Raw genomic sequence first — 72,089 nt, forward strand, 5'->3', positions numbered from 1 at the left:
GCAACTCCGTCACTAAAAGAAATGTGTATTTATTTATTAAAACTGTTCCCAATGAAGAAGACACTGAATGCTCGAATTGTGCTGCTCATTCTGCCAGACTTTGCTATAGTGAAAAAAAAAAAAAAAACGACTGAAAAAACTGCAGAATTTGACACTTCCTGGAATGTCAATTTCTAGGTCCTCTGCTACTCTCTACAGGACACAGTGGAGGACAGGGAATCCGACACTCCAGGAAGTGCTGGATTCTGTAGATTCTTCAGTCAGTGGTTTCTGTTCACAGCAGCACAGAGAGGGAGAAGTGAGTATTTAATGTCTTCTTTGCAGGGAACAATATTCTCTTTGTATTATATACATTTTTCTGGATATTGGAGAAACGTATTTAAAACAACAATATCGTCCACTCAATACTGAAAGGTGTGAAACATGTAAATCTGTAGGAAATGGCACCCACAGGTTTGATAACTGGCACTGTTATTATGATGTGAAAAGTACAGTGACTCATAGCAACCAATCAGAATTATTCACAGTAATCTGAGTGTTTGCTATGGGTTACTGCACTTTACACATCATTCTACTCAAAGAGTATGACTGTAAATGATGCTAACTTGCAAGGAAAGCCACTCTTCTAGCAACATTATCTGCACCGTATTTATTAATCAGGTGTGATTGCATCTTTGGGTTGTTCTTCTTTAAGTCCAAGTCATCCTTTGGCTCCCAAATAGGATAGCCATCAGGGCGGGAGCCTGTACGCAGGAAATGTCTGGTACTGCCCAGCTCTCCACTGTTAAAAAAGAGGGCTTGTGTTACATGGGAGACATCGAGCTTAAACTCTCTCATCATATCAATCACAGCTTTCTGAAGACCTTCGCTCTCGGATGCTTGTGAAGTGGAGGGTGTTTCATCCACATGCGATGCACTGTTGTTGTTCTCAGTCTTGCTGATCACTGGAGACGGCTGTTCAGGACTTGTGTTGTCATCAGTCTCCTTGAAACAGATAAATATTGTAAGAAATTCAGTACAACTCTAGAATCTATGTACAATTCCTATGCTTTATTCTTTAAAATATGCTACATGTACAGAAAAACACCTGCTGATCTGCCAGAAATCCGGTGAGCTCTAAAGTTCCCGTTGTTGGCTGACAGTGCACCCGCCGCACTAAAATTACAAACAGTATTGACACTCCTACCTGCAAAGATACAGAATGCTTCCCCTCTGTTAGGCGTCTCTCACGCTGCCCATCTCTGCATTTCCTGGACAAACTCCTACACCTCCCATCCCTACATTCCCTGGACAAGCTCCTACACCTCCCATCTGCATTTCCAGGATTCCTGAACCCCCAGCCCCAACAGGATCTTCTGCCAGTACTACCAATGGTGCTCGCTGTATTCCTGCCAGAACTTCTAATAGTGCTTTGTTGGGGCTTCCAGAGTTCCCTGTCTGCTGTGTCCATAAGGGCTACAACATCTTTTTTTTTCATCTCTTTTTAAGTCAGCTTCATTACCTTAACACTGTGACATCCATACTCACTGATACAGAACCTCCGACCCACACTGTACTTATGGTCTTCCGTCAGTACTCGGCTTCCTTGCAGTCATGAACATATATCCCAGATTTTCTCAGCCGCCCTGATACAAAGCTAGCCAACAACTTAGCTCGTACAAGTTTTGGAACCTTCTCCATTATTGAACAGTTTCACACTCAATTTATACACACATGAGCACATCCCCCTCCTGATCAAATTACTACACACATTATCCTATGCAGATGAAATTGTATACAGAAACAGAATTAACCTGAACTAATTATCTGGACATATGGACAGAACAATGTGATGTCATTAACATTTAACAATGGAACAGGCAGACTTAACACAATACACATCCCACCTCAAAACAGACAATAGGACAAGTCTGCCAATGACAGTCTGAACGTTTCGTACATTGAAATACATGGAATACACATTATCTCAATACACAAACAATAGGGAAAGCCTGTCTCCTACATTGAAGTACATGGAACAGAAGCCAGTGTGATTAACTCTTTCAATGAACATGTTCAGTGTCAGGGTCCGGACTGGCGGCAGATGAAGACACTAGGGGTGGATCCTCTGTGTCAGTGAGGGAATGGCGTGGGCCGTACCAGGGGACCGGTTCTAAGTTGCTACTGGTTTTCACCAGAGCTCGCCGCAAGGCGGGATGGACTTGCTGCGGCGGTAGCAACCAGGTCGTGTCCTCCGGGAGCGGGGATGATGACCGGAGCGCCGCTGCCCGCAGAACGCCACGAGTGCTCCGGGGAAGCCGTAGGACCCGGAGCGCTCGGCGTGACAGTACCCCCCCTTTGGTCTCCCCCTCTTTTTGGAGCCCAGGAACCTGTGGATGAGCTCCTTGTCGAGGATATTGGACTCGGGCTCCCATGACCTCTCTTCGGGACCACAATTTTCCCAGTCAACAAGAAATTTTTTTTTACCTCTGACGACCTTGGAGGCGAGGATGTCTTTCACCGAGAAGACGTCAGAGGACCCAGAGACAGAAGCAGGAACGATGACCTTGGAGGAGAATCGGTTAAGAATGAGGGGTTTGAAAAGGGATACATGAAAGGAGTTAGGAATACGGAGAGAGGGAGGAAGATGGAGTTTGTAAGAAACAGCGTTAATTTGGCTTTTGATTCTAAAAGGCCAGAGGTAACGCGGGCCCAGCTTGTAGCTAGGGACCCGAAACCGGATGTATTTGGCAGAGAGCCACACTCTGTCACCAGGGGCAAAGACAGGAGGAGTTCTTCTTTTTTTATCTGCATGTCTCTTCATGCGAGAAGAGGCCAGGATGAGCGACTTTTGAGTTTCTTTCCAGATGGAGGAGAAGTCCAGGGTCAACTTATCAACGTCAGGAAGTCCAGAAGAAGTGGGAATGGGGAGGGGGGGCAGCGGGTGACGGCCGTACACCACAAAAAATGGAGATTTGGTGGATGACTCAGAGTCTCTGAAGTTGTATGAGAATTCGGCCCAGGGCAGCAGGTCGACCCAATCGTCCTGACGGGAGGAGACGAAGTGTCGCAGATAATCACCAAGGATCTGGTTAACCCTCTCCACTTGTCCATTGGACTGAGGGTGGTAGGTGGAAGAAAAGTTCAATTTGATCTTTAATTGGGTGCAGAGTGCTCTCCAAAATTTTGAGATGAACTGAACGCCTCTATCAGAGACGATATGTGTTGGAAGACCATGGAGACGGAATATGTGCAAAAAGAATTGCTTAGCCAACTGTGGCGCAGAGGGAAGACCAGGAAGCGGGACAAAATGTGCCATCTTGGAAAATCTGTCAACGACCACCCATATGACTGTGTTGCCATGGGATACGGGAAGGTCAGTGATGAAGTCCATCGCTATGTGGGACCAAGGCTGTTCGGGCACTGGCAGAGGGAGGAGAAGACCTGCTGGCCTCTGGCGAGGAGTTTTGTCACGTGCGCAGACAGTACAAGCCCGAACGAACTCAGTCGCATCTTCCTCAAAGGAAGGCCACCAATAGTGTCTGGCAATTAACTTAATAGTCTTTTTAATTCCAGCGTGACCCGCCAGGTGGGAGGAGTGGCCCCATTTGAGAGTCCGAAGGCGAAGACGTGGAGGAACATACGTTCTTCCTGGAGCAACTGGTACCAGTGAAGCAGGGGCAGCTGAAATCAGACACTCAGGAGGTATGATGTGTTGAGGAACGGTTTCAGCTTCGGAGGCATCAGTGGAGCGTGATAGGGCATCCGCCTTAATGTTCTTGTCAGCAGGACGAAAATGGATCTGGAAATTAAATCGGGCAAAGAACAATGACCAGCTGGCCTGGCGAGGATTAAGGCGCTGGGCAGACTGAAGGTATGACAGATTTTTGTGGTCAGTGTAGATGGTGATAGGATGAAGGGATCCTTCCAGGAGATGTCTCCATTCCTCTAGTGCCAACTTAATGGCTAGTAGTTCACGGTCTCCAATAGCATAGTTCCTTTCTGGAGGAGAAAAAGTTTTAGAGAAGAAGCCGCAGGTGACGTTTTTTCCTTTAGCGGACTTTTGAAGAAGGACCGCTCCGGCTCCAACAGAGGAGGCATCTACCTCCAGGAAGAACGGTTTCAGAGGATCGGGCCTAGTCAAGACTGGAGCGGAGGCGAAGGCGGTCTTAAGGCGAGTAAAGGCTTCTTCAGCTTGGGGAGGCCAGAATCTCGTATTCGCTTCTTTCTTGGTTAGTGCCACAATAGGCGCCACGATAGTGGAGAAGTGGGGGATGAACTGGCGGTAGTAATTGGCGAATCCAAGGAAGCGCTGGATAGAGCGAAGTCCCGAGGGGCGTGGCCAATCCAAGACTGCGGAGAGCTTGTCGGGGTCCATTTGAAGACCTTGTCCAGAAACTAGGTATCCCAGAAACGGAAGACAGCTACGTTCAAAGAGACACTTTTCAATCTTGGCGTAAAGATGGTTAACACGGAGAAGGCTGGAGCACTTGACAAACATGGAGACGGTGTTCCTCCAGAGTGGAGGAGAAGATTAGTATGTCGTCAAGGTAGACCACTACGCAGGTATACAACAAGTCCCGGAAGATCTCATTGACAAAGTCTTGAAAGACTGCCGGGGCATTGCAAAGACCAAAAGGCATGACAAGATATTCGAAGTGGCCATCTCTGGTGTTGAAAGCGGTTTTCCACTCATCTCCTTCACGGATTCTGATGAGGTTATAAGCGCCCCTGAGGTCAAGCTTAGTGAAGACCTTTGTTCCGCGCAGACGGTCAAAGAGCTCCGAGATGAGGGGCAGAGGGTAGCGATTCTTTACCGTGATTTTGTTAAGACCGCGGTAATCAATACAAGGACGTAGTGACCCATCCTTCTTGGCAACAAAGAAGAATCCTGCTCCGGCAGGAGAAGAAGACTTCCTGATGAATCGTTTCTTGAGATTCTCCTGAACGCACTCCGACATGGCCTTGGTTTCAGGAGCGGAGAGCGGGTAAATCCTGCCACGGGGTGGTGTGGTACCAGGAAGCAAGTCAATGGGGCAGTCGTAGGGTCTATGTGGTGGTAAGACCTCTGCCTGTTTTTTGCAAAAGACGTCAGTAAAGTTTTGATAGGCCTTAGGAAGGCCGAGCAATGGAGAGGGGATGGAGACTTGTCTAGTAGGTACCGACTTGAGGCAACGAGTGTGGCAGGTAGGGCCCCATGATTTAATGTCCCCAGGCGAGGGTAGGAGAGTGGCGCTGGAGCCAGAGCAAGCCAAGAAGGACGTCAGAAGTGCAGTTAGGCAGAACAAAAAATTCAATCGTCTCTTGGTGAAGAACCCCTATGGTCATGAGCACGGGTTCTGTGCGATAACGCACGGTGCAATTCAGATTTTCTCCGTTAACTGTAGACATAAAGAAGGGCTTGACGAGACGGATAACAGGGATACTAAACCGGTTGATGAAGGAGGCTTTAATGAAGTTTCCTGCAGAACCAGAGTCCAAGAAGGCCTCCGCAGGGAAGGAGACTTTAGCGGCTGGAGAAATCCGTACTGGAACAATCAGGCGTGGAGAGGAAGAATTTACGCCCAGTGACGCCTCTCCCATGTTCACTAGGTGCGAGCGTTTCCCTGACGCTGAGGACGAAGAGGACAGTCCTTTAAGAAGTGTTCAGAGCTCGCACAGTATAAGCATAAGTTCTCGTTCCTCCGGCGAGACCTCTCTTGCTGGGTCAGGCGAGACCGATCCACTTGCATGGCCTCCTCGGCGGAAAGGCACAGTAACAGGCTGCAAAGGATGCTGGAAGAGAGGAGCCAGGCGTGGGTATCGCCTGATACGAACAAGATCTTTCTCCTGGCGGAGTTCCTGACGTCTTTCAATGTAGCGCATATCAATGCGAGTAGCCAACTGGATGAGTTCAGTCAGGGAGGCAGGTATCTCTCGTGCGGCCAGACAATCCTTGATATGGCTGGATAAACCTTTTTTAAAGGTCGCGCAGAGGGCCTCGTTGTTCCAGGTCAATTCGGAGGCCAGAGTGCGAAACTGTATAGCATATTCGCCTACTGTAGAGTCTCCTTGGACGAGATTTAGCAAGGCTGTTTCCGCGGACGAGGCACGGGCAGGTTCCTCGAAGACACTGCGGACTTCAGAAATGAAGGACTGGACGGAGGCAGTGGCAGGATCGTTGCGGTCCCAGAGCGGCGTGGCCCAGGCCAAGGTCTTCCCAGATAGCAAACTGACCACGAAGGCCACCTTAGACCGTTCTGTGGGAAACTGGTCTGACAACAGCGGCACATCAGTGGGATCCATGGCCGGATCTACTGTCAGGGTCCGGACTGGCGGCAGATGAAGACACTAGGGGTGGATCCTCTGTGTCAGTGAGGGAATGGCGTGGACCGTACCCGGGGACCGGATCTAAGTTGCTACTGGTTTTCACCAGAGCCCGCCACAAGGCGGGATGGACTTGCTGCGGCGGTAGCAACCAGGTCGTGTCCTCCGGTAGCGGTTCAACCTCACGGACAGCTGATACAGGCGTGGTACAGTAGGACAAGGCAAAGGCAAGGTCAGACGTAGCAGAAGGTCAGGGCAGGCGGCAAAGGTTCGAAGTCAGGGGCAACGGCAGAAGGTCAGATACACAGGCAGGGAAATACACAAAATGCTTTCTCAGGGCACTAAGGCAACAAGATCCGGCAAGGACAGGAAGGGGAAGTGGTTTTTTATATGTTTTGTATTGATTGGACCAGGCACCAATTAGTGGTGCACTGGCCCTTTAAATTTTAGTGCAGCGGCGCGCGCTCTAGGGAGCGGGGCCACGTGCCGGGAGGAAGACAGGACGGGACCCGGCAAGTTAGTGAGTTGAGTCCGCGGACGGGAACGTCCTGCCGCGCGGACCGCATCCCTGCCACATGCGGGGGGACGGCGCTCACGGTCGGGGATGATGACCGGAGCGTCGCTGCCCGCAGAACACCACGAGTGCTCCGGGGAAGCCGCAGGACCCGGAGCGCTCGGCGTGACATTCAGAATCAAACAACTGACAAATATTACTGTCCCAGTTGAAGCAATTCAAACCATTAAGTATCTGTCTTTCACTACCAGTGACGGGGAGTACTGTCATACTCACTATCACTCTTGAGGTGCAGGATCGAGCTGTTCAGGCCTCAGTGCTTCCTATTTCCCTCTTTTGGGTATAGCGCTTTCTGGCGCCCTCTTGTGTCACTACTGGCCTTTCATTTACGCATATTACCTTTATGGTTGAGCGGACCAGCAGAACTGTAAGACTTTTTTTTTTTATTGAAACATAGAATGTTTCTCTATAGTACAATTTGATTGGATATGAATTATACCTCTCGCATCCCTGATGAAGTAGATATTCTATCTCTGAAACGCGTCAGGTAGAGGAAGCTATACTACATCAATATCACTCTCACAGTTGCTGTATCCAAAAGGCTGTTCATACCATGTTGTCTATGTTTCTTTTATCTAGTGATGTAATGTTAAAATCTATGTTTTTATATAATTTTTTTACAATTTTATAATTTACTATTACTAAATCAGTGCCTTAAAAGTCCCACAAATAGGGGAACCCCCATTTTTTGTGTGTCTAATATTTAGGGACGTGGCACTTAACGGAATCCAATCACCTTTATCTCTAGAGTTCCCTAAAACAACACTGAGCATATCCGATAATAGAAAGGGTATTTTTTTAAACTCTTTTTATTAAAGAAGAAGTAATCATGGTTACAGTAAAGAAGAGGCTCAACGTGAGCGCATTAACAGTAAGGTACAATACAGTACAAAAAAAAGGACTGTTAAAGCGGAGTTCCACCCAAAAGTGGAACTTCCGCTTTAAATAGTCCTAACTCCCTGACATGCCACATTTGGCATGTAATTTTTTGAGGGGGGGGAGCGGGTACCTAGTTTTGACATACCCGTTCCCACTTCTGCTCGGAGCGCCGCGGCGCCCTGAGCGGAAGTTCTCCTCTCTCCCTCCCTCCCTGCAATCTTCTGGGACATGTCAGAGGTCCCAGAAGATTGCCGGCCAATCACGACGCATAACGCAACTCGCGCATGCGCAGTGCGTACCCGGCTGTGAAGCCGCAAACTGTCACAGCCGGGTGCTCACATCAGTGATGCCGGCGCCGCAGAGCAGAGAGGGAGAAGACGGCGCATCGCTGGACCGTGGGACAGGTGAGTAGGCGGTTAGGCTGGAGCTCCGCTTTAAGTCACAGTGTCAAATATATAGCATTCCACATTGTCACAGTATTGATGTACATACAAGCTATTAGATGGAACCAGCATCCAGAGGTCTGCTAAGTAGCAGAACCATTAGACCCAAAGTTGAATGGGGAGCAAATGGACTTACAAAAAAACATCTAAAACATTCAGTGGCATCTTATGTATTCGAAACAGTGAGAGGTGAGGAAGGCCATGCATCCCAGATTTTATTGTATTTATGGGGACACCCCCTATGCTCATAGATAAGCTTCTCATAAGGCAAAATTTGGTTCACCATTTGCAACCACATGTGTGTAGAGGGAGGGCTTGGTTGGATCCACTTAAGTGTCACTGCCTTACATGCTAGAAATAAAGTTTCTCTAAGCAATGTTCTAGAGTGTCGTGGCCATTGATCCTCATCAAGCACTCCCAGTAAACAGACTAGCAGAGTACATGGAACTGGCACAAATAAGACTGTTGATAACACTGCAATCACTCACTGCCAGAACCTTGCTATAACTGGGCATGACCACATCACATGGGCAAAATCTGTCCAGGGGCAAGTACATAGAAAGGGTATTTAAAGTGTTACTAAACCCACAGCAGTAAAATCAGTCTGTATATGCAGTAAAGCATGCTTGTTTTGTAAAAAGGCTGTTTGATCCAATTTTCTCTGATGTTCCCTTTCTTCAACAGTCCCCAATCCATCTCCTGATAGTACAGAGCCTTGGAGGCACTCTGCACATATTCAGTTTGATGAGCACTTGATCAGTGTTGCTAGAGGGTTTTCCTTCTTTTGGGGGGGAAGGGGGGGGGTGCATGTGATCGGCACAGGGCCAAAAACGCACTGTCCACACAGAGGGTCAGGGGTCATGCTGCCTCATAGGACAGTCAGAGGAGAATGAAAACTCCTCTTACAAGCTTTAAACAGTGCTCAGCCAGACACAGATAGAAGTCACAAGATTGCTATAAACTGCTGATGAGAAAAGGTATTTAGCAGTTTATATTTAGTAAAATAATTGCATTTCCATGTTCTGTGTCATGTGAGAGACCAGATATAGTGAATGCAGGCTCCTGGGTTTAGTAACACTTTAATATTTGGGATGCAATATTCAGGGTTCTCTTCCAGGCCGCAAATGGGGGGAGTTATTGGAAATCTGCTGATCCACCCTCTCAAAAAGAGTGGATTAATAACGTTGGTAATACCCTCCACTATGAACAATATATTTACCAGCATTGTGAAAAAAGGTACAGTGCGCTCAACACAATCATAAATATTAAGCATAAGACATCTGGGATGACCCAAATATTATGGTGATCTTCATACAGTGTGAAAAACCATATGTGAAAATTCTTTATGCAAAAACATGTAATTTATAACAATCGTGAAAACATATATATATATATATATATATATATATATATGTATATGTAAAGTCCTCCAATTGATCCAGATAATCTCAAATAGCCAAAGTTCAAGCTTCCATCAATAGTGGATCTTCAATCTTGCTAATCTTAGACCGATATGTGAGGGTGAAATAGAAAAAATAGCCTCTTACCAGATAACACTAAACAGTGGGCCTTATTGGTGAATAGGCACTTTCCACATGTGAACAAATGAAATTAAGTGAGGTGAGACCTCGGTGGTAGTGCAAACTTCTTACCCGAAGTATGTAGAGGGTAGGCATAAACCACTGAGAAACCAAAGATATAAAGTGCCAATAGTGCATTATCCTTTTAAAAAATTTTTAAACTGGGCTCCGGTCCCAGCTGAAGCCTGATAAGGAGAAACGCGTCGGGGGAAGTAGCCACGCCGTCACGCCACACCTCGTGTTCCGCACTGCAGGCGGTCACGTTCGGTACACTTGGAACCATTGTTTATGCCCAGTTCCTTCCATTTGCCATGTAAGTGTGTTTCTTTTTTAATAAAGTTTTTTTAAAAGGATAATGCACTATTGGCACTTTATATCTTTTATGGGGGAGCTACATTAGAGTACAGTATCGCCAGCCACATCGTTGAGTTGGATATGGTGGAGTGGAGAAACATTCAGCCCAAGCATTGAAGCCACCATTGGATACCTTCTATCTGGTGCATCTGTAAAAAAAACAGTGGTTTATGCCTACCCTCTACATACTTCGGGTAAGAAGTTTACACTACCACCGAGGTGTCTCCTCACTTGATTTCATTTGTTCACATGTGGAAAGTGTCTATTCACCAATAAGACTCACTGTTTAGTGTTATCTGGTAAGAGGCTATTTTTTTATTTCACCCTCACATATCGGTCTAAGATTAGCAGGATTGAAGATCCACTATTGATGGAAGCTTGATCTTTGGCTATTTGAGATTATCTGGATCAATTGGAGGACTTTTTCACATTTATTTTCCCCATTTCAGTGCTGCCGCATAATTGTAGGGTTAGCGCACCTTATTTTCTTTCACATTTATTTACCAGCATTGCCTGAGTAAATCTGAGAAATTGTGGGCGCCCTGGCTTGATACACCTGGTCTTAGTCCACTGGAGCTCCTACAGATGAGGCTATTGCAATGTTCTGCTACCTAGTAAAAACGTGGGATGGTGGAGGATTCAATTGTAATTTTGCATGGGCTTTTTTGATTTCTATATGTTAAAGACAATTGTATATTTCATGCAGTGGATTCTGTATCCATGATCAAGAAGCTCTGGAAGGCTGTATTTTGTTCAATAAAGTATTAAAAAAAAAGGATATTTAAGCTCCATCCCTTGAAGAGGCTGGTGCTGTGTTTTCTTGCTACCAGATACCCTGCTTTGTCCAAAAGAGCCAATTACACTACTGCTTACCTGTTTTGTTGTTGACTCGGATTGACCTAGCTTGTCTATTGTCTCTACACCCAGCTTGCCTTTGCCTAACGTTTCTGTGTACAGTCTCCACACTATAGCCTCTCTGTCCTCACTCTCCCCTTGGTGGGGCAATCCTGAGGGGCATAACCTAATACCAGGGGCCACTAAGACTCCTGGCCCATCTCTGCCATCAGAAGCTCTGGTGAAGACCAGCTGGTGCTTAGACTCTGTGCCTTGGATAACCTTGGATCACCTGCATGGTGGTGTTGCCGTAACCCCCTTTACTCATCTCTATAACATATGGGAAGGTTCTGTAGTCCAGCAGAGGAGTACTCAGGCAAGGCTGACAACACTACTTGTGAGTTGGGTGCAGAGTTGACCGCTCCTTGCAGGAAGTTAAGAGCAGATCTACAGTTATATCACTACACCTGCAACAGCAACTGTATTTGCATTTAAAAATGTTCTGAATATGTTTTTTTTACCCAGAAATAAAAAACTTTCATCTAGTGATTAAACTGGACCTGAGCTATTGGCAGTTCCTGAAAGATTGCATTTCAGCATTGTCAGAACTGCACATATTCCCCCCGAGCGCATCCCACAAGCAATGTTGAGCACCTTTTATAAGGGCATTGAGGCCCTGCTTTGCTCTATGGGAATGCGGTGGAGGGCCTTCCTCAGTAGGGAGCTTTTTGTATAGTAGAAACTTGCATAGCCCAGGATAATGGGGCACCTGGCTCACCCTGAAGAAAATATTAAAAATCAAACAGATCCCGGTGACACCAGTTGCTGACGCTGAAAATGAATGTAAATCCTGACAGAGGCTGAAAGCCCTTCTCCAGTAGATGTCTGCATTACAAGGGGGTACTTCAGAAAGTCAACCTTCAAAGATGCAAATAGTACATTTACTTTTAAACAAATCAATAGGTAGAAAATGGAAATAAAAATGAAAGTGTTACCAAACCCGCAGCAGTAAAATCAGTCTGTATATGCAGTAAAGAATGCTTGTTATACTCACTGTGGAATCTAAGGGGTTAATCCTCTGCATTGTGTAAAAAGGCTGTTTGATCCTGTGTTCTCTTATCCTCCCCTTCTTTCACTGTCCCCATTCCATCTGCTGATAGAACAGAGCCTAGGAGGCACTCTGCACATGATCAGTTTGGTGTGTATTGCTAGAGAAATTTTTTTTTTTGGGTGGGTGCATGTGATCAGCACAAGGCCAATCAGCACTGTCCAGACAGAGGGTCAGGAGTCCTGCAGCCTCATAGGACATAAGAGAATGAAAACTCCTCCTACAAGCTTTAACCAGTACTCAGCTGAACACTGGTAAAAGTCATAAGACTTATATATGCTGATGAGAAAATATTTTAGCAGTTTATATTTACTAAAATAATTGCATTTCCATGTTCTGTGTACTGTGGTAGACCACATATAGTGAATGCAGGCTTCTAGGTTTAGTAACACTTTAACTGGCAATTAACCAGATACTTACAGTGCCTTGCGAAAGTATTCGGCCCCCTTGAACTTTGCGACCTTTTGCCACATTTCAGGCTTCAAACATAAAGCTATAAAACTGAAATTTTTTGTGAAGAATCAACAACAAGTGGGACACAATCATGAAGTGGAACGAAATTTATTGGATATTTTAAACTTTTTTAACAAATAAAAAACTGAAAAATTGGGCGTGCAAAATTATTTAGCCCCTTTACTTTCAGTGCAGCAAACTCTCTCCAGAAGTTCAGTGAGGATCTCTATGTTAACCTAAATGACTAATGATGATAAATAGAATCCACCTGTGTGTAATCAAGTCTCCGTATAAATGCACCTGCACTGTGATAGTCTCAGAGGTCCGTTTAAAGCGCAGAGAGCATCATGAAGAACAAGGAACACACCAGGCAGGTCCGAGATACTGTTGTGGAGAAGTTTAATGCCGGATTTGGATACAAAAAGATTTCCCAAGCTTTAAACATCCTAAGGAGCACTGTGCAAGCGATAATATTGAAATGGAAGGAGTATCAGACCACTGCAAATCTACGAAGACCTGGCCGTCCCTCTAAACTTTCAGCTCATACAAGGAGAAGACTGATCAGAGATGCAGCCAAGAGGTCCATGATCACTCTGGATGAACTGCAGAGATCTACAGCTGAGGTGGGAGACTCTGTCCATAGGACAACAATCAGTCGTATACTGCACAAATCTGGCCTTTATGGAAGAGTGGCAAGAAGAAAGCCATTTCTTAAAGATATCCATAAAAAAGTGTCGTTTAAAGTTTGCCACAAGCCACCTGGGAGACACACCAAACATGTGGAAGAAGGTGCTCTGGTCAGATGAAACCAAAATCAAACTTTTTGGCAACAATGTAAAACGTTATGTTTGGCGTAAAAGCAACACAGCTCATCACCCTGAACACACCATCCCTACTGTCAAACATGGTGGTGGCAGCATCATGGTTTGGGCCTACTTTTCTTCAGCAGGGACAGGGAAGATGAAAATTGATAAATCAATAAAATTGATTGGAAGATGGATGGAGCCAAATACAGGACCATTCTGGAAAAAAACCTGATGGAGTCTGCAAAAGACCTGAGACTGGGACAGAGATTTGTCTTCCAACAAGACAATGATCCAAAACATAAAGCACAATCTACAATGGAATGGTTCACAAATAAACATATCCAGGTGTTAGAATGGCCAAGTCAAAGTCCAGACCTGAATCTAATCGAAAATCTGTGGAAAGAACTGAAAACTGCTGTTCACAAACGCTCTCCATCCAACCTCACTGAGCTCGAGCTGTTTTGCAAGGAGGAATGGGCAAAAACTTCAGTCTCTCCATGTTCAAAACTGATAGAAACATACCCCAAGCGACTTACAGCTGTAATCGCAGCAAAAGGTGGCGCTACAAAGTATTAACTTAAGGGGGCTGAATAATTTTGCACGGCCATTTTTTTTGTTTTTTATTTGTTAAAAAAGTTTGAAATATCCAATACATTTTGTTCCACTTCATGATTGGGTCCCACTTGTTGTTGATTCTTCACAAAAAAATACAGTTTTATATCTTTATGTTTGAAGCCTGAAATGTGGCAAAAGGTTGCAAAGTTCAAGGGGGCCGAATACTTTCGCAAGGCACTGTAAGTGCCATCTCCAGGTGCCAGCATGTGACTTCCAATCCTCTGTAGAGAATCCTTAATACCGGGGTTGCTGGTTCTGGACTAATCCCTTCCACCCCTTAGTACCCACCCATCACATGTGATAAGGCCTCACTAATCAAAATTACAGTGCAGAAGAGGATAAAGGCTGAGTGAGAGACCACAGGAGATAGTCATGTTCTGTAAATCAGAGCACCCTAGCATTTAAGGCCCCTTTTACACGGGGCAGACTCTGTTCTGATCAGTAGAAGATCTGCTCTGAGATCCCCTGCTGATCAGAGCAGGCGAATGACAGGTTAGTGTCCGTTCAGTTTACAAAGAGCGGACGTGATAGAGCCTGCTCTGCTCTATGGGCAGCCGGGAGTTAACGAATTGCGCTGTCGCAGGGACACACGCCGGCCCTCCAATCTGATCTGCCTACACGGAGGAGAACGGATCCCCTTCCGTTTGTTTTTAGTGGACCGGATTGGAGAATTGTGTCTGTTTACACCTGACGGTCTATAAAGATGAATGGACAGTCTGTTCAAGTCCACCTGAAAAACTGACAGGCGGGCTTGATCAGAACAGTTGTTTGAAAGAGGCCTACGTCTCCTGTGGCGCTATACAGGGGGGTTAGATATGTAGTATAAACTCCTGGCGGTACCTCCAATACAAAGTCACAATCAGTGTTATAATGTTTTCCTACCACCGCCTTTGTTTTAAAACCCAACTGAATTCTCACACCTTTTTATGTCTTCATAGTCCTGAATTCAAATTCATTTAGGGATGTTTTGAGTACAGAGCTGCCCTAATCCGTGTCTTTTATTTCTGCCTGAAGTTCTCAAAACTTTTTTTATTTATTTACGCTTTTTTACACTATGGCTTTTGCCATCCTCCTGACACAAGGACCTTCCTTGTGCAACTCTTTCCTTAAACCTAATAATAAAGCTGAGTTTGGCAGCTTCATTGACAAGAACTACACACTCCCCAGTGGTGTTGACAAATTCAGATCAAGGTCGCAAAGCATACCTCAAATTCCAGGTTTGCTGCCTCAAATATATGCAGATCTTCGGAATCACTGGAGTCTTTCCTATCTGGTCGAACAGTCTTGGGGGAATGAGGGGAAGGCAACATTTTATTACCTGCCAGGCATAGAGAGAAGAAGAAAAAATTGAGCTCAGGTTTTTCTACGCAAAATGTATACTTAGTCTAAAACTGGCCATAGAAATCTGAGGACCAGCAGAAACCAGGACACCATTCTACCATCTGAAGTTACCTTTTGACCCAGCTTTGCAACAAAGAGTGTTCTGTCTGCCAAAGTGTTTCTGTCTGAGCCTAGGCACTACAAAGACAAAGAGCAAATATGGACAGTCCTAGTCACATCTCATCTTAGGAGGTGAGCAGAAAAGGTTTTCTATCTCCCTAAACTTTTTTATCCCCAAAATCTGGTAGCTGGGAATGCCTAGAGATAGATGAATGTCCACAATGGTGGGACTAGATGACCTAATGCAGTGCACAGCTTGGAAAACCTTGTCCAGTCACTATCTCTTTTTAGAGGTATTTCGGGAGCTATTTCTGTCACCTTGTCCATTGCCCAAATCAGTGATTTCCAAACCTCATTTATGAGAGCTATTTTATCTAAGAACAATTCCCAAAACAATGCCTATTGGGGGGGTACTTGAGGACTGAGGTTGGAAACCATTGGCCCAAATGGTTGCTCATGTGTAGATAACAGCTGAATTCAGCAGAGTGGAACAAGCTTGCAGAATAAACAGCCAATCTATACAGTCGTAGCTTTAAAACTCCTCACAAGATCTGACCAAAATTGGTTCACAATTTTACATCAGTGGGCACCTTAACATAGACTCTTCTGATGCCTGTCCAAAGAGCCAACAGGCAGCCAGATCTTTAGAAACCGTGCTAAAGTTATTTTAATTAGGGGCATTGAGGGACCCTAAAGCAATTAAAAATGCTCCAAAACCTTGCCAAAGTTCTCAACAATCAAGCACCAAGACCCTCAGTTATAAACGTATATATGCAGGGATGGAGCATAATGGTACTAGGGCCTGGCTTGGACTGTTAAGCTGGCCATACATTATACAATTTTCTTGAGTTACCTTCAACTATGTAGAGAATGGGCCTGCCTGATTACACACAAAATTAAAGTGTTAAGATTTGACCTCATATTTTTTGGTTTTAGTAAATCTAAAGAAAAATTGTACAAGAAAACTATATAATGTATGGCCAGCTTTAATAGCGATTCTGAGGGATATCAGCTGAGGCACTAGGTTGGGTAGTATCACAATTCTGAGGGATATCAGTGGAGGCACTGGGTTGTGTGGCATCACAATTCTGAGGGATATCAGCAGGGGCAATAGGTTGGATGGCATCACAATTCTGAGGAGTTATAGTGGAAGTCAAAGCACTGGTAAGCAATGAAACGTTAGTTTTATCAGATCTGTGTGTGCTGTTTGAACTAGAATTCTTGCTTGGGAAAGTAGAACCTTTGGGAGGCAACTTGTACTTATACTTGTGATTAACAAGGTACTTAACATAGCGTGCTTTCATGGCCTGCCAGGTCCTCCTAAGCACCTTTTTCTTCTCCATATCCTTCCACAGTACATTGCCAGTTACTGTACAGCTGGAGGAAGCATGATCTCGAATATAGACCAAGATGGCCAAGTCTTCCTCTTTGGTGAAGGCCATTCTCCCTTGTTGCAGGGTAGTGGCTGCCTTATGATCCTGTAGTGGAATTACTGCCTGAACCTGTTGACTCTCAAAATTTTGTACATCCAGTTCCTTGGCAGTGTACTTCTTTTGGGAACCAGTCTCTGCCTCAGGATGTTCCATCTGCTCAGCTGGGGATTTAGCACCATGACTCTCTTCTACCTGACCACAGTACTTCTCCTCAACAGACATCTGTGTCTCATTCCTGGGCTTTTCTTGCACGTTTGTCTTCTCAGCTCTCCTTTGTTTCATGTTTGGACTATGCTGGTTTTCTCCATCTCCAAACCTAGTTATGCTTGCTACTTTCCTTTTCGGTATCCTAAACTGTGTCCCAAGATGAGATTCTCCATCTTTCATGAAGCCACTGTCATCTGTTGTATCAGTCTCTAAGTCCTTTACAGTATTAGGGTTCCCAGGAGCTGGCGTGCTGGTTCTAGGATCTGGAACGATTAGTGAACTATAGTTCTCATCTACATTAAGTGTCTGTTCTACAGAAAGGGTCTTCCTTTGAGTTCTAGATGTACTGTGAGCAGCAGCAGCTCCCCCAGTATTCTTTTCACCCCTTTTATCTTCACTGGCTTCTTCCATGCAGGTGCCATCTGTAGATGAAGCTGTACACATATCAGTTTTCAGGTTCTCTCCACACTCAGAAGCTGGTTTGGTGGGAATTCTACTTTTTGAAGCGGGGCTTTTACTGCTTTCTTTTCGAGAGACCCTGGTCATTCTCTCCATGTTGCCCTCTCTCTCTGCAGTTGCCTCTTTAGTAGCGGTCACCATAGAGGTGCAAGATTCCCTATTTACCCGTGCGTCAGCCTCTTCTTTGTTGGTCAGGTGAACAGCAGAACTTCCTTTGTGACTCTCCTTATCTCCACGGGCCATACTAGGAATAGTAAGTGAATGCAGTCCTATGCCTCGTACACACGCAACAATTATCGGCCGACCGATCGTCCGACTTTTGTCCAGAGTGGTGTTTTGTTGGTTGGAATGTGCCTAGACTGCACACAAATTTTCTCGGCCAACAAAAATCTACTTCAGAAGTGATGTCATGTGCTGGTTTACTTTCCGTGTGTTTTTTCTTCTCTGAGCATGCCCAGTCTTGCTCATCAGATTTTTGTCTGCCGAAATCTGTACTGACTGACGGAAAATCGGCCGTTGTGTTGACGGCCAACAAAAATTTTATAGCCTGCACACCAGATTTTTTTCGGCCGAAAAGTCGGAGTCGGTTGTCGGAAGCATCATACTAACAAGCCGAAAATCGGCCGATCGGACGTTGGCCGAAAAGTCACGGCCAATTATGGACGCGTATGTACGGGGCTTTAGTGTACACATAGCATGTGGGTGTAGTGAAAAAACATATGGCCAATGGAAGAAGAAAACACATGTACAAGAAAATAAAACACATATTAACTTTACTTTAAAACGTATAAAATGCAACAGTATTATATAACAAAGCTAAAGCAACTCCGTCACTAAAATAAATGTGTATTTATTTATTAAAATTGTTCCCAATGAAGAAGACACTGAATGCTCGATGCTTGTGCTGCTCATTCTGCTAGACTTTGTAATAGTGAAAAAAAAAAAAAAACTGCAGAATTTGACACTTCCTGGAGTGTCAATTTCTAGGTCCTCTGCTACTCTCTACAGGACACAGTGGAGGACAGGGAATCTGACACTCCAGGAAGTGCCGGATTCTGTAGATTCTTCAGTCAGTGGTTTCTGTTCACAGCAGCACAGAGAGGGAGAAGTGAGTATTTAATGTCTTCTGTATTCTCTTTGTATTATATACATTTTTTTGGATATTGGAGAAACGTATTTAAAACAACAATATCGTCCACTCAATACTGAAAGGTGTGAAACATGTAAATCTGTAGGAAATGGCACCCACAGGTTTGTTAAGTGGCACTGTTATTATGATGTGAAAAGTACAGTGACTAGAGGTGCACCGAAATTTCGGCCACCGATAATTTCGGCCGAAAATGTGAGTATCCAATTTCGGCCGATAGGAGGTTAAGGATGCCGAAAATGTATGCTGATATCAGTTAAAAGTGAGTCCTTCACTTCCCTGTCATTTGCGGGTATGTGTGCTGCTGACTGCTGCGATCCTATGCTGGTTACACTGGGGCTTCATTGTGAGCTACAGTGGTCGCTAGACGGCTCGGGGGAGAGGGACTTAGAATGCAAAGGATCTTATCCTCCTCCGCGCCTAATGCTGAATCGTTGCACCCACCTCCTCCCTTCCATGTGCTGTTCGCTGTAGAAGAAGGTAATGTGGATGTCTGCTGCTGTAGCGTCTAGTTAGAACGGATTATAAATCACAGCCTAGAGTCAGTCTCTCTCTCTCTCTCGAAATGGAATGTTACAAAGTGTTTCTGCAGTCAAAACGTAACATTCTCTCTCTCTCTCAGAAACACTTTGTAACAGTCTCTCTCTCTTGTTAAGATTTGACTGCAGATACACATTGTATACACTTTTTGTAACATACATCAAATCTGTGAAAAAGGCACTGTATGTTAAAGCCTTACTCCAACAAAACCTTATTACTTGTACAAAAAGGAGTAAGTAATTAAAAAACTGCCCACTCACCCAGCGCTAGCTTAAAGCTGACAAATAAGATAGCAGCTGCTATAAATAGAATAAATTTAAAACAAGGTGTGAATATAGCTCTGAGGGGCATCCTAATCACACTAGCAGCGCTCCAATGAATTCTTAAGGAGAATCGTATACGACCACTACAATACATATATAAAATACTGAATGTATTTTATATATGTATTGTAGTTGTCGTATACGATTCTCCTTAAGAATTCATTGGAGCGCTGCTAGTGTGATTAGGATGCCCCTCAGAGCTATATTCACACCTTGTTTTAAAACCTTATTACTGTTGGGGAAATTTCCCTGACTTTCTGTCCTGGTGACATACACAGAGCCGTAGTAGTGACATCACCGCGAGGCGGCATTTTTGAAAGGAAGGGGACGGGAGGAGCAGAGAGGTGCTGACAAGTAAGGACATTGCATCATTGAGGTGGGGGGGCTGAGGCGAGGTTACCAATGGTATTTGTATTATGCAGAATGAGGGGTTTAATGTATTGCCACTGCTGGTCACTGATGCATTAGTGACCGACCAGTGGCACTTAATTAACCCCTTTGTGCTGCATTAGTGCAACCAGTATCAGTGCAACCAGTGTTAATTAACACTGATACTGGTTGCACTAATGCAGCACAAAGGGGTTAATTAACTGCCACTGGTCAGTCACTAATGCATCAGTGACCAGCAGTGGCAATACATTAATGCCCTCATGCTGCATAATACAAATATCATTGGTAATTAAATTAACCACTTGCCAACCCGTCACAGTACATATACTGCATACTAGCTACAGGTGTACATCGCTGCCTGTTTCTGTCGTATGCCCCTGTTCTATCTGTTTTAAAATCATTTGGGGGGAAAAAGTCATTTTCGGTTTTCGGCCAAGGGCTTCCTGCATTTTCGGTTTCGGTTTCGGTCCAGAATTTTCATTTCGGTGCATCCCTAACAGTGACTCATAGCAACCAATCAGAATTAATCTCAGTAATCTGAGTGTTTGCTATGGGTTACTGCACTTCACACATCATTCTACTCAAAGAGTATGACTGTAAATTATGCTAACTTGCAAGGAAAGCCACTCTTCTAGCAACATTATCTGCACCGTATTTATTAATCAGACGTGATTGCATCTTTGGGTTGTTCTTCTTTAAGTCCAAGTCATCCTTTGGCTCCCAAATAGGATAGCCATCAGGGCGGGAGCCTGTACGCAGGAAATGTCTGGTACTGCCCATCTCTCCACTGTTAAAAAAGAGGGCTTGTGTTACATGGGAGACATCGAGCTTAAACTCTCTCATCATATCAATCACAGCTTTCCGAAGACCTTCGCTCTCAGATGCTTGTGAAGTGGAGGGTGTTTCATTCACATGCGATGCACTGTTGTTGTTCTCAGTCTTGCTGATCACTGGAGACGGCTGTTCAGGACTTGTGTTGTCATCAGTCTCCTTGAAACAGATAAATATTGTAAGAAATTCAATACCACTCTAGAATCTATGTACAATTCCTATGTTTTATTCTTTAAAATATGCTACAAGTACAGAAAAACACCTGCTGATCTGCCGGAAATCCGGGGAGCTCTAAAGTTCCCGTTGTTGGCTGACAGTGCACTCGCTGCACTAAAATTACAAACAGTATTGGCACTCCTACCTGCTAAGATACAGAATGCCTCCCCTCTGTTGGGCGTCTCTCACGCTGCCCATCTCTGCATTCCTTGGACAAACTCCTACACCTCCCATCTCTGCATTCCCTGGACAAACTCCTACACCTCCCATCTCTGCATTTCCTGGACAAACTCCTACACCTCCCATCTCTGCATTCCCTGGACAAACTCCTACACCTCCCATCTCTGCATTCCCTGGACAAGCTCCTACACCTCCCATCCCTGCATTTCCTGGACAAGCTCCTACACCTCCCATCCCTGCATTTCCTGGACAAGCTCCTACACCTCCCATCTCTGCATTCCCTGGACAAACTCCTACACCTCCCATCTCTGCATTCCCTGGACAAACTCCTACACCTCCCATCTCTGCATTCCCTGGACAAGCTCCTACACCTCCCATCTCTGCATTCCCTGGAAAAGCTCCTACACCTCCCATCTCTGCATTCCCTGGACAAGCTCCTACACCTTCCTGGACAAACTCCTACACCTCCCATCTCTGCATTCCCTGGACAAGCTCCTATACCTCCCATCTCTGCATTTCCTGGACAAGCTCCTACACCTCCCATCTCTGCATTCCCTTGACAAACTCCTACACCTCCCATCTCTGCATTCCCTGGACAAACTCCTACACCTCCTATCTCTGCATTCCCTGGACAAACTCCTACACCTCCCATCTCTGCATTCCCTGGACAAGCTCCTACACCTCCCATCTCTGCATTCCCTGGACAAACTCCTACACCTCCCATCTCTGCATTTCCTGGACAAACTCCTACACCTCCTATCTCTGCATTTCCTGGACAAACTCCTACACCTCCCATCCCTGCATTTCCTGGACAAGCTCCTACACCTCCTATCTCTGCATTCCCTGGACAAACTCCCACACCTCCCATCTCTGCATTCCCTGGACAAGCTCCTACACCTTCCTGGACAAACTCCTACACCTCCCATCTCTGCATTCCCTGGACAAGCTCCTACACCTCCCATCTCTGCATTCCCTTGACAAGCTCCTACACCTCCCATCTCTGCATTCCCTGGACAAGCTCCTACACCTCCCATCTCTGCATTCCCTGGACAAACTCCTACACCTCCCATCTCTGCATTCCCTGGACAAACTCCTACACCTCCCATCCCTGCATTTCCTGGACAAACTCCTACACCTCCCATCTCTGCATTTCCTGGACAAGCTCCTACACCTCCCATCTCTGCATTCCCTGGACAAGCTCCTACACCTCCCATCCCTGCATTTCCTGGACAAGCTCCTACACCTCCTATCTCTGCATTTCCTGGACAAGCTCCTACACCTCCTATCTCCGCATTCCCTGGACAAGCTCCTACACCTCCCATCTCTGCATTCCCTGGACAAGCTCCTACACCTCCCATCCCTGCATTTCCTGGACAAGCTCCTACACCTCCCATCCCTGCATTTCCTGGAAAAGCTCCTACACCTCCCATCTCTGCATTCCCTGGACAAGCTCCTACACCTCCCATCTCTGCATTCCCTGGACAAGCTCCTACACCTCCCATCTCTGCATTCCCTGGACAAACTCCTACACCTCCCATCTCTGCATTTCCTGGACAAACTCCTACACTCCCATCTCTGCATTCCCTGGACAAGCTCCTACACCTCCCATCTCTGCATTCCCTGGACAAGCTCCTACACCTCCCATCTCTGCATTCCCTGGACAAACTCCTACACCTCCCATCTCTGCATTTCCTGGACAAACTCCTACACTCCCATCTCTGCATTCCCTGGACAAGCTCCTACACCTCCCATCTCTGCATTCCCTGGACAAGCTCCTACACCTCCCATCTCTGCATTCCCTGGACAAACTCCTACACCTCCCATCTCTGCATTCCCTGGACAAACTCCTACACCTCCCATCTCTGCATTCCCTGGACAAGCTCCTACACCTCCCATCTCTGCATTCCCTGGACAAGCTCCTACACCTCCCATCTCTGCATTCCCTGGACAAACTCCTACACCTCCCATCTCTGCATTCCCTGGACAAACTCCTACACCTCCCATCTCTGCATTCCCTGGACAAACTCCTACACCTCCCATCCCTACATTTCCTGGACAAGCTCCTACACCTCCCATCCCTGCATTTCCTGGACAAACTCCTACACCTCCCATCCCTGCATTCCCTGGACAAACTCCTACACCTCCCATCCCTGCATTTCCTGGACAAACTCCTACACCTCCAATCCCTGCATTTCCAGGAGAAGCTCCTACACCTCCAATCCCTGCATTTCCTGGACAAGCTCCTACACCTCCAATCCCTGCATTTCCAGGAGAAGCTCCTACACCTCCCATCTCTGCATTCCCTGGACAAGCTCCTACACCTCCCATCTCTGCATTCCCTGGACAAACTCCTACACCTCCCATCTCTGCATTCCCTGGACAAACTCCTACACCTCCCATCTCTGCATTCCCTGGACAAACTCCTACACTCCCATCTCTGCATTCCCTGGACAAACTCCTACACCTCCCATCTCTGCATTCCCTGGACAAGCTCCTACACCTCCCATCTCTGCATTCCCTGGACAAGCTCCTACACCTCCCATCTCTGCATTTTCTGGACAAGCTCCTACACCTCCCATCTCTGCATTCCCTGGACAAGCTCCTACACCTCCCATCTCTGCATTCCCTGGACAAACTCCTACACCTCCCATCCCTGCATTTCCTGGACAAACTCCTACACCTCCCATCTCTGCATTCCCTGGACAAACTCCTACACCTCCCATCCCTGCATTTCCTGGACAAACTCCTACACCTCCAATCCCTGCATTTCCAGGAGAAGCTCCTACACCTCCAATCCCTGCATTTCCTGGACAAGCTCCTACACCTCCAATCCCTGCATTTCCAGGAGAAGCTCCTACACCTCCCATCTCTGCATTCCCTGGACAAGCTCCTACACCTCCCATCTCTGCATTCCCTGGACAAACTCCTACACCTCCCATCTCTGCATTTCCTGGACAAGCTCTTACACCTCCCATCCCTGCATTTCCTGGACAAACTCCTACACCTCCCATCTCTGCATTCCCTGGACAAGCTCCTACACCTCCCATCTCTGCATTCCCTGGACAAGCTCCTACACCTCCAATCCCTGCATTTCCAGGAGAAGCTCCTACAACTCCCATCTCTGCATTCCCTGGACAAGCTCCTACACCTCCCATCTCTGCATTCCCTGGACAAACTCCTACACCTCCCATCTCTGCATTTCCTGGACAAGCTCCTACACCTCCCATCCCTGCATTTCCTGGACAAGCTCCTACACCTCCCATCTCTGCATTCCCTGGACAAACTCCTACACCTCCCATCTCTGCATTCCCTGGACAAGCTCCTACACCTCCCATCTCTGCATTCCCTGGACAAGCTCCTACACCTCCCATCTCTGCATTCCCTGGACAAACTCCTACACCTCCCATCTCTGCACTCCCTGGACAAACTCCTACACCTCCCATCTCTGCATTCCCTGGACAAGCTCGTACACCTCCCATCTCTGCACTCCCTGGACAAGCTCCTACACCTCCCATCTCTGCATTCCCTGGACAAACTCCTACACCTCCCATCTCTGCACTCCCTGGACAAGCTCCTACACCTCCCATCTCTGCATTTTCAGGACTTCTGAACCACCAGCCCCAACAGGACCGTCTGCCAGTACTTCCAATGGTGCTTGCTGTATTCCTGCCAGAACTTCTAATGCTAAGTGCTTTCCCGGGGCTTCCAGAGTTCTCTGTCTGCTGTGTCTATAGGGGACACAACATCTCTTTTTTTTTCATCTCTTTTAAAGTCAGCTTCATTACCTTAACACTGCAACATCCATACTCCCTATCGCTCTTCAGGTGCAGGGTCGAGCTGTTCAGGCCTCAGTGCTTCCTATTTCCCTCTTTTGGATATAGCGCTTTCTGGCGCCCTCTTGTGTCACTACTGGCCTTTCATTTACGCATATTACCTTTATGGTTGAGCGGACCAGCAGAACTGTAAGACTTTTTTTTGTTGAAACATGAAATGTTCCTCTGTAGCACCATTTGATTGGATAGGAATTATACCTCTCGTACCCCTGATGAAGTAGATATAGTATTTTATCTCTGAAACGCGTCGGGTAGAGGAAGCTATACTACATCAATATCACTCTCACAGTTGGTGTACCCAAAAGGCTGTTCATACCATGTTGTCTATGTCTCTTTTATCTAGTGATGTAATGTTAAAATCTATGTTTTTATATAATTTACTATTACTAAATCAGTGCCTTAAAAGTGCCACAAATAGGGGACCCCCATTTTTGTGTGTCTAATTTTTAGGGATGTGGCACCTAATGGAATCCAATCACCATTATCTCTAGAGTTCCCTAAAACAACACTGAGCATGTCCGATGATAGAAAGGGTATTTAAAGTGTTACTAAACCCACAACAGTAAAATCAGTCTGTATATGCAGTAAAGTGTGCTTGTTTTGGAAAAAGGCTGTTTGATCCTATTTTCTCTGATCCTCCCCTTCTTCCACAGTCCTCAATCCATCCCCCTCCACCTGGCTGCACACCCCCCCCCCCTCCTCTCCACTTGGCTGCACTCCCCCCCTCCTCCTGGATGCATCCCCCCTCTCATGTCCACCTGTTTCTGTCCTCCCCCCTAACTGGCTGTACCCTCCTCTATCCTGTCCACCTGTTTCTGTCCTCCCCCTAACTGGCTGTACCCTCCTCTATCCTGTCCACCTGGCACCATCCTGTTCCCTGGAAAGGATGGCGGAATTCATGGACATCCATCCACTGAGCCTCCCTCGTCAGCAAAGACTAGGAAGTGATGTGTATGATGTCACTTACTGGACCAGCACTGCCATTCTACAGGAGCTGTGCTCAGGGAAGCAGCTGATGAAACACCATCTGTGTTCCATCAGCTGTAGCCGGGTACAGAGAAGACATCCAGGGTCTAATAGTCTGATAAAGAGTACCTGTCACCTATATGCTATCACATAGGGGGCTATTGGTCCCCTTTGTAATGGCAATAAAAGTTGTGTAAAAAAACAAAAAAGAATATCAAATTTATAAAAAGTTTTAAACATTTAAAGAGACAGATAACAAACAAAACGATGTGATTGCCCTGCACATGTTATGTATCCTTGCGCATACCAGAGTGAGAGCAATAATTCTAGCATCAGAACTACTGTATAACACTAATCTTTTGAAATGTTGCCTACAAATAAAATATAGGGACCTGAAGTTTTTCACTGTTTCATCGGTGCACACATGCAAAGCCCCTATAGGTCATCAGTTCAGTGTATTGCAGGAGTTCTGGTGCTAGAATTATTTAATTCATTTTGATTTTTTTTTTTTGGGGGGGGGCGCAAGTAGCTGGTCTTGCCTAGGGTGCAAAGTAGTCTAGCACCGGCCCTGTCGCAGGGACACACGCCAGCCCTTGGATCATATCTGCCTACACGGAGGAGAACGGATCCCCTTCCGTTTGTTTTTAGTGGACCGGATTGGAGGATTGTGTCTGTTTACACCTGACGGTCTATAAGGATGAATGGACCGTCTGCTCAAGTCCACCTGAAAAACTGTCACGTGGGCTTGATCAGAACAGTTGTTTGAAAGGGGCCTAAGTTTCCTGTGGCGCTATACAGGGGGGTTAGATATGAAATATAAAGTCCTGGCGGTACCTCCAATACAAAGTCACAATCAGTGTTATAATGTTTTCCTACCACCACCTTTGTTTTAAAACCCAACTGAATTCTCACACCTTTTTATGTCTTCATAGTCCTGAATTCAAATTAATTTAGAGATGTATTGAGTACAGAGCTGCCCTAATCCGTGTCTTTCATTTCTGCCTGAAGTTCTCAAAACTTTTTTTATTTATTTACGCTTTTTTACACTATGGCTTTTGCCATCCTCCTGACACAAGGACCTTCCTTGTGCAACTCTTTCCTTAAACCTAATAATAAAGCTGAGTTTGGCAGCTTCATTGACAAGAACTACACACTCCCCAGTGGTGTTGACAAATTCAGATCAAGGTCGCAAAGCATACCTCAAATTCCAGGTTTGCTGCCTCAAATATATGCAGATCTTCGGAATCACTGGAGTCTTTCCTATCTGGTCGAACAGTCTTGGGGGAATGAGGCGAAGGCAACATTTTATTACCTGCCAGACATACTGTAGAGAGAAGAAGAAAAAATTGAGCTCAAGTTTTTCTAAGCAAAATGTATACTTAGTCTAAAACTGGCCATAGAAATCTAAGGACCAGCAGAAACCAGGACACCATTCTACCATCTGAAGATGCCTTTTGACCCAGCTTTGCAACAAAGAGTGTTCTGTCTGCCAAAGTGTTTCTGTCTGAGCCTAGGCACGACAAAGACAAAGAGCAAACATGGACAGTCCTAGTCACATCTCATCTTAGGAGGTGAGCAGAAAAGGTTTTCTATCTCCCTAAGATTTTTTATCCTCAAGATCTGGTAGCTGGGAATGCCTAGAGATAGATGAATGTCCACAATGGTGGGACTAGATGACCTAATGCAGTGCACAGCTTGGAAAACCTTGTCCAGTCACTCTCTCTTTTTAGAGGTATTTCGGGAGCTACTTCCGTCACCTTGTCCATTGCCCAAATCAGTGATTTCCAAACCTCAGTCCTTAAATATTTATGAGAGCTATTTTATCTAAGCAAAATTCCCAAAACAATGCCTATTGGGGGGTACTTGAGGACTGAGGTTGGGAACCATTGGCCCAAATGGTTGCTCATGTGTAGCTAACAGCTGAATTCAGCAGAGTGGAACAAGCTTGCAGAATAAACAGCCAATCTATACAGTAGCAGCTTTAAAACTCCTCACAAGATCTGACCAAAATTGGTTGACAATTTTACATCAGTGGGCACCTTAACATTGGGTATTCTGATGCCTGTCCAAAGAGCCAGCAGGCAGCCAGATCTTTAGAAACCATGCTAAAGTTATTTTAATTAGGGGCATTGAGGGACCCTAAAGCAATTAAAAAGGCTCCAAAACCTTGACAAAGTTCTAAACACTCAAACACCAAGACCCTCAGTTATAAACGTATATATGCAGGGATGGAGCATAATGGTACTAGGGCCTGGCTTGGACGGTTAAGCTGGCCATACATTATACAATTTTCTGTAGTTACCTTCAACTATGTAGTGCATGGGCCTGCCTGATTACACAAAAAATAAAAGTGTTAAGATTTGACCTCATATTTTTTGGTTTTGGTAAATCTAAAGAAAAATTGTACAAGAAAACTATATAATGTATGGCCAGCCTTAATAGCGAGTTTGTGCTTTGCCTGAACTGGGAAAAGTACCACGTTCCCTTAATAGCAGACACCACTATGAGTTAAAGCGGAGTTCCGGCCTCAAATACATTTTTTAACTAAAAATACCCCTATAATACTAATCCATCGCCCTTTACAGAACCGCTATTCTCATACTTACAAGATGTACAGTATTGGATTTTAGTCAAAATCTTACTTTTAAAAACGCTGTCTGAGTGTGGCCATCTTGGATATGGGCATCTGAAGCAGCAGTGTAATCTGCTGTGTCCTTCTTCCTGATTCCAGTTCATTCTGGCTATCCAGAATGCACCTGGCAATCTCGTGCATGCGCTGTACTATGCGATCTGCATAGAGAAGAAGAGCGGCCGGCCGCCCACGTCACTGCCCATTGGGAGTGATGACAAACAGCTTCCAGGACGCAATGCAAAGGCGAAAGTGACGTACAGGAAGTACAATCAAAAATGCCCTGAAAATAAGGTAAGGGACCTCCAAAAAAAATTGAAACTGCCCAATTGTTCATGAGCATAGCGAATACTCCAGTAATCAGTAAAGTTGAAAAATAGGCCGGAACTCCGCTTTAATACTTACCTTTTTCATGCATGTTCAATGCTGTAGCTTAAAAAAACTGCTACTTCTGAGTATGGGGGACACTTCCAATGCTTCCCATAGTGCAGTGCCCAGTACCCAATCACCAGCCATGAGCTGCATGGGAACAGGGGAGAGCATATATAGGTCTGAGCAAGTTGTAACTTGCATAAGACTTTTTGGATGCCAAAGTGTTGGATATAGAAAAGCAAATAATAACTGCTTCTAGTACTGCTATCAAGAAAACCTGTTACTTTGCTTAGTCTTGGTTCACATGAAAGATATTTAGTGTAGGGACCTGCAGTTATGCGGCCTGGCATATGTTCACACCTTTTTCTTGCGTTGAAGACTCGTTATCAATTGTTGGATCAGATGTCCTCTTCCTGGTTGTTGAAACGGATTGTTCCTTTGAGGCAATATTAGTCACCAGGGTATTAGCAGAAGTAAAGGCTTCATGCTGTATAACATTGCAGCTCAGATGGGTATCAGCAGAGGTACTGGGTAGCATAGGATCACTTTTCTGAGGGGTATCAGAAGAAGCACTGGGGAGCATGGTGCCACGTGTTTTAGGGGTAACAGCAAAAGCAGTGGGTGGCATAGTGTCATTTTTCTGAAGGGTATCAGTAGAAGCACTGGGTACACAATTTTGAAGGGTAACAGCAGAAGCAGTGTGTGGCATGGTGTCAGCTCTCTGAGGGGTAATAGCAGATGCAGTGGGAGGCATAGCTCCATTTTTCCGAGAGGTACTTCTAGTAGCCCTGGGTTGGGTGGTATCACAATTTTGAGGGATATCAGCTGAGGCACTGGGTTGGGTGGGATCACGAGTCTGAAGGATATCAGCGAAGGCACTGGGTTGGGTGGAATCACAATTTTGAAGGATATCAGCGGAGGCACTGGGTTGGAGGGTAGCACAATTCTGGAGGATATTAGCTGAGACACTGGGTTTGATGGTATCACAATTCTGAGGGATATCAGCTGAGGCACTAGGTTGGGTAGTATCACAATTCTGAGGGATATCAGCAGGGGCAATAGGTTGGATGGCATCACAATTCTGAGGAGTTATAGTGGAAGTCAAAGCACTGGTAAGCAATGAAACGTTCCTTTTATCAGATCTGTGCAAGCTCTTTAAACTAGAATTCTTGCTTGGGAAAGTAGAACCTTTGGGAGGCAACTTGTACTTATACTTGTGATTAACAAGGTACTTAACATAGCGTGCTTTCATGGCCTGCCAGGTCCTCCTAAGCACCTTTTTCTTCTCCATATCCTTCCACAGTACATTGCCAGTGACTGTACAGCTGGAGGAAGCATGATCTCGAATATAGACCAAGATGGCCAAGTCTTCCTCTTTGGTGAAGGCCATTCTCCCTTGTTGCAGGGTAGTGGCTGCCTTATGATCCTGTAGTGGAATTACTGCCTGAACCTGTTGACTCTCAAAATTTTGTACATCCAGTTCCTTGGCAGTGTACTTCTTTTGGGAACCAGTCTCTGCCTTAGGATGTTCCATCTGCTCAGCTGGGGATTTAGCACCATGACTCTCTTCTACCTGACCACAGTACTTCTCCTCAACAGACATCTGTGTCTCATTCCTGGGCTTTTCTTGAACGTTTGTCTTCTCAGCTCTCCTTTGTTTCATGTTTGGACTATGCTGGTTTTCTGCATCTCCAAACCTAGTTATGCTTGTTACTTTCCTTTTCGGTCTCCTAAACTGTGTCCCAAGATGAGATTCTCCATCTTTCATGAGGCCACCGTCATCTGTTGTATCAGCCTCTAAGTCCTTTACAGTATTAGGGTTCCCAGGAGCTGGCGTGCTGGTTCTAGGATCTGGAATGATTAGTGAACTATAGTTCTCATCTACATTAAGTGTCTGTTCTACATCCATCTGTCCTACAAAAAGGGTCTTCCTTTGAGTTCTAGATGTACTGTGAGCAGCAGCAGCTCCCCCTGTATTCTTTTCACCCCTTTTATCTTCACTGGCTACTTCCATGCAGGTGCCATCTGTAGATGAAGCTGTACACATATCAGTTTTCAGGTTCTCTCCACACTCAGAAGCTGGTTTGGTGGGAATTCTACTTTTTGAAGCGGGGCTTTTGATGCTTTCTTTTCGAGAGACCCTGGTCATTCTCTCCATGTTGCCCTTTCTCTCTCCAGTTGCCTCTTTAGTAGCGGTCACCATAGACGTGCAGGATTCCCCGTTTACCTGTGCTTCAGCCTCTTCTTTGTTGGTCAGGTCAACAGCAGAACTTCCTTTGTGGCTCTCCTTTTCTCCACGGGCCCTTCTAGGAATAGTAAACCCCTGTTTTTCCTCATTGTCCTCTCTCTCCCCAGTTGCTTCTTCTGTAGTGGCCACCATAGAGGTGCAGGTTTCACTACTGCCCTGTGTGTCTGCCTCTTCTTTGTTGGTCAGGTCAACAGCAGAACTTCCTTTGTGGCCCTCCTTATCTGCATGGACTCTTTTAGGGCTAGTAAACCCCTTCTTCTCCCCATTGTCCTCTCTCTCCCCAGTGGCTTCTTCTGTAGTGGCCACCATAGAGGTGAAGGTTTCACTGCTGCCCTGTGTGTCTGCCTCTTCTTTGTTGGTCAGGTGAACAGCAGAACTTCCTTTGTGGCTCTCCTTATCTCCACGGGCCCTTCTAGGAATAGTAAACCCCTGTTTTTCCTCATTGTCCTCTCTCTCCCCAGTTGCTTCTTCTGTAGTGACCACCATAGAGGTGCAGGTTTCACTACTGCCCTGTGTGTCTGCCTCTTCTTTGTTGGTCAGGTCAACAGCAGAACTTCCTTTGTGGCCCTCCTTATCTGCATGGACTCTTTTAGGGCTAGTAAACCCCTTCTTCTCCCCATTGTCCTCTCTCTCCCCAGTTGCTTCTTCTGTAGTGGCCACCAAAGAGGTGCAGGTTTCACTATTGCCCTGTGTGGTGGCCTCTTCTTTGTTGGTCAGGTCAACTGTAGACCTTCCTCTGTAGCCCTCCTTTTCTCTATGGTCCCTTCTAGAGATAGTAAACCCCTTCTTCTCCCCATTGTCCTCTCTCTCCCCAGTTGCTTCTTCTGTGGTGGCTTCACTGCTGCCCTGTGCATCACCCTCTTCTTTGTTGGCCAGGTCAACAGCAGAACTTCCTTTGTGGCCCTGATCATCTTCGTGAGCCCACTCTGGGCTAAGCTTTCCCATCTGCTCCATGTTGTCCTCTCTCTCCCCAGTCACCCCATCTCTGGTGGTCACTGAAGTGGTGCCGTTTTCCCTTTGGTCCTGTACAGTGTCCTCCACATTGTTAGTCGGAACATCAGTAGGTTTTCCTTTGTGATCCTCAGTCTCTCCCCATTGGACAGTGGAGAATCTAGAAGTTAAGCTTCTCAATAGGCCCATTCCAGTCTTGGGAGGCAGTAGACGGTAAGACCGGGGGGATAGGCTACGGTTGCTGCTCACACAGTCAGTGATGAAGGAGGTGGAGATATAGCCGGAGCCCAGTTGGTCTTCGGTGGGGTCGGCCAGGAGGAATGCTCCAGGCTCCTGAATACGACACACCACACCTCCTCCATGTGTGATGAGAGGGGCCAACTGCCGCTTATTGGGTCCAGGCCGGACATAGAACCGCATGGGCACACCGTCCTGGGTCACAAACAGCGTCTTGGAGTGGGTGTTTGGTGCTGCCATCTTCCTGTGACCTCAGATCACCATAGCAACCAGTCTGATGTTATGACCTTAAAAACACTTGCTATCTCTCCTCAGCAGGCTGGAAAATACTAGAAGTTGCACCTTCCAGGCTCCTCTGAATGAGGCAGTCATCACGTGACCACTCAGCACCAGCTCACCTAATAGGAGGTCTGCTGACAGTTTTCTTCATTACAACTACAGTCTTTTAGGGACTTCCGTTTTTTTTTCCTTTTCACCGAAGTCTCCGTCTCTCAATTCCCTATCATATTCCTACCGAGCTACAGCGATATCTCTATTGTATGACTTCAGAGGAGGAGGAGAGCATTGTCCAATCAGAGTACGACTTTGAGGTCACGTGACATGCGGCCTCTCAGCCGTCGCTGCTGGAAAGGGATCTCTTCCGTACTCGAGCTGCGAGGTACTGTTGTGTCACGTGACGGTCACTGTGTCATGTGACGGCGCCGCTTGCAGTATAAGGATTGGGTGGGGGGAAATTTACAGGTTGTGGAATTGAAAATGCAAAGAACACAGATAGGCAGAGGCAAAATACACACATTTTTATATATATATATATATATATATATATATATATATATATATATATATACACACAATTTAATAATATATATATATTAAATTTAGTAAAAAAAAAAAAAAAATATATATATATATATATATATATATATATATATCTAACAATTTTATTATATATATATATATATATATATATATATATATATATATATATATATACACACAATTCAATTATATATATATTAAATATAATAATACAATATATATATATATATATATATATAATTTGTTTTAATTATATATATATATATATATATATATATACATACATACACATATACACACATATATATATATATATATTTTTTTTTTATTACATTTTTATATATATATATATATATATATATATATATATATATATACAATTTTTTCATTTTATATTTATATATATATATATTTTTTAAATTAAATCTTATATATATATATACACGCACACACACACTCACCGGCTACTTTATTAGGTACGACACCTGTTTAATTGCTTGGCAACACAAATTGCTAATCGGCCAATCACATGGCAGCAACTCAATGCATTTAGGCGTCTAGACGTGGCGGAGACGACTTGCTAAAGATCAAACCAAGCATCAGAATGGGGAAGGAAGGGGATTGAAGTGACTTTGAATTTGGCATGGTTGTTGGTGCCGGAAGGGCTAGTCTGAGAATTTCAAAAACTTCGGATCTACTGGGATTTTCACGCACAACCATCTCTATGGTTTATAGAGAATGGTCCGAAAAAAGAGAAAATATCCAGTGAGCGGCAGTTGTGTGGAGGAAAATGCCTTGTTGATGTCAGAGGAGACTGGGCAGACTGGTTTAAGTTGATAGAAAGGCAACAGTGACTTAAATAATGACTAGTTACAACCAAGGTATGCAGAATGCCATCCCTGAATGCATAACACATCAAACTTTGAAGCAGATGGGCTACAGCAGCAGAAGACCACACTGGGTGCCACTCCTGTCAGCTAAGAACAGGAAACTGATACTACAATTTGCACAGGATCACCAACATTGGACAATAGAAGATTGAAAAAACTTTGCCTGGTCTGATGAGTCCCAATTTCAGCTGAAACATTCAGATGGTAGGGTCAGAATTTGGTGTAAACAACATGAAATAATGGATCCATCCTGCCTTGTATCAAGGGTTCAGGCTGGTGGTGGTGGTGTAATGGTGTGGGTTTTGGACCCCTTAATACCAACTGAGCATCGTTTAACCGCCATGGCCTTCCTGAGTATTGTTGCTGACCATATCCATCCCTTTATGACTACAGTGTACCCATCTTCTGATGGCTCCTTCCAGCAGGATAATGCTCCATGTCACAAATCTAAACTTTTTTGTTTTTCAAAAATTTCTGTATTTTTCTAATTTTTTTTAGCAAAAAAAAAAACAAACATAGCGGTGATTACATACCACCAAAAGAAAAGTTCTATTTGTATGAAAAAAATGCTAAACATTTCAAATCCCTGGACCGGTGAAGCGGTGTCCCAGTGCCTGACAGCAGGGGAACATGGGACACTGGTACAGCGAGACCGAGGGAGATGGGGAGGATGGGGAGGGGGTCCAGTGTGAGGTTCACTTACAGATTTTCTGTACAGATGAACTTACACTTTATAGTGGAACTAAACCCCTTGATTTAAAGCGGAACTAAACCCCTCAATGTAAGGTGAAACTAAACTCCTCAATGTAATATGAAACTAAACCCCTCAATGTAATGTGAAACTAAACCCCTCAATGTAAGGTGAAACTAAACCCCTCAATGTAAGGTGAAACGGAACCCCTAGATTTAAAGTGAAACTAAACCCCTCAATGTAATATGAAACTAAACCCCTCAATGTAAGGTGAAACTAAACCCCTCAATGTAAGGTGAAACTAAACCCCTCAATGTAATGTGAAACTAAACCCCTCAATGTAAGGTGAAACTAAACCCCTCAATGTAAGGTGAAACGAAACCCCTCAATGTAAGGTGAAACTAAACCCCTCAATGTAAGGTGAAACTAAACCCCTCAATGTAAGGTGAAACTAAACCCCTCAATGTAACGTGAAACAAAACCCCTAGATTTAAAGTGGAACTAAACCCCTCAATGTAAAGTGAAACTAAACCCCTAGATTTAAAGCGGAACTAAACCCCTCAATTTAAGGCAGAGCTAAACCCATACTGAAAAAAACCTTACCCATGCTCAACTGGTCTGTTACCACATCATTTACTGGGGGCCGGTGCTCATGGCTGGAGTGGGCTCCCAAGGCATAAATCTATAGAAGAAAATAGCCGACACCCCAGTAAGTTCCAAATTCTTTCTTGGGCAACATTAAGGCCTCATGCACACTGGGCGTTATAAAAAACGCCAGTAGCTTTGCAGTGAGTTTTTCAGCAATTTTTTAGCTTTTTTGCATTGGCGTTTTTCAGCGTTTTTTGGCGTTTTTAGCTAAAAATCATCTCTCTGCTATTTTATTAACTTTCCCACAATGCAATGCTTGCCAGAATTGCATCGCATGAGTGTTCACACCCATGCAATAAGATTTAGGTGCTGAGCAAAAAGGGTCCTACAATATTTTGGTGCAAATGTGGACCCTTTTTCTCCCCCCCCCCATCAAAATCGCATCACATGGGTGTGAACACTCATGCAATGCAATTTTGTCAAGCTCACTGCATTTTGCAAATTTATTTCGGGGCGTCGTTCATGGAACATTAAGCCCCCGTTCACATTGGGCAGATTTGACTTGCGATTTGACATGTCAAATCACATGCCAAATCAGAGCCTATTGCTGGAAATGCCACTGTCCGGATTGCTGCAACCCTGACTTTGCGGCACCGCACCGATTCCCAAAAGTAGTTTCTGCACTACTTTTGGTGATTTCAGTGCGATTTCAATAGACATCTGTGCATGAACCCGCACAGATGTCTGTCAAATCGCCCCCGAAGTCGCACTGACCTGCAAGTTTGAAATCATGTGCGTTCAGCTGAATGATTTCAAACCCACCCTCGGTGTGAACCGGGGCCATTGCCAGCAATAGGCTCAGATTTGACATTCAATTCAATATGACAAATCGCATGCCAAATGCACAATGTCAACAAGGCTTCATGTTCCATGATCGTTACTCTGAAACAGATTGCAAAATGCAATGTGCTTGCCAGAATTGCATTGCATGGGTGTTCACACCCATGCAATGCGATTAGGTGTGGAGAAAAAAAGGGTCCTACAAAATTTTGGTGCAAATGTGATGCAATTTAAGCCATACAAAGTATATGTCTCAAATCACATCGCACAGACATCACATGATGTGCACAGGAATGCGATGCGTTTTTGGTGCAAAGCACATGCGGTGTTCCGCATGCACCAGTGTGAACCCAGGCTATGTTCTATGAAGGACACCTCCAAACAGAACTCAGGCTTAAAAAAATAGAAAACATCCAAAAACGCCAGTTAGCGGCATTTTTTGGCGTTTATCAGCGTTTATTGAGGTTTTTACAACAAAAAAATACCACTCAAAACCCACTTGTTTTTGGGTTTATTTCCAGCCAGAAAACGTCCCTGCCAAAAACTGCTGATAACAGCCTGTGTGTGCATGGAGACATAGGAGAACATGCTGGGGAGTTTACTGGCTGCAGAAAAAAATGTCTGACGCCAAAAAGAGTTGCTGTAAAAACGTCCCGTGTGCATGAGGCCTAAAAGCGGCAAAAAATAGCTGACATGGAGGCTGTCATGGCCGGAATATAATAGCTATCTTGTGCCACTGTTAATGTAGCCTAATAAAGATTTGGATCTTGGAACGTTTCGGGTTGCCAGCTAATTTCTGCTATAGATTGGAAACAAACCCACAGATTGAAAGTAGAACTAAACCCAGTGGCAGCTGGTGCTCGGTAATTCGGGGGCGGGGGCGGCAAACCAATGCGCACCCCAGGCTCCCCCCCCCGGGTGGTTGGTCAGTCGGTCGGTCAGTCAGTCAGTTGGCAGGCGACACGTTCCCCCCCCCCCCCCAACGGTCTACCTCCTTACCTCCTCCTTCGTCCTTCCTCCTGTCCGAGCCAGGGAGTGCTGGATGGCTGAGCCGATGTCCTTCTCCTCCAGCCGTGTCTCTTCTGCCTCTTCCTGGCCACTGGCCAGTAACATCGCTTCTCCTTTTGGCCAATCGGGAAAGGGGTCTCATAACCCTCTTTCTGATTGGCTCGGAGGAGAGTCAGTGTGACAATAGCGAGAATTAATTTGCTATTGTCACACAACTGGGTGGGCTCAGGGCGCAGTGCTCTGCGTCTTGAGCCCACCCTTTTTTGAAGCCTATTAGAGCCTCTGGCTGTAATCACGTGTTTAAAAAAAAAATAAAAAATCCCCTATTGGAATCCCTGCATCCGACACCCTGCATGTAGATTAGGGGGCCGGACACAGGAATGGGGGGGCGGTGCCCCTGCGCCCTCAATGGACGGGCCGCCCCTGACTAAACCCCTTAATTTAAAGAAGTACTAAACCCATAGATTTATAATGGAACTAAACCTTCAATTTAAAGTGGAACTAAGCCCATAGATTTAAAGTGAAACTAAACCCCTCAATTTAAAGCAGAACTAAACCCATCCATTTAAAATGGAATAAACCCTACAATTGAATGGTTCACACAGGCGATCGGGGCTCGGGGGGCAGTAAAAGCAGGCCCTCCTGACCTGTGAACAAGGGGACGTAGCGACTCAGGGCTGTACATGTCGCAGGTTGGTGTCATGGCTGATCACATGTGCAGCTTCCTTGGCTGAGAAGGGTTTAGTTCCACTTTAATGTATAACTGGAGCCAAAACCTTTACTCAGTTTTGGTAAGAGCGAAGAGGGATTCGAGTATCTGTTGGGTTTGTACTGCTGTCTGTGCTTGGGTTAGGGAGATTCACCCTCTCTGTGTGTCCTGTTTACTGTTATACAAAGTGAAAGAAAATCCTACATTTTGTGTTGTCACCAAAAGAGAACTAGATGGGAAATCTTCCAATGGGGACACTCATTTTGGTGACAACCAAGGATTTCCTCACTTTGGAGAGATTTCCTCACCTTTTTTGTTTTAGCTATCGAACAGGAAATGAAGGGAAATCCCCCAATGGAACACAGATGGCAAAAAAAAAAAATGACAGGGGTTATAACCCTCCTTTACTCTATCCAAAATTAAAAAAAATCGTTGTCTTTAGTTCTCCCTTAGGGTGTGCTGCGTAAAATTATAACTCTGGGAAAAGTAAAAACCCTGCCTTGCAGTGGGGCTGCCCCCTCACTGCAAGGGCTTGTTCAAATGTACAGCATTCCTTGCAACTACTCTGAAAAGCCACCTGTGGTGGATCGCTTTTCAGAGGCATTTACTATATCAACTCCTCACTGCCTGTTTTATTCTGTAAATGTTGCATCACCTCACCACTACAATGGCGTGAATCAGGTTGCAGGATGCTGCGGAGCCGCACTGTGTGTGTCTGTTGACACACACAGTGCTGCTTGGCCCCGCCCCCCTGTCCTTCATCACTGGATTTGAGTGAAGTGAGTCCAGTGAGGAGGGAAAGAGAGAGCAGCGCCCTGCTCTCGGCCGTATGGTTGGATCGGGATCAGGACACTGGGAAAGCTTGCATGTAACAGGTTTTTTTTTGTTTTACCCTAATGCAGAGAATGCATTAAAGTGAAACGTCCCTCTCTCAATCAACATGGACTATTTTTAATAATTTGCTGCAAGCATTAGTAAATAGATAAGAAAGTATTTCATATTTACTTGTTTTAAACTTTTTTTTTTTACATTTCTTCAGTTACTTCCTGGTTTCCATGCCTAGGCAAATGATGTCATACATCCCAGGAGTCTGCAGGAGAGGAGGGAGGGATCGCAGCTCAGCCTATGCCTGAGCTAAGAGCATATGGATTCCAGGAGGTAAATGATACTTGAATCATCTGCCCTTACTCAAGATGGCCACAACCAGAAATTCTAGGGTGTGTGAAATTTATTCTCAGCAATTTCAAGCATGGAGACCTGGATGGATGGGGAAGATTGCTTTGAATAATATAAATGAATTAAATAGTATTTTTTGGTTTGTGGTGCTCAGATGCTGCAGTGCAGTTTCACTTTAAGGAAAAAAAACTTTAGCCTTTACTACCACTTTCGGTTGGTAGTTGAGGGGCAGTAAAATTGCTGCTCAACAGCCTTCTTTTACCACACCCTGGCCACTCATGTGAACCTAAATGTTTATTTAGGTCTAGAGGACTTGAAAAAGCCATTTTAATTACCCTCCCCCAGTAGATGGTGCTCCCCCATGCTCCTGCAGTAGACTGTTCCTCATATCCAATGTGGGACTATGGACTCTTCATCGGTCTTGATGACATCAGAGGGCATCCGATGACCGGAGTGCAGGGGAGAAGAGGCTGCCTAGATCGGTCTAGGAGCACAGAGGAGCCTGCTGGAGCTGAGGATCAGGTGAGTAAAACTGCTTTTCTAAGTCTTCTAGACCTAAACAAGCATTTAACCCCTGTAGGACAGGCCCATCCCACTGCAAGGGAGCATTTTTACTTGAATTAGCTGGTAATGCACCTTAACATACCATACATCTGACATGAACCTTTGCAAACGCAATGTACTGCCCACTACTGTAACAGTGCAGTAGGATGCCATTCAAAATGGATGGCAACGCAAAGCAGCACAGTGCACAAGTTGCCATGCATTGTGATGTCATGGGGTAACACACACCGGTGTGAAGGGGGCCTAAATTACTCTCCAATTGACCCTTTAAATAAAAGAGTTCATACAAAGCCTGAGCTTTAACGACTTGCTGTATATACACTGGGATGGCGGCTCTCCTACGAGAAATCAGGTACAGGTACGTGATTTTGCCTATCCGGGTCTGCGGCATGCGCGGCGACCAGTTCCTGCTGTGATTGGTCACAGTGGGAGCCAATCACCGAAGTCCCCTGGGACCCCCTGATCATTCACGCGAGAGGCAGAGCAGTTCTGCTAGTAGGGAAAACAGAGATCCTGTGTTTCTGCAAAGCAGGAACACAGATTTCAGTCTTCTCACAGCCAAAGCACCCCCCACACAGTTAGAAAGCAATCCCTTAGAGCACATTTAACCCTTTGATCGCACCTGATGTTAACCCCTTCCCTGCCAGTGTCATTAGTATAGTGAGAGTGCATTTTTTTTTAACACTGATCACTGTATTGGTGTCACTGGTCCCCAAAAAGTGTCACTTAGTGTCAGATTTGTCCGCTGCAATGTCACAGTCCCGCTAAAAATCACTGGTGGCCGCCATTACTAGTAAAAAAAAATAAAAAATTCCATAAATCTATCCCATAGTTTGAAATAAAATATATCCAAACTGCGCTAAATAAAGTAAAAGAATAGTGAGCTGCTGACACACCAACTGACATGAGTTGACTAAATGCAAGGAAAAAATAAGTGCAGCGCTAAAACAGGGTGCGATACAATATATGTGCATATATGTAAAAGGTAATAAGAAAAATACACAAATTAAAGTTCATAAAGATAAGTCCCATGTGAAAGTGAAGCATTCTGATTCATAAGGCCTCTTTTACACCGAGTGGACTGTATTTTGATCCGCTCCGGCACTTTTTTTTTTTACGGACACGGATGACACTTGTGTCATCCGGTCCGTATGTCCGCATTTCATCCCGTCATCCGGTCCGTATGTCCGCATTTCATCCCGTCCGTTTGTGGATGATATACGGACATAATGTAAGTCTATGGGATTGCGGATGTCAGCGGATGACATCGCTGACATCCGATTTTGCGTCCTTTCCGTTTTTTAAATGGAAGAAAAAATAGGGTTCTGTTCCGTTCCAAAAAACGGAACAGAACTGAAAGGATGCAAACCGGATGTCAGCGGATGGTCATCCACTGACATCCGCAATCCCATTGACATGCATTATGTCCGTATATCACCCGCAAACGGATGGGGTGATATAAGGACATGCGGAACGCCCGTGTGAGAGAGGCCTAAGGTGACAGTAAACTGGAAAGATCCCCGCACCAGCAGAATAAAAATGAATGCACTCACCGGAGGGTATGGACCCAGGTTACCATATAGTAAGTGGGTCATACAAACTGGATATTATCATAAGTATCCCCAAAATGTGACTGGATCATCGGATTTTCAAATGGGTAGCCAAGGAGTCTCCAATGTAGATGTTCCCATTCAGATGTGCATGCATAGGGATAAGCCAGACAACGTAGTGTAAAACCGCTTTAAATGTTTATTAAAAAAATAAAGAAATACACTTACAAGCATCCAAGTGAAACAATGCAGGGAATAGAATAAGATGGCACTTGTGCCGTTCTGGCGCGTTTCGTTACACTTAACATAATCATAGGAAGTTGCCAAATGCTATAGCTATATCCAGTTTATTTATAATATAGTAATTAGCCAGAAATTAACCAGAAATTGATCCCACCTGAAGGGAACACGCCGCCGCATCATCCAAGATGGCGCCGGCATGCGATTCAAGCCTCTATTTCAAACAGGAACCAGTCATAGAAGCCGCATCACTTCCGGTTTTGAAAGAGGAAGGCGGAACGGTCGGGAAACACCGCTAGTAACTCGGACAGCTTATCTTTATGAACTTTAATTTGTGTATTTTTCTTATTACCTTTTACATATACTGTATGCACATTTATTGTATCCCATAGTTTGTAGACGCTATAATTTTTGCGCAAGCCAATTAATATACGCTTATTGGGATTTTTTTGGCCAAATATATGTAGCAGAATACATATTGGCCTAAACTGATGAAGAAATTTGATTTTTTATATTTTTTTTATTCGATGTGTTTTATAACAGAAAGTAAAAAATATTGCTTTTTTTAAAAATGTTTTTGTTGTTCTTTGTTTATAGCGCAAAACATAAAAATGGCAGAGGTGATCAAATACCACCAAAAGAAAGCTCTATTTGTGGGAAAAAAGGACATCAATTTTATTTGGTTACAGCGTCGCATGACTGCGCAATTGTCAGTTAAAATAACGCAGTGCCGTATCGCAAAAAGTGGCCTGGTCATTAAGGGGGGTAAAGCTTCCGGAGCTAAAGTGGTAACAAATGGCTAATTGCATGGGATAGATGTAGGCCATCATGTTAACTAAGAAGCAGAGGTGCCAGCTATTATTGTCCTGTACACTTTAGCCCAGGGCCAACAAAGAATTCCCTGGAGGAGATTGTCCTTCTTAAAATCATTGATCATCAGAAATTAAATAAAGGTCCATACATTCATATGGACATTGACATTGAGCTCTGTTGCCACCAAACCCAGTTCTATTAACGCCTGGAAGGGCTTTCACCCAGGACAGGGGTCCTACCCAGTTCCCCTGTTCCACCCCCTCTGTCTTTTCATTGGTCGTTAGGATGCAGGTGACCAGGCCATACGTCATAGGTTTCTAGAATGCAGGCAGCTGGGCCACACAGCGTCATTGGATGCTAGGACACATACGACTGAGCTGCACGGCATCTATAATTGGTATGGTGATCTGGACGCCTGCATCCCAGCAACCATTAACACTGTGTTGCCCAGCAACCTGCATCCTAGTGACCAATAAAAAGACAGAAGGGTTGAACAAGGGAACTTACACACCTCTTCCTCTTCAGTACCTAGTGACGGCTCTTGTGTGGATTAAGCGCCTGGTATCTGAGAAAATCGCTGTCACTCACAGCTTATTGAACATTCATCTCCTTGATAGCCAGGGCTGCCATCAGGGGGGGGGGGGGACAGTCTATACACATGTAGGGGGCAGGGCAGCCATCAGGGGGGGACAGCCCATACACATGTGGGGGGCCCAGGCATTCCAAGGGGCCCAGGCCCCAACCAACGAGGCCGAGTTGTTGCTGCTGTAGTAACTAGCAGTTGCTAAAGCAGGCCAGCTGCAGAGTAAGCCGATGCAGCTGAAGGGATGTCTCTTTGCTGGATTGCGCTGTCTCTTTGCTGAAAATATAAGGCTGTCTCTTTACTGGATTGGGATGTCTCTTTGCTGACTATATGAGGCTGTCTCTTTACTGGATTGGGATGTCTCTTTGCTGAATATATGAGGCTGTCTCTTTACTGGATTGGGATGTCTCTTTGCTGAATATATGGGGATGTCTCTTTGCTGGCTTGGATTTATTTTCATTTATTAAGTTGTAAGAGAGTGTTAAAATAGAAGTGGGTGCACTGAAGGACTCGGTTGGATGGCCAGTGGGTGGATTCTGTGGGACGGCCAGAGGGCGGGCCCTGCAAAATGTTGGTGGTCAGGCCCGGAGGGGCCCAGGCCTAAAGCTGTGTAAGGGGCCCCAAAATTTCTGATGGTGGCCCTGGTAGGGGGCCCGGGCTTTCTGAGGGGCCCAGCCACCCAGGCCCAACCAACGAGATCGAGTTGTTGCTGCTGTAGTAACTAGCAATTGCTAAAGCAGGGCGGCCACAGAATAAACCCATGCAGCTGAAGGGCTTTCTCTTTGCTGGATTGGGCTGTCTCTTTGCAGAATATATGATGCCATCTCTTTGCTGGATTAGGATGTCTCTTTGCTGGATTAGGTTGTCTCTTTACTGAATATAGGTGGATGTCTATTTGCTGGATTAGGATTTCTCTTTGCTGGATTGGGCTGTCTCTTTACTGGATTGGGAAGTCTCTTTGCTGAATATCTGGGGATGTCTCTTTGCTGGATTGGGAAGTATATTTGCAGAATATATGATGCCATCTCTTTGCTGGATTAGGATGTCTCTTTGCTGGATTAGACTGTCTCTTTACTGAATACATGGGGGTGTCTTTTTGCTGCATTAGGATTTCTCTTTGCTGGATTGGGCTGTCTCTTTACTGGATTGGGAAGTCTCTTTGCTGAATATCTGGGGATGTCTCTTTGCTGGATTGGGCTGTCTCTTTGCTGGTTTGGGCTGCCTCTTTGCTGGATTGGGATGTCCCTTTGCTGAATGTATGGGGATGTCTCTGCTGGATTGGATTTATTTTCATATATTAAGTTGTAAGAGTGTTAAAATAAAAGTGGGTACACTGAAGGACTCGGTGGGACAGCCAGTGGGTGGATTCGGTGGGACGGCCAGAGGGCGGGCCCTGGGAATTTTGGTTGTCAGGGCCCGGAGGGGCCCAGGCCTAAGGCTGTGTAAGGGGCACCAAAATTTCTGATGGCTGCCCTGTTGCTAGCTGTGTGGTCGGACAGTTGAGGAGTTGCTGCCAACCATGCTATCTCAGCAATAACAAAACCTAGAGGGACAGGAAAAGGGGCTACATACAGTTTGTCACCTGGGGGTGAGTCTTCTTTAAGGAATAAATAGCATTTGAAGGCCTCTGCATTGTGTATTTTTATTTGATCAAAACTTAAGAGGGCCCTGATAAAAATGGGTTCCCATATAATAAAACATATTAAAAATAACAAAATAGTAATATAAAATAATACAATAAAAACAATATTAAAAAATATTAATTCTATTGAAAATGTTTAAAATATTAGGTAAAAGATGAGTTTTTATGGGGATTGGGCAGCTACTCGTCCTGAAAACACCTTCGCCATCTGCTGGGCTAAATAGGGAACTGCAGTACAAGTACAGACAGGTTGAAACACATAGGTAGGACCTTGGCAAAAGATTTTATGTGTCCCATAAATCCAATTTATTGAAGTCAAATCCTCCCTTGCAGTGGGGCTGTTGCTGTCTAGGGGACCATAAAAAGCACTTTTTCTTACCTGATCCCCGGCCCCCCAGACATACTGTATATTGTGATTTCTTAAATGTATTTTTAAGTTCACATGCATACATGGTACAATGTGAACATTCACTATCTGTACAATCAACCTTAGACCTACCAAAACAATTCAATCAATTTATATGCAGTCAGACAGGATCTTGCATTACATCTTCTTAGTAGATCTAAAGGAGATTGTACAATCAGATTGTAATGATGTGGTGGAAGGAAGTTCCACATTTTTTTACTGCTCTGAGTGTAAAGAATCCCTTACGCAGTTCAAGATTAAAGCGTTACTAAACCCAGATCCTGCATTCACTATTTTTGGTATCCCTTAGTACACAGAACATGAAAATGCAATTATTTTAGTAAATATAAACCGATAAATACTTTTTCTCATCAGCTGTATATAGCAATTAGAGCAATCTTGTGATTTATATCAGTGAGTGCTGATAGATTGTAGGAGGAGTTTTCATTTCTCCCACGATTGTCCTATCAGGCTTCAAGACCCTTAATTCTCTGTCTGAACTTGTCTGGACAGTGCTGATTGGCCCTGTGCTGATCACATGTACCCTCCCAAGAATAAAATAAATCATCCATCAATCCATATATGACATCCCACCCACTGTGTTCTTTTTTAGTTACTGGGCATGGAGGAGAGAGGGACTGGGCTGTCATTTAGGATCTGTATACACGCCCACATGTGTGACATTAAAGTGGTTGTTAGTCACTATGTTATCTTTATACCATCCCCTCTGTTAGATTACAACCTGTATCCTAGTTCCTGTGCTTTATAAAAAAAAGCCGATTTCTACCTGTTTTCACAGCGCCTATCGGCGCTCACGTGACTTCCGTCTCTCTCTTCTCCCCGTATGACATCTCCAGTGGGCAGGGCCTGAGAACTTCCTCTGACATCACCCGGAGAGGAAAGGAGGAGAGAGCTGGGAGTCACGTGAGCGCCGATAGGCGCTGTGAAAAAAGGTAGAAATCAGCTTTTTTGTAATAAAGCACAGACACTAGGATACAGGTTGTAATCTAACAGAGGGGGTGGTGTAAAGATCACATAGTTTTGTAGCAGCTAGGAGGGGAGCAGAGCGGCCCTAGTGAGAGCTGACAGGCAGGAAGGGGAGGGGGGAGGAGGACAGAGGGAGACAGAGGAGAGCTGCAGATAGCAGCGGATGATAGAGGCGCGTACACTGACCACAATATCAGGGCTCAGCAGCCATGATATAACGTGGACAGTGTACAGAGCAGGGCAGAAACTGGCAGGATCAGCCAGTTTTTTTTAGGTGATATAGGGGGCCAAATGACACAGCACAAGCACTGCGCTGTATATCATGCTTTAAGGGAATAGGATCTTTTTTTTTTTTTTTAACGCTTTAATATCATGTGAACTGACCAGGAAGTGTTCTCTAAACAATAGATACCAAACTGAGCATGTGCAGCTGAACTACACTTACTGTGCTTATCTGGACTTGTCCAGAGTGAATGTGCAGGAGGGGGAGGATCTGTGCATACAGGATCAAACTGTTTTTTTACACAATGCAGAGGAGTAATCACTTAAGTTACACAGTGAGTATAGCAAGCATGCTATTCTGTATCTACAGACAGATTTTACTGTTGTGGGTTTAGTAACACTTTAAAGTGGTTGTACATGCTAAAGATTTTTTTTTACCTTAATGCACATTTCATTTGGCCCTCACACCTCTGCTGCAGCTGCGGCAACCCCTTTGTTTCTGCCCTTACCTTGTCTCAGCACTCAGTGGCAGAGAGGAGGACAGAACTCCTTTGCCAGGTCCTGCACTTCTCTGTGCAGCCACTGAGAGGCTTGTCTCTGCCCCCCCCCCCCCAAACAGAGAGGAGAGCCCTGCGTCTCTCTGCGCCTCCACAGCACCCCCTCGTCTCCGCCTCCCCTGGTCACAGCATTCAGCAGACTCTGGCAGCTGATTCCAGATCTCCTCCAATCCTACTCCAGACCATGCACTGTCTGCTTCCCAGCTCCGCCCCCAGCTTCTTCCGGGCAGCAGTGCGAAGTAAGGGGGTGCACTGTTATGTAAGAGAGGGTGGCGGGCTTTTGACTTCCGATGGTGGGATGGGGTTCTCTAGACATCTGATATAAGGGGCATGGGGTGATCTAGACATCTAGTCTTACAGATACAACTGGCCCTTTGAGTGCCATCATAAGGCTGATGCGGTCTGTGATGAAATTAAGTTTGACACCCCTGCCTTAATGCATTCTCTGCATTAAAGTAGTTGTAAAGTCTCGTTTAAAAAAAAAAAAAAAACACGTTATACTAACCTGCTCTGTGCACTTGGTTTCCTCCTCTTCTCGGGTTCCTCTTCGGTGCTCCCGGCCCCTCCCTCCTGCTGAGTGCCCCCATAGCAAGCAACTTGCTTTGGGGACACCCAAGCAGAGCCGCAACTTCGTGTGTCCATTTAGACACGGAGCCGCGACCCAGCCCCACCCCCTCTCTCTCCTGATTGGCTGACTGACTTTGATTGACAGCAGCGGGAGCCAATCACACCATGCTGTTGTCTTGGCCAATGTAGAGGGGTAGGGCAATGTAGGGCAGCTGAGACACTCCTGTAAAGATGGGCTCAGGTAAGTATTGGGGGGGGGGGCTGCTGTACACAGAAGGCTTTTTATCTTAATACACAGAATGCGTTAACCCCTTCCTGCCGACGTAACACAAATATGCGGCCTCGGCTTCAAGGGGTTACCTACAGCTAGAGTCATCACCCTGCTACCATTGTTCAGAGCTGAAGGTCGGTAGATCTACGTCGCTGGACTCCTAGTGATTCGATGTTTTTAACTTGTAAGCAACAAATGTCAAAAAAAGGCTTAGGCATAAAGGGGTTAAGATAAAAAACCTTCTGACTTTACCATCCCTTTAACCACTTGCCGACCAGCCGCCGTATAACTGTTATAAGGCGGCAGGTCGGCAGGTTCCCGTGAATCGCCGTACCTGTAGGGCGGTTCGCGGGAGCAATCCTGTGGGCGCACCCACTCGCCAGCGAGGAAGCCAAGGCACGGGGCCGGCGGCCGCGACTGTCGCCGGGCACCCGCGATCGCTCCCCGTGAAGAGAGAACGGCGGTCAGCTGTTGTAAACACAGCAGACCGTTGTTCTCTCTGCTATTAGCGCAGAGCCCCAGTGTTCCTCCTATTTAGGAACACAGGTCTCTGTGTTGATATTACAAGCCCAGCCCCCCCCACAGTTAGAAAACACCCCCTAGGCTCACACTTAACCCTTTGATCGCCCCTGGGTTAACCCCTTCCTTGCCAGTGTCATTATTACAGTAACAGTGTATATTTTTAGCACTTATTACTGTAGTAATGTCACTGGTCCCCCCAAAAGTGTCAAAAATATTAGTTAGGGGTCCAATCTGTCCGCCGTAATGTCGCAGTCCTGCTAAAAATCCCAGATTTCCGCCATTACTAGTAAAAAAAATAAAGTAAAAAAAAAATAAAAATGACAAATCTTTCCCCTAGTTTGTAGACGGGATAACTTTTGCGCAAACCAATCAAAATACGCCTATTGGTTTTTTTTTTTTTACCATACATATATGTAGCAGAATACAAATAGGCCTAAAATGATGAAAATTTTTGATTTCTAATTTTTTTTTTGGGAATGTTATATAGCAGAATGTAAAATATATATATTTTTTTTATCAAAAATGTCGCTCTTTTTTTGTTTATAGCGCAAAAAATAAAAATCACAAAGGTGATCAAATACCACCAAAAGAAAGCTCTATTTGTGGGAAAAAAAGAACATCAATTTTATTTGGGTACAGCGTCGCACGACCGTGCAATTGTCCGTTAAATTAATGCAGTGCCGAATCGCATAAAATGGCCTGGTTATTAAGGGGGAAAATCTTCTGGTCCAGAAGTGGGTAAGGTAAAAATGCTTTCTGAGTGCAGCTTGACCCAGCCCCCCCTAAATACTTACCTGAGTCCGATCTTGATCCAGCGATGTGCATGTGAGCAGTGACTCAGCTCTCTCCCTCCTCTTAGGCTTAGAGAGAGCAGTGGGAGCCATTGGCTTTTGCTGCTGTCAATCACAGCCTGTGAGGCGGGAGCAGGGCGGGGCCAAACCACACTCTGTGTGTCTATGGACACACAGAGCCGGTTAAAGTGGTAGTAAACTGGTGTCTGACATTTCTACCTACAGATAAGCTTATAATAAAGAGGTAAAAAATAGGTAAAATTAATATATCCTAAATGTACACTGATTTGGAGATATTTCAGGGGGCAGCAGCTGGTGATGTCCCTGGCACATGTGCTCTGAAGGAACGCAAGTAATGCCATTTCTGGTAATGATGTGCATACACAACCACTAACAATACTTTACTCAGCACGAACACTCCTAGGTGTTAATTTTTGTAAATTATTATCTATTATTCTTCATTTCTATTTTTTTATTATCAGATTGTCATGTTTTTATTATCGTTTTATTTTTTCGTCCAATTTATCTCCATCTAATTGTTTATTCAGCAATAATGTTTACAGTCCCAGTATGTGTGTGTATACAGTATATATGTTTATATATTTTTTTAGTATATATATACATTTTATAGTAATGTAGCCGGGATCGGACTAACATTATATACAGTGGGTACGGAAAGTATTCAGACCCCCTTAAATTTTTCACTCTTTGTTATATTGCAGCCATTTGCTAAAATCATTTAGGTTCATTCTTCTTCCTCATGAATGTACACATAGCACCCCATACTGACAGAAAAACACAGAATTGTTGACATTGTTGCAGATTTATTAAAAAAGAAAAACTGAAATATCACATGGTTCTAAGTATTCAGACCCTTTGCTCAGTATTTAGTAGAAGCCCCCTTTTGATCTAATACAGCCAGGAGTGTTTTTGGGAAAGATGCAACAAGTCTTTCACACCTGGATTTGGGGATCCTCTGCCATTCCTCCTTGCAGATCCTCTCCAGTTCTGTCAGGTTGGATGGTAAACGTTGGTGGACAGCCATTTTTAGGTCTCTCCAGAGATGCTCAATTGGGTTTAAGTCAGGGCTCTGGCTGGGCCATTCAAGAACAGTCACGGAGTTGTTGTGAAGCCACTCCTTCGTTATTTTAGCTGTGTGCTTAGGGTCATTGTCTTGTTGGAAGGTAAACCTTCGGCCCAGTCTGAGGTCCAGAGCACTCTGGAGAAGGTTTTTGTACAGGATATCCCTGTACTTGGCCGCATTCATCTTTCCCTCCATTGCAACCAGTCGTCCTGTCCCTGCAGCTGAAAAACACCCCCACAGCATGATGCTGCCACCACCATGCTTCACTGTTGGGACTGTATTGGACAGTGCCTGGTTTTCTCCACACATACCGCTTAGAATTAAGGCCAAAAAGTTCTATTTTGGTCTCATCAGACCAGAGAATCTTATTTCTCACCATCTTGGAGTCCTTCAGGTGTTTTTTTAGCAAACTCCATGCAGGCTTTCATGTGTCTTACACTGAGGAGAGGCTTCCGTCGGGCCACTCTGCCATAAAGCCCCGACTGGTGGAGGGCTGCAGTGATGGTTGACTTTCTACAACTTTCTCCCATCTCCTGACTGCATCTCTGGAGCTCAGCCACAGTGATCTTTGGGTTCTTCTTTACCTGTCTCACCAAGGCTCTTCTCCCCCGATAGCTCAGTTTGGCCAGACGGCCAGCTCTAGGAAGGGTTCTGGTCGTCCCAAACGTCTTCCATTTGAGGATTATGGAGGCCACTGTGCTCTTAGGAACCTTAAGTGCAGCAGAAATCTTTTTGTAACCTTGGCCAGATCTGTGCCTTGCCACAATTCTGTCTCTGAGCTCTTCAGGCAGTTCCTTTGACCTCATGATTCTCATTTGCTCTGACATGCATTGTGATCTGGAAGGTCTTATATAGACAGGTGTGTGGCTTTCCTAATCAAGTCCAATCAGTATAATCAAACACAGCTGGACTCAAATGAAGGTGTAGAACCATCTCAAGGATGATCCGAAGAAATGGAAAGCACCTGAGTTAAATATATGAGTGTCACAGCAAAGGGTCTGAATACTTAGGACCATGTGATATTTCAGTTTTTCTTTTTTAATAAATCTACAACAATGTCAACAATTCTGTGTTTTTCTGTCAGTATGGGGTGCTATGTGTACATTCATGAGGAAGAAGAATGAACTTAAATGATTTTAGCAAATGGCTGCAATATAACAAAGAGTGAAAAATTTAAGGGGGTCTGAATACTTTCCGTACCCACTGTATATATATATATATATATATATATATATATATATATATATAGACTTATCGTTACTGTTGCCGGGATTGTTTCTGTGCCCCTTTAAGGGTGGCCATACATGGGTCGAATTTGGAAAGAATATTCTTTTGAAAATCAGAAATTTTGTGTGTTTTGTGATTCGTTGATGCCACGATTGATTTTGAAATTCGACCAACCAAGCCTTCAATTTCAACTCATATTGCTGCAGAAAAGAATTTCCATGGCTGGGAATCTTCTTTTCTTTCTGGGAATTTTCTTTTCTTGCACTCATGCGCATTTCTTTTTCAATTATATTTCTCGCACGATCCTCCCATCATTGATTAGAAAATAGTTAGTTTTTCAAAAAATTTCCAACATGCCCGATCTCTCAAATTCGATGACCGCACGTAAATCGGCCATTGCTGTGGCCCACTAATGATGCGAAATTTGAACGAAAATACTTAGATAAGATTTTTAAAAGAAAATGTTTTCGAAATTCGACCCATGTATGGCCAGCCTAAGACTGCTTTCAGCAGAGGAGAGTGTCATTTCACAGGAAGTGGAAGATTGGGATTGTGGGAGATATAGTTTTCTGACAGAGAGCTGATCATTATCTGGATTGTTGTGAGAACTATTCTCCCAGGGAGAAATGGGGAAGTGAAGGATCATGGGGGAGAAAATAAAACTATCTGCTCTACAGCTTGGAAACTCTCTTGCTCCCGGGACCCATTGAGTGCACATCAGTCTGCTGAGTGTGACGGACTGACAGCAGCTGCGGCCTAGTGCACGAGGCCTGACCCGCTTGTGGAACCCATCAGCGGATGCTGATCGCCATACTGTGGAGACTTTACAGTATTGCTGAAGGAGAGAGAGTGGACATCCTGAGAAGGCTTTCCCAGACGCTGAATCGTGAGAGACCACATCGCCAATCCTAAAGGGCCTTCACGGACGGACATCCAAGAGTGAGAGAGGGTGCCTGTGACGGGTTTAGGCCGCAAGTATAACTTTTTCATCTACACACTGACTGCAGACACTGCAATAGACATCAACTCCCTTAGGATTACAATTCAACATCTGAACCTTTTTTATTTTAAATCATCAAGGAAAGTGTTTAAGAGCTCCAACTGCCGGTGAAGATGTAGAAAGGCCTTGCTAAGGGAGATCATCAGTTAAAATTTCAGATTATAGAGTGTTGTCTTAACATTGTTTCTTGATATTACCGCTCATTGTTCCTGTTGTTCTGTGTCAGTCTTGCTGAACCCTGCTGGTTTAGGCAGGATTCGGTTGACTGACATAATTATATCTGCCTATTCACTGAGTAAAAAGTCAAAGCTTACTTATACTGTGTAAGTGTGTTTTTAAAGGTATACACCCAATGTCAGAACCTAGAGTGTCAGGTGGGCTGGAAGGTTCACAGGGTCATAGTAGTGCTGAGGAACTCCCATCAACCAGCAACCCTCAAGGGGGTAGTGCTACAGTAATAATATGTATCAGAAACATTTACTGCTATTACATGGACAAAGCGGGAGAGTACAATTCATTGAGTGTGCGCACCTAGGGGCGGGACCCGTTGTTATGCCCTTATAAGCCCCACTACTATTTGGCGCTGCCACAGCCTGAAGAAGGAGCACATGCTCCGCAAACGCGTGACCGACCTCCTCGCGTCAGATCCAGGAAGTGACGTCATACCAGCCCCTCTGTGCGTTCCATGAGATCCGGAAACGCCGGAATCCACCGGCACACCAGACTGCGGACCCCGAGCCTGGTTTGGTTAGCCTACTTGATCAGACGTGTGTTCCGCAGCCTAGATGATGCAGAGGATCATATGTGCAGTGCCACTGTTATGTGCCTGTGATTTTATCACTCTTATGAGTAAGGCCCCTTTCACATTTGTGCAACTTGTCATGCAACTTTGGACATCAAAGTTGGGTGACATATTGTTCCCCGTGTTTTCCAATGATACCCATTCATATATGTGCAACTTAATGTTGCAGCAACTTTAAAGTAGTTCATGCACTACTTTGGTCCGACTTTCATGCAACTTGGGGACCATAGACTTCAATGTTAACCCTCAGAAGTTGCATGAAAGTCCTACCTGAATGTTATACAATGCAACTTGTGTGCAACAGTTGTCCATTAAACTGGTCAAAGCCAAAGTCGTATCCAAGTTGCACCCATACAAAGTTGCGTCAAAGTTGCACCAAACTTCCACTCAAAAGTCGGCGCAACTTTGGAGTCGTATAAGTGTGAAAGGGGCCTTACACTCCTTTTTAACCTATTAAAGTCTTCTGAAAGCTACACTTAGTATGCACTTGTGTTCTCTTCCAGTGTTCCTTCAGAGCTATGTGCCGTGACTTCCTTATGCATGCGTGGGAATGACGTAATTGCGGCTCTGCCAGTCAGGCGTCCAGACCCTGAGAACCCAGAAGAAAAAACAGGTAAAGATGGAAGCCCTGTCATCAGTGACAACGTGCCACTGGAGGGCTTCATTTTTAGGTAATTCCTATCATAATGTGCTAGTTTGTGATGCCTACTAGCACATTATAACATTGCCTTACAGGGGGAATTTTTATTTTTCTAAACTTTACTACCACTTTAAGAAGCGAGCCTGCACAAGTGCCCCCATAGAAATTGGCTGGCTATAATGGGCATTGGGCAGGGGGGAGGAGACAGAACCACCAGCGAGGGAACCCAAAGATCACGGCTGCTCTGTGCAAAAACCATTGCACACAGCAGGTAAGAATATGTTTAAAACATTTAAAAAAAATATGTAAAGGTTAAGTTCTCCTTTTCACAAAAAAAAGGTGAACTAACTACAAATATCCTGGCAACTCCTCCGGACCCCGCTACACAAGTACTGCTGGTATAGAGGCCTGTACACTGCAATACACAGCCCTGGAGTAAGCATCTTCCAAAATACTCACAATGACAAGCACAGCTATGGGACTGTGTTGACCAATGAGCAGTTCATTTGAGGTTCCTTCTTTCGGTAAGGTGTCCCAGAAGATAAAAGTGCTTCTCATTGCTCAGTGTGGTTTTATGGGTCTAATGACCAATAAGCACTTGACATTGGGAGCATTAGGTTGAATACTTACCCAGGAACTGTGTATTGCTGTGTTTGGACCGCTACACCGACCAGGGGCAGATCCAGAGTCTAGTCTCGGGAGGGTCACTGCCAGAAAATAGGGTGTTGCTTACAGAACTGTTTTTAACATATCATACAGTCCTAACCTTGTTTAAAACAGTGACCCGTTTAAAATGATGCCACTTCCTCTCAGCATGGAGGAGTTAGGGAAGAATAGTAGACCTGCCAACCACAGTAATTAAAATGTTAAGGCCAGCCGCGATTGTGGCTGCGGTCTTAACACTTATCAACTTCACAGGGGATCTTTATGATTTCCCAACAGATCTCCTGATGCGCTATACTGTAGCTCCATCTGGGACTCCTTCCCTCCGCCACACACTGCGGTAAAACTAAGGGGGAAGGCTACTACAGCGCATCTCTCCATCCGAGACTCATGCCCCTACAGCAGGGGTGCCCAACCTTTTGAGGGGAGAGGAACACTTTAGCGCCTTGGCCACAATGAGCGGAACGGGCAGATGACAAGTCCATGTCCACTCAGCATATGCAGAGCAGACACGAACAAAGCCCAATCTACTCTATGGGCCCTCCGATCAGCCCAGACAGAAGGGGACAGATCCCCTTACGTATGTTATTTTAAGTGGATCGGATTGGAGATTGGGTCCACATGAAAGACAGACAGGCGGACAGTGGTGTATTTTTGTTTTGTGCTGCCCTAGGCAAGAATAAAATTGGGCGCCCCCCTCCCACTCCTATGTAAATTTGCCCCACTCCTTCGTTTTTAATGGATGTGACTCCCTCCAAAATTTAAGTACTACACGTCCCAGCATGAACCCCTGAGATCTCACGATAGGGGGGGGTGAGAGGTGGTGGGAGAGAGGGGGGGTGAGGAAGGGAGAGAGTGAGGAGGGATGAGAGAGAGGGTGAGGGAGGGAGGGAGAGAGAAGGGATGAGAGACGAGATTAGAGACAGAGAGAGAGACAGGGGGGTGAGAAAAGAGAGAGCGAGGGGGGTGAGAGGGGGGGGGTGAGAGAGAGAAAGAGAGGGGGGATGAGAGAGAGAAAGAGAGGGAGATGTGAGAGAGAGAGGGGGGATGAGAGAAAGAAAGAGAGGGGGGTGAGAGAGAGAGAGAGAGAGGGGGGATGAGAGAGAGAAAGAGAGGGGGAGAGGGAGGGGGGATGAGAGAGGGAGGGGGGATGAGAGAGAGAAATAGGGGGTGAGAGAGAGGGAGGATGTGAGGGAGTGAGAGGGGGGTGAGAGAGAGGAGGGGGTGAGAGAGAGCGAGGGGATGAGAGAGAGAGGGGTATGAGAGAGAGGGGGCTGAGATAAAGAAATAGAGGGGGGTGAGAGAGAGAGGGGGGATGAGAGAGAGAAAGAGAGGGGGTGAGAGAGGGATAGGGGGGAATAAGAGAGGGGGATGAGAGAGAGAGAGGGGGTGAGAGAGAGAGAAGGGGGTGAGAGAGAGAGAGGGGGATGAGAGAGAGAGAAAGAGGGGGTGAGAGAGGGAGAGGGGGGAATGAGAGAGGGGGATGAGAGAGAGAGAGGGGGATGAGAGAGAGAAAAAGGGAGTGAGAGAGAGAGAGGGGGGTGAGAGAGGCAGCTCTAGCAATCAGTAACCAATAGAGTCTAAGGTGGAGGGGGGGGGGGCTTTTTTGACGCCCACCAGCAAAGTGCCGCCCTAGGCCTGGGCCTTGTTGGCCTAGGCCAAAATACAGCACTGCAGGCGGATCCGATTAGACCGATTGTGTGAAAGGGTCCTAAGGTTGCTTTCACACGGATGTCGTTTACCTGCACCTCAACTGACCTCAATCTTCACTTCTTCCTCAGGATTACGGCAGGTATCGCTGGCTGCTGCTCTCCCAAACACGTCCCAAAGGCAGGTATGGCTGCTGCTGGCTGTCCTACAGGAATGGTACTGCTGGTGGATACTACTGGCTGGTACTGCTGGTGGGTTCTGCTGGCTGGTACTGCTGGTGGGTACTGCTGGTGGATACTGCTGGCTGGTACTGCTAGTGGATTTTGCTGTATGGTACTGCTGGTGGGAACTGCTAGCTGGGCTGGTTGGTACTGCTGGCCAGTACTTCAGGCGGGTGTTTAGTTTGTTTAGCAAAAAATAAAAGACCCAGAGGTGATTCAATTCCACCAAAAGAAAGCTGTATTTGTGTGGAAAAAAAATGATAAAAATTTTGTTTGGGTACAGTGTTGTATGACCGCGCAATTGTCATTCAAAGTACGACAGTGCTAAAAGCTGAAAATTGGTCTGAGCAGGAAGGGGGTGAAAGTGCCCGGGAATTTTAAGTAAGTAGTTAAAGCGGAGTTCCGGCCTCGGAAATATTTTTTCAATAAAAATACCCCCGGGACAGTCAGGGCTAGTACAGTCAGGGCTAGATAGCCTCTGAACTGTCCCAGGTCGCATTTACCTTTTAGAAGAAATACTTACCTTGAAAATTTCTTGTCCAGCGCTGCCAACTCAGGTGTGGGCAGCTGAAGCCAGGGCGTCCTCTTCGGTGTCCTCTTTGTCCCAGAAGCTGTTTAGCAGGGAATGACGCGCCTGCACCGGAACTGACGAGCGGGGCCGGTGCAGGCGCATTGACTCCTGGGAGCGATGACGTTCAGCTCCCAGGAGTCAACGTAAGCGGGAAGTGATGGTGCGGGCCGTGGCCGCAGAGGAAGGAAGTAGAAGGAAGGTAAGTATACTTTCTTCAAAAACAAGGTAAGTAAAGAAAAAAAAATCGGGGGTATCCATTTGTTTTTTAGGGGATTTAAAGCAAGCGGATGGCCCAAAGTTGTTTTTGAGACCAGAACTCCGCTTTAAGTAGTTTTTTCCCAATACTGTAGTTACCATTGATAACTATGTATATTATTATTATTATATAGGATTTATATAGCGCCAACAGTTTATACAGCACTTTACAACTTGAGGGTAGACAGTACAAATAAAATATACTTTAATACAGTAGGAATCAGAGGGTTCTGCTCGTTAGAGCTTACAGTCTAAGAGGGAGGTTGAAGAGATACAAGAGGTAATAACTGTGGGGGAAGTATATTGTACAAATCTAATGTTGCTTCACAGGTCTTAACTGGCCCTCTTAGAATCAGATTGCCGTGTTCCTCTTCCAGGAGTTTTCAGCCATCCAGATTTCCCTTACAATAGGTTTACGTAAGATCTCCTGCTGCTACAATACGGTCTGTTATCTATGTTGATGATGGATGTCCTCCCTCTTCCTCCTGTGGGCTCCTCCAGGTTGCACTATACCACACCTGGGCTGGGTACAGGGAACTCCTGCAGTGATGTAAGACACTTGGAGGACTCAATGCTTTGTACATACCAAACCGTTTCCTGACTGCTGCCCGTGGCCCCCTGCTTTGTCTTGCAGATCCCCATCATGTAGTTACACAATGGCAGCAGATGGCAAAGTTATTGAGAAAAAAGTTGTACAGTTAAAATTGTGTAATGTCACAGAAGACCACTGTACTGCAACAGACAGAGGCTGGATGTCTGGATAGAATAGAAGTGGGGGAGAGAATGGTGAATACATAGTAAATACATTCACATATACTTTGGTTTCTAAAGAGGGAATCTACATTTAGATCGCTCTTTAGAGAGTATTTGACAGGCGATGAGGAGGTGTTGTATCAACTCTCCAGCACCTGCTTTAACCCCTTGGACCCCACAGCAACATGCAGCAACTGCATGTATTGCACGCGGTTGTGGGGCACTTGCATAGCGCCCCTCTTTACTTAAATAAATTGAAATTGGTGGGCAGGTAGCGCCCACTGAAAAAACAGAGAGGGTATAATACTTGCCATAGACGTGCGCAGGGGGTGTGCTAGGTGTTCCTGTGAATCATGCACGGGCAGGCTGAATGTACCCAGTCAGATTGATCGATTAACCACTTAAGGACCAGGCCTATTTCTGACACATGTTGCTTACAAGTTAAAATCAGTATTTCTTCTAGAAAGTTACATAGAACCCCCAAACATTATATATATATATATATATATATATATATATTTTTTTTTTTTACAAAGTCTCTGGAGTATAAAATGGCAGTCGTTGCAATATTTTTTGTCACGCGGTATTTGCCCAGCAGTCTGTCAAACACATTTTTTGGGGAAAAAAATACATTTCACTGAATTAAAAAAAAACTAAACAGTAAAGTTAGCCCAATTTTTTTGTATATTGTGAAAGATGATGTCACGCTGAGTAAATAGATACCTAACATGTTACGGTTGAATATTGCGCACACTAGTGGAATGGCGACAAACTACGGTACTTAAAACTCTCCATAGGCGACAAAAAATTTTAACGGTTACCAGTTTAGAGTTACAGAGGAGGTCTTGTTCTCAAATTTTTGCTCTCGCTCTGGCGATCGCGGTGATACCTCACATGTGTGATTTGAACAACCTTTACATTTGTGGGCGCAACTTAAGTATGCGTTTTCTTTGGTGCGCGAGCTCACAGGGACAGGGGCGCTTTAAAATGTATTTATTTTTTTTTCCTACTTTATTTTTTATATTTAAAACAGTTTTTTAAAACAAAAAAAAATGTGATCACTTTTATCGCTGTCACAAGGAATGTAAACATCCTTTGTGACAGTAATAGGCAGTTACAGGTACTCAATATGAAGGGATCTGGTGTCTAAAAGACCCCAAACCCCTCCAATGCACTTTAAAGTATTCAAAACCCTGAAATTGGCATTTTTTAATACTGACACTTTTTTTTAATCAGCGCCATGGGCAGCCGAGTAAACCGGAAGTGACGTCATGATGTCGCTTCTGGGTTACATGATCGGAGACCCGATTGAAGCCGAATCTGGCTTCGTTCGGGACTCCAACCAGCCGGAGGACATGCCCGCTGGTTGCTCGGGTCTCCCAGTGGGTCGGGAGACCCGGGGAGAGCCGCAGAAGGCGGCAGGAGGGGGTGGGACGTCCCCTCCCGCTCGCCGGGATAACGGCCGCGCGGCTGCTGAGCTGCATCGGTTGTTATCTACTGAAAGCCGACCGCCAGCTCTAAAAAAAATCTGCAGGCATCGCCCGGTACAACCACTTCTTCAAGCCAATGTACAGCTACGTCGGTTTGCGGGAAGTGGTTAACTTGGGTACAACCAGCCTATCAGGTTTTACATGTGATTATTGCTAGTGGGTATAGGGGGATAATAGTCGCTAGCAGTAATCGCTGTGTTTCCCCCAGCAGGAACGGCTCCCACCCCCAACTGGGAGAACACAATGGACTGTGACAACACAATTTTCAAACAGCAATTTTCTTTCCTGCAACCAAACAAAATCGCTCCATCTATGGCCGGCTTTAGTGCTCATTGACTCCAGCAATAAAAACATTGTGCACAGGTGAGTGGAGTGTATAGTTTTGTGCTTATTTGTATGCAGCAGGATGTGACCTCTTGCATACGGATGTAATATTTTACAGATTTTTATATGCAGGATCAGGTTACCAGAGGCTGGCAGAAAGACCTTGAACAAAAAATGCAATTTATGTTCTGTACAGACCCAGTGTATCCACGCTGAAGGCATGGAAACTTGTGTACTCAAATCTACGCATACAATTATTCTTCTAGCTGCCACTGTTACACACATAGGCGTGCCAAGCCTATTGCATTAGGGTATGCACCCCAAAACTGCGTTTGAGTGTGTGTAGATAGATAGATAGATTGATAGATATAATATATATATATATATATATATATATATATATATATATATACAGTGGGTACGGAAAGTATTCAGACCCCATTAAATTTTTCACTCTTTGTTATATTGCAGCCATTTGCTAAAATCATTTAAGTTCATTCTTCTTCCTCATGAATGTACACATAGCACCCCATACTGACAGAAAAACACAGAATTGTTGACAATGTTGCAGATTTATTAAAAAAGAAAAACTGAAATATCACATGGTCCTAAGTATTCAGACCCTTTGCTGTGACACTCATATATTTAACTCAGGTGCTTTCCATTTCTTCTGATCATCCTTGAGATGGTTCTACACCTTCATTTGAGTCCAGCTGTGTTTGATTATACTGATTGGACTTGATTAGGAAAGCCACACACCTGTCTATATAAGACCTTCCAGATCACAATGCATGTCAGAGCAAATGAGAATCATGAGGTCAAAGGAACTGCCTGAAGAGCTCAGAGACAGAATTGTGGCAAGGCACAGATCTGGCCAAGGTTACAAAAAGATTTCTGCTGCACTTAAGGTTCCTAAGAGCACAGTGGCCTCCATAATCCTCAAATGGAAGATGTTTGGGACGACCAGAACCCTTCCTAGAGCTGGCCGTCCGGCCAAACTGAGCTATCGGGGGAGAAGAGCCTTGGTGAGAGAGGTAAAGAAGAACCCAAAGATCACTGTGGCTGAGCTCCAGAGATGCAGTCAGGAGATGGGAGAAAGTTGTAGAAAGTCAACCATCACTGCAGCCCTCTACCAGTCGGGGCTTTATGGCAGAGTGGCCCGACGGAAGCCTCTCCTCAGTGTAAGACACATGAAAGCCCGCATGGAGTTTGCTAAAAAAAACACCTGAAGGACTCCAAGATGGTGAGAAATAAGATTCTCTGGCCTGATGAGACCAAAATAGAACTTTTTGGCCTTAATTCTAAGCGGTATGTGTGGAGAAAACCAGGCACTGCTCATCACCTGTCCAATACAGTCCCAACAGTGAAGCATGGTGGTGGCAGCATCATGCTGTGGGGGTGTTTTTCAGCTGAAGGGACAGGACGACTGGTTGCAATCGAGGGAAAGATGAATGCGGCCAAGTACAGGGATATCCTGGACAAAAACCTTCTCCAGAGTGCTCTGGACCTCAGACTGGGCCGAAGGTTTACCTTCCAACAAGACAATGACCCTAAGCACACAGCTAAAATAACGAAGGAGTGGCTTCACAACAACTCCGTGACTGTTCTTGAATGGCCCAGCCAGAGCCCTGACTTAAACACAATTGAGCATCTCTGGAGAGACCTAAAAATGGCTGTCCACCAACGTTTACCATCCAACCTGACAGAACTGGAGAGGATCTGCAAGGAGGAATGGCAGAGGATCCCCAAATCCAGGTGTGAAAGACTTGTTGCATCTTTCCCAAAAAGACTCCTGGCTGTATTAGATCAAAAGGGGGCTTCTACTAAATACTGAGCAAAGGGTCTGAATACTTAGGACCATGTGATATTTCAGTTTTTCTTTTTTAATAAATCTGCAACAATGTCAACAATTCTGTGTTTTTCTGTCAGTATGGGGTGCTATGTGTACATTCATGAGGAAGAAGAATGAACTTAAATGATTTTAGCAAATGGCTGCAATATAACAAAGAGTGAAAAATTTAAGGGGGTCTGAATACTTTCCGTACCCACTGTATATATATACACATACACGCTATATTACCAAAAGAATTGGGACACCTGCATTTACACGCACATGAACTTTAATGGCATCCCAGTCTTAGTCCGTAGTGTTCAATATTGAGTTGGCCCACCCTTTGCAGCTATAACAGCTTCAGCTCTTCTAAGAAGGCTGTCCACAAGGTTTAGGAGTGTCTATGGGAATGTTTCACCATTCTTCCAGAAGCGCATTTGTGAGGTCAGGCACTGATGTTGGACAAGTAGGCCTGGCTCCCAGTCACCTCTAATTCCTCCCAGAGGTGTTCTATCGGGTTGAGGTCAGGACTCTGTGCAGGCCAGTCAAGTTCCTCCACCCCAAACTCACTCATCGCGGTCTTTATGGACCTTGCTTTGTGCACTGGTGCGCAGTCATGTGGGAACAGGAAGGGACCATTCCTAAACTATTCCCACAAGGTTGGGAACCTGAAATTGTCCAAAATGTCTTGGTATGCTGACACCTTAAGAGTTCTCTTCACTGGAACTAAGAGGCCAAACCCAAACCCCTGAAAAAAAAATACCCACACCATGATCCCACCTCCACCAAATGATTTGGACCAGTGCACAAAGCGAGGTCCATAAAGACATTGATAACCAAGTTTCGGGTGGAGGAACTTGACTGGCCAGCGCAGAGTGCTGACCTCAACCCGATATAACACCTTTGGGATGAATTAGAGCTGAGACTGTGAGACAGGGCTTCTCATCCAACAACCATCCAACCAACATCAGTGCCTGACCTCACAAATGCACTCATGGAAGAATGGTCAAACGTTCCCATAGACACACTCCTAACCTTTGTGGACGGCCATCCCAGAAGCAATGAAGCAGTTATAGCTGCAAAGGGTGGGCCAACTCAATATTTAACCCTACAGACTAAGACTGGAATGCCATTAAAGTTCATGTGGGTGTAAAGGCAGGTGTCCCAATACTTTTGGTAATATAATGTACATAGGTATAGACATATACATTGCTCAAAAAAATTATAGGAACGCTTCACTTCAGAGTATAGCATCAAGTCAATTAAACTCCGGCGATATTGACCTGGTCAGTTAAGTAGCAGAGGGAGTTGGTAACCAGTTTCGGCTGCATTGATGTTAATGAAATTAACAACAGGTGCACTAGATGGGCAACAATGAGGTGACCTCCAAAACAGGAATGGTTTTACAGGTGGAAGCCACTGACATTTTTTTTCCCCTACTCATCTTTTCCACTGTTTTTCACTAGTTTTGAATTTGGCTAGGGTCAGTGTCACTACTGGTAGCATGAGAAGATACCTGGACCATATAGAGGTTGCACAGGCAGTCCAACCTCTCCAGGATGGCACATCAAATGTGCCATTGCCAGAAGGTTTGCTGTGTCTCCCACCACAGTCTCAAGAACATGGAAGAGATTCCAGGAGACAGGCAGTTACTTTAGGATAGCTGGACAGGGCCAGAGCCCTAAAAAATGACCTCCAGCAAGTCATTGGTGTGAATATCTCTGACCATACAATAAAAAACAGACTTCATGAGGGTGGTCTGAGGGCCCAATGTCCTCTAGTGGGCCCTCTGCTCAGTGCCCGGCACCGTGGAGATCAATTGCCATTTGCCATTGAACATCAGAATTGGCAGGTCCGACACTGACGCCCCGTGCTTTTCACAGATGAGAGCAGGTTCACCCTGAGCACATGTGACTGACATGAAAGGGTCTGGAGAAGCCATGGAGAACGTTATGCTGCCTGTAACATCGTTCAGCATGACCAGTTTGGTGGTGGGTCAGTGATGGTCTGGGAAGACATATCCATGGAGGAACGCACAGACCTCTACAGGCTAGACAATGGCACCCTGACTGCTATTAGTTATCGGGATGAAATCCTTGGACCCATTGTCAGATTCTACGCTGGTGCAGTGAGTCCTGGGTTCCTCCTGGTACACAACAATGCCCGGCCTCATGTGGCGAGAGTATGCAGCCAGTTCCTGGAGGATGAAGGAATTGATACCATTGAATGGCCTCCACACCCTCATCTGACCTAAATCCAATAGAACACCTCTGGGACATTATGTTTCGGTCCATCCAGCGCCACCAGGTTGCACCTCAGTCTGTTCAGGAGCTCATTGATGCCCTGGTCCAGATCTGGGAGGAAATACCCCAGGACACCATCCGTCGTCTCATTAGGAACATGCCCCAAAGTTGTCAGGCATGCATACAAGCACGTGGGGGCCATACAAACTACTGAGTACCATTCTAAATTGCTGTAATGAAATTTCAGCAAAATGGACTAACCTGCTGCAAAATGTTTTTACTTTGATTTTTGGGGTGTCTTTGAATTCAGCCCTCTGTAGGTTGATAATTTTCATTTCCATCAAACGATGTGGCATCCTTTTATTCCTAACACATTACCCAGTCCATACCAGTATAGATATCCAGCATGATATTTTTCCCATTGAGCTCTGATGTGTTTTCAAAGCGTTCCTTTAATTTTTTTGAGCAGTGTATATACATATATATATATATATATATATATATATATATATACACATCCACACACACACACACACATATATATATATATACATAACATATACTATATATATAAATGTACAAAACATTTTAAAATGGTTTAAAACATGGACCATGTCAGTACATTAGTTGACATGTCAGTAGAGCAGAGGATGATGTCAGCCAGTAGTAAAGAAGATGTTGTCAGGTGAGCACAGATTGGTGTCAGTAGGCCAGTGGACGGTGTCAGTAGTTTTTTTTATTATTTCTTTTTTTATTATTATTTTTTAACAATATTATTCTTTATTTTTTTTTTTAATTTTGGGAGCTTCCTTGGAGGGCTTTGGTGAAATCTCAGCACAAGAGAGTAGGGGGACTCTGTACCTCGGAGGGTCTCTGAGGCACAGACAGCAATAAAGAAGATTTTAACTACTTGCCAACCAGCGACGTATCCGTACGTATTGTAACCCGGAAGCAATGCCGTCACATCGCTTTCGGGTTACCTGGATGCATATGGTGCCATTTTAAATCTTGATCGTTGTGTGATCAAACGCTTGGGATTTGGGTTCTTATAGACCCCAGACCTCCCCATAAAGAGTACCTGTCACATGCCTATTGCTGTCACAAGGATGGTTACATTCCTTGTGACAGCAATAAAAGTCATTATAAAAAATGTAAATCAACAATGTAAAAATAAAACTACCGTAAATAAATAAGTAATGTAAATTTTTTTTTTTAACAGCTTGCCGACCGCCGCATGACTATTTACTGCGGCAGTCAGCCCCTCACAGGCAAAACGACGTAGTACTACGTCGCTAGCCTGTGAGGGTCTCGGGAGCGAGAGCGTGCCGCCGGAGGCGCGCTCCCGCGCGGTCACGGACCCCCCCGCGCGTGTGACCGGCGGACCCGATCGTCCGCCGGTCACTCGCGATCGTCGGTGGAGTGGGAGAAAGGCAGGCGGCTAATGTAAACAAAGCCGCCTGTCATTCTCCCCCTGTGTAGGAATAGTGATCATACGGTTCTACTATGTAGGACCATTGATCACTGTTCCTACACCTCAAGCCACAGCCAATCACAGTTAGAATCACGCCCCTAGGGACACACATAACCCCTCCCTCTCAAATAAAGTTAACCCCTTCACTGCCAGTGTAATTTTACAGTAACAGTGCATATTTATAGCACTGATTACTGTAGTAATGTCACTGGTAACCCCAAAAGTGTCAAAAATGTCAGTCAAGGGTCCGATCTGTCCGCCACAATGTCGCAGTACCGCAAAAAAACGCAGATCGCCGCCATTACACGTCAAAAAAAAAAAACAACAAAAATGACAAAAATCTTTCCCTTTGTTAGTAAACGCGATAACTTTTGCGCAAACCAATCAAAATACACCTTTTTTTTTTTTTACCAAACATATGTAGCATAAAACAAATTGGCTGAAAATGTTAAAAAAAAATTATTTTTACATTTTTTGGGGGGAATTTCATATAAAAAATGTGAAAAATATTGTTATTTTTGCAAAATTGACACTCTTTTTTTGTTTATAGCGCATGATCGAAAAATTGCACAGGTGATCAAATACCACCAAAAGAAAGCTCTGTTTGTGGAAAAAAATGGACGTCAAATTTGTTTAGGTACAGCGTCGCACGACCGCGCAATTGTCCGTTAAAGTCACACAGTGCCGAATCGCAAAATAGGCCCTGGTCAGGAAGGAGGTAAAATCTTCCGGGGCTTAAGTGGTTAAAGTGCTCTGACCCCCTGTGCTTGTGCTCAAAGGTGAACGCACACGTTGGTTACGCACGCACACAAACAGCAATCGTTTCGCACATGTGAGGTATCACTGAGAACTTCAGATCATGGGAAGTAATTCTAGCACCAGACTTCCTCTGTAAATCTAAAGTGGTAACCTGTAAAGGCTTTTAAAGCGTCGCCTATGAATAGTAAAATTGATGTCGCTTGTCGTGGTTGCACGAGCATGCGCAATTTTAAACTGTGACATGTTTGGTATCTATTTACTCAGTGCAACATCATCTTTTAGATTTTACCAAAAAATTTGGGTTATGCATTGTGTTTTTTTGCACTCAAACTAAAAAAGTGCATTCTTTCAAAAAATATTGTGTTTGAAAAACCGCTGCGTTAATACCGTATGACATCAAAAATTGCAAAACCCACTTTTTTATTCTTTAGTGCCTCTGCTTTAAAAAATATATACAATTTGGGGGTTCTAAGAAATTTTCTAGCATAAAAAACTGATTGTTACATGTAAACAAACGGTGCCAGAAAAGGCTTGGTTCTTCAAGTGGTAGATCTAAAGGAATTTTAATTTGGATAGAGTAAGGGAGGGTTATAACCTCTGTCGGGTGTTCTTTTTGCCATCTGTGTCCCATCGAGGTCACCTGGTATCCTGTGAACAAACTATATTTTTCACTGTATGCATCTAAATATTTGTTCTAATATATACATACCTACAGAAAAAATGTGCACTCTCGGAGTACAAGAGACCCCTACGTCTTAGGGATGGAGAACACTAGGCAGCAATAGCCGTCTGTTTATTAACAGAAGATGCTAGGCACCTATAACTTTCTGTCTCCTAACAATGGAAGATATTAGACAGCAATAGCTGCCTGCATCCTCTCAACAGTGGACAGTAGGCAGCAATAGTTGTCTGTTTCTTAGCAATGGAAGATGCTAGGCAGCAATAGTTGCCTCTCTCTTATCAACGGAAGACACTAGGCAGCAATAGCTGCCTGCATTCTAGCAACAGAGGAAACTAGGTGGCAACAGCTGTCTGCATCCAACAGCAGAGGATGCTAGGAAGCAATAGTTGTCTGCCTCCTAGCAATTTGTGGAAGCTATGTGCTCTATTGGAGCTCAAGAGTCACTTGCATCCAAGCAACTAAGAACACTAGGCAGCAATACCACTTGCCTCCTAACAAAAGAGGATGCTAGGCAGAAATAGCTGTCTGCATCCTAACAATGAAGGGTGCTAGGCAGCAATAGTTACCTGCCTCCTATCAATGGAGGACACTAGGTAGAAATAGCCATCTGCATTCCATCAATGAAAGATGCTAGGCAGCAATAGCTGCCTGCATTTTAGCAATGCAGAACCCTAAGGTCTCTAGGTGTCAAATGCTGCCTGCCTCCTAGCAACAGAGGGACCTAGGTGGCAATAGCTACCCGCCTCCTAGCAATAGAGGATGCTAGGCAGCAATAGCTGTCTGCGTTCCAGCAATGAAGGATGCTAGACTTCCCTAAGATTAATAGCTATCTGCCTCCTATCAACAAGGGACACTAGGGGACAAAAGATACCTGTGTCCCAGCAAACAATAGGCTGCAATAGCCACCTGCCTCCTACAACGGAGGACGCTGGGCAGCAATAGCTGTCTGTGTCTTAGCAGTGGAGGAAGCTTGGCAGCAATAGCCCCCTGCTCTTAACAACAGAAGACTCTAAGCATCCTAGCAACGGAGGATGCCAGGAGGCAATAGCTACCTGCCTCCTAGCAAAGGAGGACACTATGAAGGAATAGCTGTTTGTATCCTAGCAATGAAGGATGCTAGGCAGAAAGAGCCCCCTGTGTCTTAATAATGGAAGATTGTAGACAGCAATAGCTGCCTGCATTCTAACAATAGAGGATGCTAAGTGGAAAACGGAGGATGCTGGGCAGCAATAGCTGTCTGCGTTCTAGCAATAGAGGATGCTAGGCAGCAATACCCACCTGCATCCTAACAATGGAGGTAGCTAAGCATCCATTGCTACCTGCCTCCTATCAACGGTGGATGCTAGGCAGCAATTGCTGTCTGCATTCTAGCAATGGAGGATGCTAGGCAACAATAGCGATATGCATTCTATCAATGGAGGATTCTATGCAGCAATAGCCACCAGCACCTTAGCAACTGAGGTTGCAAAGCATCAAATGCTACCTGCCTCCTAGCAACAGAGGGAAAAAGGTGGCAAAAGCTACCTACCACCTAGCAACGGTGGATGCTAGGCAGCAATTGCTGTCTGCATTCTAATGCAGGATGATAGGCAGCAATAACTGTCTGCATTCCATCAATGGAGGGTTCTAGGCCCACAATAGCTCCCAGCATACTAGCAACTAAGGTCTCTAGGTGTCAAATGCTGCCTGCCTCCTAGCAACAGAGGGCACTAGGTGGCAATAGCTTCCCGCCTCCTAGCAATGGAGGATGCTAGGCAGCAATAGCTGTCTACGTTCCAGCAATGGAGGATGCTAGATTTTCCTAAGATTAATAGCTATCTGCCTCCTATCAACAAGGGACACTAGGGGACAAAAGATACCTGTGTTCCAGCAAACAATAGGCTGCATTAATGCTGAACACTTGTCCCCATGAAAATGTTGCTCATCATACAGCATACAGAACACTTTTTATGTAGGACCTTGCTGCAGGCTTCAGCCACATATACAGTATGTACCCTTATTGATATTGGCAAATGCCCATTTGGGTTCTGCTATGGTCAAAAAGTTCCATTCATTGTAAATTTCAGACAATGGGAAGTTCATTCCACTAACTTCTCTGTGTGTAAAAAACTGACAATGAAGTCTTTATCAATGCAAATTAGAGACAGTTTACTAGATTATCTTACCCCTAAGAACAGTTTAGATTTTAGTAATTGATAAATCTGTCCTGCTGCTTTTAATTTTTTTTTTTTTTTTTTTTTTAAATTTAAAGATATTATATCTAAAACATTGGTCATGCAACAGTATACTCATATGAACTTTTATAATTTTTTTTCACACAAATAGAGATTTTATTTTGGTGGTATTTAATCACCACTGGGTTTTTATTTTTTGCTAAACAAACGAAAAAAGACCAAAAATTCTAAAAAAAAAAAAAAAAAAAAAAAGCTAAAAAGCTTTTCTTAATTTCTGTTTAAAATTTTTTTGCAAACAGTGAATTGTTCTCCTTCACTGATGTGTGCTGATGAGGCTGCACTAATGGGTACTGATGAGGCGGCACTGATGGGCATTGATGAGGAGGCACTGGTGGGCACTAATGAGACTGCACTGATGGGCACTGATAAGTGGTACTAAAGGGCACCGATAGGCAGCACTGATGGGGGCTGATAGGTGGCAATGATGGGCACTAATTGGCAACACTGAAGGGTACTGATTGGCAGAACTGATGGGCACTATTGGGGCTGCATTGATAATCAGGATACTGGCGAACAGTGCCCCGATTATCAGTGTAGATGTCCCCTTTCAGTCTGGCCGGTTACCGGCTCTCCTTTCCTCACCCTGTGACAGCACGAGGAGAGGAATGCTGATAACCGGCAAGTGTGTTTACATTGTGATCAGCTGTGACTGGACACGGTAAAGGGCCCCTTTGATTGGCCCTTTACCCCGATCACAGATTGCGCCAGATGCACGCCACAGTGGGTGCACAGGGCATGGTTCTGGGAGGACGTCCCAGAACTGGACAACCGCTCCGTCATTCAGCTATAGCGGGGTCCGCAAGTGGTTAAAGTGATTGTAAACCCTTACATATATTGTACCCAGTGAAGGGACTGGCCTCAGGTGATACACAGAGACTAAACAAATCCTCTCATAAGTTGTACCTATTTATCTGCTGTATACTCTCCTCTACAGCCATTCAAAGATCAGAAATTTTTAAAGCTTGTTCACATTTGCACAGTGCAATTTTATGATGAATGGATTTATTTAATCTATGGGCTTTTCCTACTTATCATGGATTGATTTTTGTTATCTTTTTTACCCATTGTTATGATTAATACTTATTCGCACAAGGTCACATTTGCACTTTATTGCACATTTGCAATATATGTCACCTTTTTTGCACTGTATTCAATTTTTGAGCACTGTTTATATATTTTTCTTTTTTTTCAATTTATAAGGCTTGTCTGAGCTGTCAGAAAAAAGAGGACAAGAGCTGAAATTACACACTGTAGAGCTCAGTGGGGAGAGCTCTGAGAGTCCATTGGATGGAAGGGACACATTGCTAGGCAGCAATAGCTCCTCCTGAACGCCTGCCGACCTCTGCTAAACTGCCCTGGGATCCATGACAGATCGTTTTCAGCACTGCCAGCGATATAAGGGCTCAATCACATGCGCTTTGGTCTCTGAAAAGCGATCCGCATTCAGAGAACATTTGACAGGTGGTAAGGAGGTCTTGTATAATTACAGTTGCGGCTTGTGAAGCAAAGCATTATGATAGCGGGATGTACCTCTAAAGCTAAATGGGGACAAATGCAGCTCAACCAGGAGGTTTTACCTGCTCAGCCGCTAGTGTGAACAAGTTCTGAAAGAATCCTATGTGTTTTAGTGGACAGAGGTATATGCTTTATAAATATACCTCGGCCCTAACTATTTCCTCTTCTGCCCTGCTGTATATTTTATCCGCTCTGCAGCCGTTTGCAGATTTCTTGCACTGGGTTCTTGTGTTACTACTAAATAATGGAGTGCACACAGGAGAAGCTTGTGCCAGGAGGGGGTAGATGTTGGATGCGGTAGATTTACTCCTCAGGACAGAGCTCAGGTGCCCTGTGTATACAGAGGATTGTATACAGTGGATTCCTGTGCACGGAACAAGGAACTGCAGCCATCATCTGCCAGCGTAAACCTACAGCAGTCTGCTGCCAGGATGGAGAGGATTCTACCTGGAAATGTTAATGACAGTCCATGTACACAACAAATAAGGCCTGCGGGGAGGCCAGAGGAATGTTCTGTGCAAATACAAACTGCAGAAGTTGCCAAAATGGCCTCCAAAATGGCCTCCCTCGTGCTAATGCCCCTGGCTGTGAGGTGACAGTGGCTGTACAAGCTCACTGTGACTAGAAATGAGATCCCAGCTGGAGGTTGCAAAGCTGGTTGAGCTAGTAAAGGAATGAATGGAGATGTAAACACAGAGTGAATATTAAGGTGCGTAAAGCGGACCTGCACCCTTTTTTACAAGCTGTATTGTTCTCCTCTTGAGTTTACTAAATTAACATCTTGGCGACCATGTAACGCCTTAACGCCCCACACATGCTACAGTTCCTGGAATGTAGATTTACATTTTCAGAATTGGGGGGTGAATGTTGCCATTTTTATAGGGTTAGTTCACCTTTACCAAAAAGAAAAAAAAAACTGCCTACGCACATAAAGGCATCTATTGGATAAAAACGAATTGTGCAGCTTTGACCAAAGTTGAGCAATGCCCTTGCTATAGGTGTAGGCCATTTACATACAGTACCTCATGAAGCCTGACTAAAAAAATCCAAAAGATGGCATCATCCTGTCCTGCTTTGTTGCTAGGATGTTGCTAAGACACCTCCAGCTGTTACTGTCTATCTCCACCAGTGAGCTCTCAAACACTGAGTTCAGAGTTACTGCATCAGGGGAGAGAAAAAGCACGTGAGGGGGCTTGATACAGAAAAGGCACTCGTTCCTGTGATGGCGGAGGTGAGCAGTAACAGCTGGAAGTCTCGTAGCAATGAGCTCTTAGAAATTAAAATACTGTAATCACCTTTTTTCATTCTTTGTTGAATTTCTGTGCTGCTAAACTACTGCAACCTTTTTGTCAGATGCATGCCTAGGTTAATTGCTACCTTAGAAGACCATAACTGCTGCCAATCTTCTTTCCATCCTCCTTTGGTTGCTAGGCCCAGCCGTCAGTGTCCCAGCAACCAATGATGCTGTGGCCCGGCTGCCAGCATCCTAGCAACCAATGACACTGCACAGTGGTGCGTCATTGGTTGCTTGGACACTGGTGGCTGGGCTGCACAGCATCATTGGTTGCCATGGTGGAGGCAGTGCCAGCCTCCAAGCAACTAGCTCAGTAATGCTGCCCAGTGTATATAGGGCAACGTTACTGAAGATCAATATAAAAAACCTAGAAAATGGCGCCTCCCTATGATGTGTGCAACATATATATTAGGTGAAGAATATTAAGTGAAAAATAAAGATGCGGCTGATACTGAACAGTGGGGACACAGTTCCCAGTATGGACACTCTGGCCTCAGTCCTGCTCGCTCCACCAAGTACCGCACAAGGCAGTCATTGGTTGCTTTGACACTGGTCACTGGGCTGCACAACATCATTGGTTGCTATGGTGGACGCAGGGCCAGCACCCTAGC

At 45.0% G+C, this 72,089-nt stretch overlaps 2 protein-coding genes across 2 annotated transcripts; both read right to left on the reverse strand.

The window, feature by feature from the left end:
• Positions 1–329: 329 nt before the first annotated feature.
• LOC309552815 (uncharacterized protein) lies at positions 330–17,713 on the reverse strand (the record flags this gene model as incomplete). The annotated part of the gene is made up of 4 exons (XM_082253727.1): positions 330–984; positions 15,137–15,294; positions 15,384–15,449; positions 16,366–17,713. The coding sequence occupies 4 exons, from the start codon at positions 17,711–17,713 to the stop codon at positions 601–603; spliced, it is 1,956 nt and encodes a 651-aa protein (XP_082109853.1). The 3' UTR covers positions 330–600.
• Positions 17,714–20,374: 2,661 nt separating this feature from the next.
• Positions 20,375–32,676, reverse strand: LOC309554984 (uncharacterized protein). The gene is made up of 3 exons (XM_082256782.1): positions 29,258–32,676; positions 27,096–27,208; positions 20,375–20,860 (listed from the first exon to the last, which is right to left on the reverse strand). Exons 1-3 carry the CDS (start codon positions 32,571–32,573, stop codon positions 20,477–20,479), a joined length of 3,813 nt encoding a protein of 1,270 aa, XP_082112908.1. The 5' UTR covers positions 32,574–32,676; the 3' UTR covers positions 20,375–20,476.
• Between the last annotated feature and the right edge of the window lie 39,413 nt (positions 32,677–72,089).

Source organism: Pelophylax lessonae (assembly GCF_965119305.1).
Source record: "Pelophylax lessonae genome assembly, chromosome: 4".
Lineage (NCBI taxonomy): Eukaryota > Metazoa > Chordata > Amphibia > Anura > Ranidae > Pelophylax > Pelophylax lessonae.

Bases quoted from the DNA above. Each gene is read 5' to 3' on its own strand.
- LOC309554984 (XM_082256782.1), bottom strand. From the start codon at position 32,573: ATGGCAGCACCAAACACCCACTCCAAGACGCTGTTTGTGACCCAGGAC. The intron at 27,209-29,257 runs GTGTGAACATAT...TATGTCTGGCAG, and splicing joins GTCTTCAACGCAAGAAAAAG to GTAATAAAATGTTGCCTTCG. The intron at 20,861-27,095 runs GTATGCTTTGCG...ATCTGTTTCAAG, and splicing joins CAGCAAACCTGGAATTTGAG to GAGACTGATGACAACACAAG.